This window comes from Zosterops lateralis (genome assembly GCF_965231275.1).
Source record: "Zosterops lateralis genome assembly, chromosome: 5".
NCBI classification, from domain to species: Eukaryota; Metazoa; Chordata; class Aves; order Passeriformes; family Zosteropidae; genus Zosterops; species Zosterops lateralis.
This window is the reverse complement of record NC_139766.1, coordinates 72,323,267-72,392,974: the sequence shown is the minus strand read 5'-3', so window position 1 is coordinate 72,392,974 and position 69,708 is coordinate 72,323,267. Positions and strand designations below refer to the sequence as shown.

The following is a 69,708-nucleotide window of genomic DNA, read 5'->3' as shown; positions in this document are numbered from 1 at the left end:
GGGGATCGAAGTGCACCAGAGTGCCTCCAAAAGACAAAACCATGTATGGCATATGTATGATCCAGCTCCCTCTTACCTGCTCTCTGATGACTTTTTTGTAGTGAGTCACAATGTTGTCATGCTGTTCCAATGTCTTCTTGACCTCCTCTTCCTTTTTATCTTCCTCACTGGACTTGTAAATTGCTTTACTTATGACACCTGTCAAAAACAGTTTCTGTCAGCTAGAGCCCAGTTCACATCTTTGTCCTCAAAACAGTCTCACACTTTGAGTTCATCTCATTACAAACTCAACCTGCACATTAAAAAGGGGATTGTCACAAAGGTTTAATAGAAATGGTGACCTTATTGCAGTTTACACATTTACTGCTTTTCTCTGTTTCAGACAAGTAAATAGGTGTTTTGATACTGCCTATCAAAAAAGTTGTGTTCTACTTGCACTATGGTTCTACTACAGCTGCAGCCCAAATCATCCTGCAAATAAGCAAAAGACTTAGGACTGCAAGAGCAACATGCAGACAAAACTGCTTGGGCAAATCCATCTTTACCCTTCCTGCTTTAAGGTTTTTTTCTTTCTCTAGACTGATTTAAGTTTAGAGCGATATTAATAAAGAGGACACCAGTCAGATGTTAGATTGATGACAATCCATGAAGCACAGACTAAAGCAAGTGTCCATTTCCTAATAAGTCAAGAATTTCAGCATTCGCCTTTTTTATCAATTAGAAATGGCAAATATCTGGATTGTGTACTTCAACAAATGAAGTTTTTATGACCATTGTACATGCTCAGTACTTGAGTTTCCATGTGAGCACAGATAAACACCTCTTGGCCAGTGTGATAACTCACAGAATCTGTTGATAATCATTTCACCTAAGAATATCAGGTAATCCAGTCAGAGTATTTTTACTTAACACTTAAGCTGCAACTTGGGTATATGATTACTTACAGTTGTTACCATAATCCTTAGTGTCATCACACTACTTTCAAGAGTAAAACAGCATGTTTGGTAGTTCATCCATCAGTTTATGACAAAAACTAGAGAAATGAGTGTAGCATCTCACCTTCCAATTCCTTTACCAGCTTTGTAAATTCATGGTCAAACATCATGTGGTCTGGGCTAGAGAAACTGGGCTGTGGTTTCTGAGCAGCTCTGGAATAAAGTTCATGTTTGCTAATGAAGCCAAGCTTCTCAATGAAGTTCTCCCTGCCAATCCTCTTCTCAATCAGCTGCTTCAGTTTCTCTCTACAAGGAAGAGACAAACAATGACAGTGCAACAACTGGGCAAGAAGCGAACCCAACATTCCCTCCAGGTGGGTTCTGCAGATACAACTCTTATTACCTGTCTCAAGTCTTAAACCCACTGCTGTCCCACTTAAAAGCTTCTTGAATGACCATGTGCCTTTCACAGACCCTTTCCCTACAGTCCTGGTATTTCTCCATCATACTTACTTCCTGTAATTCTCAAGGGAATTGTCGTTGTAGTAGATGGAAATGCCAAGCAAAAGTGCACACAGGCCTTGGACAAGCTGCTCCTCTTCTCCAAGGTTTTCAGCTATCTGCCCTGTAAGCTGGAACTCTTGATAAGGATATTGGAGATACTTTGTAATCACAACACATTTAACACTTCTCCTTGTATACATTCCCTTTTATTTATACACAAACCCAAGCTTTGTTAGGAAGTAAGGCAAAAGAGCTGACAAACCCCTTGCAAAGGTAACTCCTACTTTGAAGGACTTGGGTGATCAGTGGTTTCCTATAAATTTCTCAGTACCTGTCTAAGCTGAGAGATTTACTTGCTCCAAAGCACAGCTGCAGTGTAGATAAAGATCCCAGTTTAGCTTTATGTGCTCAAGTACTTGACTAGCTTTTTTTCCTGAAAAGTAAGCACAGAAATTAAGGGAAGTACAAAGCCTTCCTCTTGCTCCTTCAGTTTAATTCACACTAAAAATACCAACAGGCTTGTTGCACTAAAAACTCACTTGGCTGGCAGACTGAGACAGTTTTCCACACTACTTTGGTGTGTGCATCTTACACACAAGTCAGTGTACACAGAGCACTGGCAACAAAAAGGCTGATTTTGTCTCTTGGCCCAGTGCATTTTCTGTTTTGCAGAACCCCCATAAACAGATCTGGACAAACATATAACTTGAACATGAATAACCCAGGTCATGTCTAAGCAATATGTTCCACTCCACAAGCAGGTCAAGGATACAAAAGGCACATTGGCTGGATTGTGAAGGAAGTGGGTGACAGCAATGGAGCAGTTGCTCAGCCAAGTGCAAAGCAACATCAGTAGTCCAACCCTGGTCTGTACTTTGCTGCCCTGTAAAGAATAAACACTCCCATCGTTACCTTTCCACGAAGAGGACTAAAATACAAACCCAAGCTGTACCAGAGCAGAACTCACCTACTTCCACTTTATTGTTTTATAAACTACAAGTCATGTCTTTCCAAACACCCATTAGTTAGTTATACTGAACAGCTTTAATGCTTGGATACAACAAGGATCACACCATTCATGTTGAACTGTTTTCAGAGCAAACCAGCAAGCAACACAGATGTGAAATATTACTCAATGCAAATCAACACCAATATAAAATCGTAACGTGTTAGTTGTGCATTTTTAATACAAGGGTGACATAAAGGAACGTACACAAAACCCCTTTAAAAGAAGGAACAAGGTGTACATTTAGTCACATAAGGATTCCCTGGAAAAGATGCATCACCAAGACCTACCATTAAAACTGCCAGGTGTTCCTAGTATTATTTTCTGAGTAAAAGAACAATAATCCTGTAGTGGCCTTTGGTTTGGACAATATGCATATTATGCCAGCAAGGTAAATGCTAACTGCAGCATTTTTTCTTAGGCAGACAAAATCAGTGTCCATCTCCAAATTGACTCTTATCAATTGTGCCTCTGCTGCAGTTATCTGGGCCCAGCTGAGCTAAGACAAGCATCCATATCTCTTCCAACAGGCAACAATTCAGATGGCAACCAAGGAAAGTGTTCCCTCCCCCATTTACAAACACTGGCTCTAATTGTCCCAGCAGGATTTGCCAGCCCATGCACACTGGGAATAACTCCTGTAACTGACAGTGGCCCTACAGCACATGGCCATACCTCAACCTTCTCCAACCTTGCTACCAGTGGTGCTTCCCTCCTGAGAAACTTCTGCTTGAGCAGCCCAACACTTCAGCACACCCATATGCAGCTGGAAGCAGCTGCAAACCACATTTATTCTCAAGCACTGCTTGCTGTTCAGAGGTCAAATTGATGCGTTCTTCTTAAGGATTTTCACACAGCCCAAAACATCCTCTCTAAAAACCAACTATTTTCTAGACATAACATGATAATAACACCTACTCTGACAGATGACAACTCCCCATGGCTGCTGTTCCACAGTTCAGAGCTGGTAACAACCCTGAGCTGTGATCAACAGGGTAAAACAACACAATTCCACAGCAGAAATGTTTGTTTGTGTGCCACCAATAACCAACTCAGCTGTGTTCTAAGTAACAGCTGGAAATCAACCAACACTTCAGGAGTCACCTGCTCACAACAGATCCCTGCTATTCACAATTAGGCAGGCAGGCTGAACCATTTTACCTCCAGCAGTCAGGACATTAGCCGCATATCTCCACTTCTGATGGTAGCAGCTGTTTGCTACAGGCCATTCAGAAAACATTATTTCTAACAGTTTTAGTTTTCCTTACAAGAAATCCCACCTATTATGTGAACAGATGTTCCATTAGTCTGCCCACCAAGAAAGAAAGCACCCGTGCTGCACAAGATATGTATCCCATAGTTTTGGGGAGCACCCCCAGAGATTCCCCTGGAGGCACCAAGAGTTTGTTATGCCAGGGAAAACCCAAACCACTGCAATACAAAGCTGTAAGTGGAAACACATCAAAAAGCAGTTAAAGAAATCCTCCCCAGCAGAACCCAGACAAGAGGGAAAGGCCTGCTTTTGGCAGGAAAATGCACAAGCTGGGCCAAAAAATACATACCCGTCTGTCGATCTTATCACCCTGCAAGTTACACACATATTACTTGAGAATCTTCAAGTGGAACATTTTGGAAACATCCCCCCATATCTGAGTCCCTTATATCATGTGGTGCTGAAGAAGCACAAGCATTTTTACTGACTAAAATTTACCTTACACAGAAATCCCAGGAATAGGATAAAAATAAATACTGGCTATTTTTAGCTAAAGCAGGAGAAAAGTCATATGAACAAATTCAAAACTCCAGCTGTTATTTTCACTTGCAGCAAAGTCTAATCGCCACCCCAAAGTCAATCAACTCCCTACTGTTACATAGGCTTTTTTCCCTGAATGGTTCTAAAACAGGTTAATGTCACAAGGAGGCAAGGAGGCGTGGGCCAGGAGGTGAACTTCATTCACCTGACATTTGCCAGGCCAAGTATAAACATGCTAATCAAGTTTCAAAAAAGTTTTACCTTTGCATAGCAAAGCCAACCATCAGTACATGACACCCACCTTCACTGGGTGAATTAAGTAATTAAGTAATTAAACATTGCTAAGCAACGACAGCCTAGTTTCTTTCACACTATTTTCAGTTAGCAGGTTCAGCTTAAATACCCAAACAGGCGCTGCTTCAGTGAAAAAACCCAAGATGGGTGGGGATTCTGCCAGTTGGCCTTGTCCTTTAAGCCAAGTTTAAGGCCTGGATGCTTCGGGGCCGACTGAGAACAAGAAGCACCAAGCAGCAATCTGATGGAAAAGCAAGATTTGCTGCTATTCTCCTCCCCTCGAAGGAGCTTTAACCAAAGCAGCCTGCAAAAGAGAATCCTCCTGCTCATCACACCAACACTCCCGTCCCCAGAGTGGCCCTGCCCAGGAGGGACAGACACCGCCCCTGGACACACAGAGGAACTGTGGCAGGGCGGGTGGTGCCGTACCTGGGAGAGGATGTTGGTGCACTGCTGCAGCAGCGACACAGGCGGGTTGCCGATGCTGGTGGCCAGCTGGACCCGCAGCAGCTGCTCCTTGAGCGTGGCGTTCTCCTGCAGGGCGTGGGCCAGGGCCACGGCAGCACACCAGTTGGACAGGGAGTCCGTGGAGAAGAGGCCTCCGCAGAGCAGCTGGCCCGCCGAGACAGAGTTACCTGTAGCTACCAGAGTGGCCAAGAGGGACGAGGGAGATTAAAATGAGCCACGTAACTGGCAAAATATTTAAGACAACACAGCTAAAACATAGAAAAAACAAACTAATGAGATTTTGGACAAATCTAAGCCAAATCAGCCTGCCCGGTGCAGTCACTAAACGGCAGGTACATGTTTTTTCACGGGACACCAGGTGGTGTCACACTGAACAGGTGCTAATTCAGATCTCGCTGCAGAGATGGTGCCCTGGCCTACCGTCAATAGTGGATGGCAGGAGTGTTGAGACAATTTCTCCTTGTCCTTTTTGATTTTTGTACAGAAAGCACTGGAAACAGTAGAGGACAGCACAGCGTAGCACAAATGGCTGCCTCTCATTTACCATGGACATGAGCAGCACAACGATTGCAGGCCTGTTGGGAAAGCAAGGAAAAGCTGAGAACTAAACTATGAATGAAAACAGCTACAGGTACATAATATGGATGGTATTCCATGGGCAAGGAAAGACACTGTGGCCTACCACAGCATCTATTACTATTTCAAAAACAAAGATATTAAAAACCAAGGTGTTAAAAGTTTTTTGGTTATTTATACACAGAAAAAGAGATTGATTATCCATATCCCTTGCCTCTAAATCCTCTTTGGACTGTCCTCTGGCTGACAGCAACAGCAGCTCGGCGCAACTAAGGAATTTCTCAGTCATTGCTCATTTGTTTTTCAGGTGCCACATAATACCAGTTCTAAGCTTCATCTCTCTGCAAACACAGTTAACACCCTAATGCTGTATCCAATACACCCTACGTGAGCTTGAAGCTGTTATTATGGATCATAATTCCAAGTGCAAATCACCTAACAGAATTAAAATACTTTTATTCCTCTACCTTGGTGGATTAGAAGGTGCATTTACAGAGGCAAAGTAGTCTTGATTTGTCTGGCATCCTCGGATGACCTCCGATACAGTATTAATGGTCTAGGGAAAGGGCAGAGAATAAAGTTAAATCCATGTTTAAATATAAGCCATCCTCTACCACCTACATCTTTCAAAATTATTCCAGTTTACCCTAACAGTTCAGTACTGAAAAGCACATACAAAGTCTCAGCTCAGAGACTTAAGTAAAACCAGTGTGCATGAAATCAAGGCATTTAACAGCTGTGAAAGATGCTGAGCAAAGGTTAAGGACACAAAGCTCAGTCACCTCCAGCTTCATTTTGTATGCCAGATCAGTTTTTCTATGACAGCAAAATAACACCTAAACTGGACATTTCTAAAAAGTGAAAAGTTGAAGCCTTTTAAGAAATTAAGAACCTGAATAGAAGAGTCAACAATCAATCCAAGCACATGATTTTATCAAGGGAAAAATCCCTCATCCTACATTGCTGGCAAGGCATTCTAGAAGCTAAAATCCCTCACCACTGGAAGCTATAAAATTCAGAATATTTGTAGACCCTCCCAAAAAAGAAAAACAGAAATAAACCCACTCCCAAACCAGGAAAAGTCAATAATAAATCCAGCTGCTCTGGGATATGCTGAAATCAAAAGGAAAAAAAAATGGGCAAATCCAAATCCTTTCTGGTTGCAGAACACCAGAAATTTACCAATTTAAATGACTCTTCTGTTTATCTGCCCACACAGGAAGCTGACATCCCTGGCATCTGCAATAGTTGCTTGGCAAATATTCAGTTGGTCTCTGCAGCAGTTGGTTATCCCTGCAGACTGCTGTTATCACCCATCTGGTCACTCCCACCCCTCCATCCATTGCCCCTCTTACTTCTGTGAGGATATCAGCAGGAACGCCGGTTGCCATGAGGATAGTGCAGAGCTGCTGCAAGAGCCCACAGTGGAACATGGCCTTCTGACAGCTGCTGGTGGCACCAGGAGGGTTTGTGGGGGACACCAGGACCCGCACCAGCTACAGAGGAGGAAACACTGCCACTTGAACAGAGCCTGGGACCTTCTGAAGGCAAAACCAAACTCATTTGCAGTTTCACCGTAAAACAGAATTGCTCCTTAAAATGGAGACAACAAATAGAATGTTTGTCTCATGGCTGCTTGATTTTTGGTTTTATACTGAGGAATTCTTTACAAAGAACACCCCTAATTGTGTTTTTAGTTTAAATCTCTGTTACATCTCAGGTGACATCAAGTTATGCGATGTGCCAGTCATCACAGATTCACCTCTGACAGAGTTTGTGCTGAGAGCTTGTGAGCACTGTTAGCTAATTCGGAGCCAAAGAACTGGATTTCACAGTTGTTACATGACACTTTGCACTGCACCAGAGTCGACAGAGAGCTGGCATCAATAATTAGGAGCTGTAATAGCACCTTACCTGCAGCATCAGGTGAAGATTAGTTACTTTCTGTGCAGACCACCCACAGTTGTCATCTCCAACTTCAAACCAAGGCTTCATACGCTGAATGTATGAACCTTCCTTGAAGAAATTCTGATTGGAATTATTGTTCTTCAACAAGTTTTGCAACAGGAGGAGACAGTCTTCTACCACTATGCCTGATGAGACAAAGTATCACAGGGTGAATCAAAACGTGCCATATGGAAACAAACTAGCTTGTCCATACACTGAGGATGTCCTAGATGAAACAGAGCACACATTTCTGAGCTCTTCATTCTTAACACACACTAGGCTTGGATCAATAACTCAGAACCTTGTGAAACCATAGCTGTTTTTCTTCCATAAGCCCAAAGCAAATTTCCAAAGTGTGTGCAGCTCATAGCAGTTAAGTGGGAAAAGTAAATGGGAAAAACTGCCAACAAAACCTCACCATCACTTTGTGTCCCAAAATTCACTTGTTCCAGAATCAGACTACACTGTCCCTATCAAATGCACTCAAATTAAGTTCCTCCTGAACTCATGACTCTGAGGCAGCAGCTCTTCCTGGCTCACGTGTTCATTCTCTACAATTACTGGCTGCCATCTTCAACTTACTTCAAAGCTATTTTTTAGTTTTCCAATTACACTCAGATAAAAGCTCCTCCTATCAGAGGAACAGAAAAGTAGCAGGGGGCAAAGCAGAGAAGTCTTGGCATATAGGAATTTACATAACAAGTCTCCTAAAATATTAACTGCCTAAAAATAGCAGCTTTAAATCAAAGGTTTGCTGAATATTTGCAAGCCAACATACCTGGAAATAATATAGCTGGGAGAAGCAATAACTGCTCCTGCAGCCCACAGAAAGGTCATGGAACAGCACCCTGTCATGCTACTGAAGTAGACTGTAGTAAATGTATCACAAATTGCTAGCAAAAAAACTAGCCCTCAAGTGCTGCATTGTTTTTTGCTCCTTTAAAAAAATTATTTTCCCCTCCCAACAGGTGACTGACTAGTCGAAAAGTTGACCAGAAAACTGAACCTGTTGGTGCAGCTGAAGGAACTCAGCAAGCTGTTACTTCCAGTCGCTCCAAGCATCCAAGGATCTTGTGGGAAGAATGCATATGCTTAACTTGGTAAATGACAAATGCAGCACACACATCTGACACTGCCATTCCAAGCATAGGTCTAGGTCAAGCAAGAACACACTACTCATGCACACGTGCTCAGAGGAGTGACCTGATGTTTTAACTACATATGTCAATTCTTCAAAAGACACTAAAACACAGCTACAGCCACCTGGTCAGTCTGGTTTTGCTCATTTTCTTACAACCAGTCTATAAGTTGTGATCATTTTACCCACTGACCAAGCTCCAACCACCCACTAAGGTAAGCCTGGAAACATCAGCTCATAGCTGCAGAAGCACCAGGCTAAGTCTGAGACTCTACTGTACCTCCATCGCTGTTTCCTTCCTCTGTTATGATATCCAGAAGTCTCTCAAATGCATTTTCAAAGGCAACAATCTTCTGTATGGCTGCATTACTTTTGGTCAACTGCTGTAACAAAAGGACTCCCTTGACAGGTGGAGGACAAAAAAAAAAAAAAAAAAAAGAAACTTGGGTTTTAACAGAACTCCATTGTTTTTCACAAGTCACAGCTCTCGGGAGGATGCTGAATCAGCAGCATAATCCTCAGCCAAGACTACAGGCACACCCTCACGCCCTGCAACTCAGCACATCTACAACACCCCTCCATGGACAGCAGGTTCCTTGGGCCTCAACACACTGATAGATGGGATGCCAAGGGGCCAGCAGGACCTCAGTACTCACATCATTGCGGATAACCTCCCTGGAGTCTGCTAGCAAATCCATGAGGCGGGAAACACCTGCAAAAAACAGTTTAAAAAAAACCCCAAAACATTAAAAGGTGTGGCTTTTTCATGCTGGAGGTCTTTAAAACATCTTGCTCAAGATGCCTCTAGGCCTCTGCCATGTCTGCTGAGTATCAAGCTCCAAGTTTATCAGCAATAGATTGAAGCACTTACCCATGGGGCTGACCAGAATGATCTGCTGCACTTGAGGCCCTTGCTGCTTTAAGAGAGACGTCAGCAGCTTCACTCCAGGCCAACGAACATGGAAATCAAATTCCTGAAAGGATGGAAAGGAGCATGTTAAGTAACAAATTCCTCAGTATTTGACTCAGAATGGCTGACAGTTCCTTAATACTGCTCAAAGCATGACACAGGTTCCATATGGGAGAAGTACAATATCATGTTTTTTACTGAAGTTGGACTACAAAGGAAAGGAAAGAAAAAAAAAAAAAGAAGACAGTGTTGTATTGTTCTCTCTCGCAAGCACAGTCATTTTTAGTTTGGGAACAAAAATTTTAACAGCTCAAAGTAAAAAGGCAGACCATGAGGACAAAACCATGGAAAATGAGTTAAATATCATGCTGCTGGAAAACAGTCATCCTTTCCATTTGAACTACATCTCAGACATAACTGTCTCCTGATCATCTGAAAAATAAACCTTGCACAAGAGACAGCCACTGCTGTTTTGGGGAGCAATAATTTTTATTGTTTCTAATTAAGTAACTAAACCCCTTTCTCAAGCAACAGGATGAGAGAAAATGACCACAAGGTGCACCAGGGGAAGTTTAGATTAGCTATTCAGGGAAATTTCTTCAGTGAAAAGGTGACTGGACATTCAAAAGACTGCCCAGGGCAGCAGTGGAGTCATCCCTGGAAGTTTTCAGGAAACGAGGATGTGGCACTTTGGTACATAGTTTAGCAGTGAACATGGTGGTGCTGGGCTAACAGTTGGACTCTATGATCCCAGAGGCATTTTCCAACCTAAATGATTCTGGGATTCTTTTCCATGTTCCCCTGCTTTAAAAGCTGCCCCAATAGTGCTCATCCAGGTCAGTCCTGAGGCACCTCCAGCCCCACCTTCACTGGATCCTGGCACACCTCACCCCTGGCACCAGCTTCTCTAGGACAAAACCATGGCTCTCTCCATTAGGTAAATCACCACTCATCCCTCAGTAGCCTAAACATTACACAGTTACTCACCTCCACCAGAGTCAACAGCAGAGTGACATTTTCTGGCTGTTTAATGAAAATCTCTGTGAATTGACTGCCCAAATCATCAACTTGTTTTGCTGAGTTTTCTTCTGTAACATAAAAAAAAAATAAATAAAAAAATAAATAAAAAAAAAAAAAAAAAAAAAAAAAATTAAAAAAAAAATTAAAAAAAAAAAAAAATCATAATGCCATGGGTGACAGTAAGATTTTGAGTCACTGTTATAAATGTTAATTGTTTTCAAAACAAACACCAAAACAAGCTTTGCACAAAACAAAAACCCTACATTATTCTAAATGTAACTTTTGAATCTCAGCAGTTACATCCACATATAGCTCCACTAATCCAAGAGAACAGCCCCTCACGAGTACCCTACACTGATGGGCAAAAGCAAAGTCCATTTCACATTAAGAGCCTTGATGTGCAAGGAATATAAAACATCTAAAGCTAATTGACCCAAATATCTTAATTATTGTATTTGGTTTAGCAATAGAAAAAAACCTAAACATCAGCAAGGGAAAAGAAGAGTCACCCAGATGAGCAGCAGAACCTCTCAGTCTTGGAATCTGAATTGATCTCAGATGTGCCAGAATTGAGTGCTATTCCATTCTTCACTCTACAGTTACACAGAATTGGGCTAACACATTAATTGTCTTACAGAATTATTTCATGCACCACTGTTGCATGAACAAAAAACAGATGCAAAAGTATCCCACAAAATGACCAAAACCCATTCAAACAACATCTCTGCACTACTGCTATTTTTCTAGGCTGAGTGACAATTTACATGACTGTTCCACAAAAAGTGGCATGTAGGTACTACTGGTTGACAAAATTAAGGAATGTAAACTAAAAAACTGAGCAAGAGCAATTCTAGCTCAAAGGGAAAGTGCTTGTTTTAATAGAAATAAACAGAAAATAAACAGTAAAGAAGTGAACTTCTGACCAAATCCAAAAGTCTTTGGATTTTCTCCTCCAAAAAACACTCTGCTCTGAATTTCTACCTGCAGAAATTGTGATATATTACAAAAAATATATGTGCAAAAATAGCTCTAGCCCAGGCACGTAAGCACCTAGCAGGACATAAAGGCCTATTGTGACCTCTCTGAAGTCGAAGGTCTTATCAAGTCTAGGCCATTCCTGAACTGACATACATTCATTTACAGAAATGAAGATTAAAAACTCCACACAAGTTTAGCTTCTGCACTTGCTGCTATAGAATAAGAGGCAACTCAGCTGGGAATCAATCACATATGGATTGCACATCCTGTAGGTGGCCGCAGGTCAAGGAGAGAGGCCAGAAAACTTAAGCATTTTACTTCCAAAATTAAGTCAAAATACTTCACTGTGACTTCTCCATGAGCTGTGACTGAACATCTTATCCTTGTCCCACCCTCAACTGCAAATAGCAAGTGTTTGAACTCCTGATGCCAACTGTTGCCTTTGCAAAAGCTCCAGGTGCTGAGACAAGACCTCAGCAGTGTACACAACTAGGCACAGCCTCTCTCAGGCTGTAGTTGGGTTTTCTTATTCTAGCTCAGCACTCATCTATGAAAGGGCCAAATCACATTTTTTCTTCTCAAGTATTTCTTCTACTATGTTTAATAAAAAACCAAACAGGCAACGGGAAACTGCGTTTTCCATTTACACCAGAGATCTTGCAGCCAGCCTTCTACCCATAATTGTTCCTTAAATCTACACATTCCCACTCAAATTCCTATCTCAAATCAAGCTAATAGTTTCCACCTAGTAAGATCAGCTCTTATCAATTCACTACCAAGGAGCACTGCAGATTAGAATTTAGTTTTAAAAAATAAAATCAGTTTCAAAAAGAAAGCATGCAAAGCATTAGTGGTAACCTAGGGTAGAAGTGAATATTGTATCTTAACATGCATTGCTTAAAAGAGACACTGTGAAGGATGCTCACATGCACCTCATGCACTGGTGGCCAGCTTCAGGGCTTCTTGCAAACAGAAACTGTTCACAAACTTTGGTCCCTTAAAATCCTACCAGTTTGGGGCTGCACACCTTTGACATCCTTATCAAGAATTTACCATTACTGGAGTCTCTGGGGATCTGCTGGCATTCAACATGCCAAGTCACAGGAGAAGTCAAATTGGAAACACACTTGGGCTCCAAAGAGGAAGGACAGAGCAGAAGGCAAAATGCCCTCCCTGAGCTCCAGTGCAAGTTTTTACAGTGTCCTTTTTAAACGGCAGTGGCAGCAAGTGTTACCAGCAGGAGTAGTGACTAAAGTGCTAAAATAAAGTGCCATATTTACATAAGTAAAGGTTCTTTTACCTTCAGAGTCATCTGTCAGTGTAGATAAAATAAAAAGAAAGAGACAGGTTTACCAGTTGAACAGCTTTCCACACAGCACAACCAATTACAGCACAAGCTCAGGTTTCCAAAGCAGCCATCCCAGCTTCCTACAGCAGTTGAGGACTCCTGTGGGAAGTGCTTATGGAAGGAGTCAAACTGTAGCACCTCCCTTACAACCCTGGTCATCTCTCACACACTCTAGCTGGACAACTCTTTGCTTTTGGAAGAATTTGCCAACACTTTTGTCTAGTCCCTAATCAAGGCCTTTACCACAAACATGAATTCACCAGCACTATGAAACTCTGATCTTGTTCTAAACCTTTTTAATCCAGATGGGGAACTGGAGGAAAATGCAAAAGAAAGCCAAGTAAGCCAAGCACAATTTGAAACATGGTTTAGAGAAACATTCATTGGCCTTGGAGACCAGTTTAATGGCCTTCAAAAATGAAACAGGTAGGAGTGGCATGCATTTTTACAGCCCGGCTGTTCAAAGACAAGTAGAGTCTTTCTAAATCTCCACTGCCACAGCAGGGTGAAAAAGGTTTTCACACTTATATGTGGCATCTTATCACAGGTACCTGAGATTTTACATCTCAATATCCTTGTTAAATCATGAGATGGTAATGTCTCATTTGACAGTAACAGCCAGAACTATTCTTTCCCAACAGCAAAGGACTTGATTCTTGACTTACAAACTAGAAAAAAAGTTAACACCATTCAAACCTGGCTCCTGTTCAGAGAACAAAGTCTTTTAAATTAATAAGCAAGAGATCCAGTGTTACTTTAATGCAAGCTGCATACAAGATCTTTAGCATCATCCTAAGAGCTATACACAATAACAAAACAGGTCTAGGTAAGCATTAGTAAATCACAGTATTACAGCTGAGAACTTGAACAAAGCACCAAGGAAAGCAATGCCACAGTTAATACAACTATTACTACCAAGTGCTTACCTTGTTCCTCCTCTTCTAGGTCATTCGATATAACATTGTAGAGTGTGTCCAAAGCATAGCCAATTATTTCAGAATCTGAACTGCAAATGAAAGAACCACTTTTCTTTAATGACTTATTTCCAACTACTCTTACAACATTGCTCTTCTGCCCAGGCAGTTCCCTTTGCAGCACCAGGCCAAGTAAGAAGCACAGATTTGTTGCAGCGCCACATAACCATGAGCTATCTGCTCTTTGAACAGAGTCAAGCTCGTTTCCCCAGTGACATTCCCTCAGGTGAGCCTCAGGAAGTCTGGTGAAACCAGATGACAACAGGACTCTTCACTGTAGGTATGTCTTTAATTTTCTGAGTCACTCCCTCCGACCTGCTCCTAAACCAGCAGAAATCACAAGGATTGCTTCAGACTTGCCAGAAGATGACCCAATGAAGCTGCAGACAAGCTTCAGCATTTCCAGGTGGGACCCTCCCTGCTACACTGTCAGACAGAACCACAGCCAAACCTCGGTGCTCCAGAGGAACGCAGCAGCAGCTGTGGATTCTCACAAACAGGTGATCTCTGTGTCACCAAACCCACTAAACCTAATTATTACAGGGTTTTGAACTCCAGCATAGCCAGGAAGCTGCAGGGAACCCCAAAGCATTAGTTCACCTGTTCACACCCAGATTCTTCTCTGGACAGACCTGTTTCTTCTGCCTTACCAAGGCTGAACTATCTGTAAACCCTATGCTACAACCAAGACACAGCACAGGAGTTTATGGGGCAGAATACAACCATTTCTGCTACTTGCTTTGTTGCTCTTAAACCAAAAGAGAATGAAAGCAGTTGGTAAAGAAAAAAAAAAAAAGAAAAAGGAAAAATAAAACCTAAAACCACAAAGTAAGGTGTATCCAAGTGCAGAATAACACACCTCACAGCACTTTCATGACTATCAAGCATCTGAAAAGAAGTCTGTCAAAACCAAAAGTCTCTTATTCCAGCTTTTAAGTATTTACTCTCACTGATCTCCAAGGCATTCCAAGTAAGGCCTCTACACCAAAGATAAATTTGCATTTCATGAGGCTGCTAAGCTGGTTCAGGGCAGAGGCCTGAACAACCACCTAACCTTTTAGTCCATCGAAACAGTTTCATCTAGCAGGTATCACCATACCTCCAGCCTGCTTTTATGTTTTCCCTTTATTGTCATTTCAATTCTTCAACACACTACCACAGAGTCTATGCTTTCCTTTTCATAGAAATGAAACAGATTCACATCTAAAAACACACAGAAATTCTTTCTTGGAAACTTGAATAGCAAGGCTGCAGTTTGGTGAGTTTTTTAACATCTCTCGTTAGGGAAATTACAGCAGCTCCAAAACAATAAGCACATTTAATGTACACATGACTAAAAGCAGGTGTTGTTTCTCTGGTTGAAAGATAAGAGTTTACAAAATGAGGACAGCAGCATCCCACCTCTGCTGTCCACTGCCTTGCCACCATCTGCTTTTCAGCACATCCCACCATCTCACTGATTATTCTGTTAGTGCTGAAGCTGTCCAGCTTTCACTCTATAGTAAAAACCAGTCAAGAAACAAGACTTCTCAGGCATCCATGAGAGGCAGCCTTTGTGCAAGGCAACAATCCAGCACAAGCCACCTTGGCCAACCTGCCTCTGCTAGTGGTGATTTTCCACAGCATTCAAACAAGATGTCAGGGCCCTCCAAGTTCACAAACAGCAGCAGAGCAGAACCACGTGGGAGTGAAGGCAACTGTGCACTGACTGTTCTGCACATGGATACCTGAGGTTTGTGCCTTAGGGAAAAAAAAAGCGCCATCTCTTAGGACCACATAATTAAGCTCCAAATTCTTGCAACTCTTTCAATTTTCACAGTGAAATTCAAAAACCTTTTAATGTATGTAGAAACAAAGCAGTTAAGGATCAAGTTGACTTCTCACTCCAGTGCCTTCTCTCACACCAACAGCTGAGTGGTATTGCCCTGTTCAACAGTCAAATGCCAATTGTTTTTCAAAATAATCTCTGGTGGGATGTAGCAACATCTCAACAACAAGTAAGTAGAAGTCCTCTACCAGATCATTACTTCGTATTACAAAAAAAGGACATGGCATAAGAATTCTAATGTATCTAAGTCTGGAACATGTAAAAGTGGACTCAGGCCCTGGGATGCCCAGTTGATAGAACTGGAAAACTTGAAGAAATTGGTTTTCTATAGAACAAGTTTTAAGCACTTGAGCAGGAGACAGAGCTTCAGGCAACCTACAAGTAAACTGTTTAACAAGTGGAACGATGCCTTCCACTTCAGAAGTGGTATGTTGCTGTTTCAGGGTAAAGGCTGTAACTAACTCAAAGAAAGATCCAAGGAACTGAGAAGGGGACACAGGCAGCACTTACATTTTTCTAATCAAATTAAACCTGCTGTCATCTTAAACTTCAGAGCAACACAGCCAATGGGCCACAAGCCAGCACACATGCATGATTTACATGAATACAAGTGACATGTGAGAAGACAACTTCAGTCAGTCATTGACCTCTCTTCTTAAGCAGCTGCAGTGCAAAAAAATTTAATTAAAAAAAAAAAAAAAAAAAAAAAAAAAAAAACCAACAACAACAACAAACAGGTGGAAAAGAGCATTTTCCACTTGTGCAGAAAGCTTCAAGGCACTTCAGGTGGACACTAGAAAGGTCCAAAGATCAGACCTGTGTACACACCACAAGAGCAGCCTCTGTCACACCAGCAGCCTCCTAGTTCAGTATATCCATCCCACTAGGCTTTGGGGACAGCTGAGCCTGTGATTCCTTTATCAACCACTTAATCACTTCAGCTGGTTTTGATTTGCATTGGAAGAGTCCAGGAAACCTCACCTGTATCATTACTGACACCAAACAGTAACACAAACTCCAACACATAACACCTGCACTGATCACACAGACTACAACTCTCTCTCCAAGTAGCCACAGCACCCAACACTTGGTCCAGCTGATGTGCTGGCTCACCAAACATGCAACAGCAAATGGCCCAAGCAACACCTTGTCAAAGCCAGCATTCCTTCAGCTGAAATCCCCAAAAAACCCCGTGTATTTATTTATTTTTCAACTGCAGCCTGAGTCACACAAGATATGTGTGCAGAATCCCAGCACAGACAAATTCCAAAGGATCAAGGAGCCCAAAAAGCACTGAAAAGCCTCAAGTCCCTGCCCTACAGGATTCAGGTTGTCTTCTCAGCTGGATCAGTAGAGCCCCGCCTCCCTTCTCAAAATTCAAATCTGCCCTCAGAGCGGATAAGTGGATGAAAGTAGGCTCCTTAACCCATTTTTTTAAGGGCTTCCCCTTCACATCTGTGACAGTTACTCCTATAACCTTCCCTTTCACTGTTTGCACCAGCTCAGACATTCAATTTTAACTACCCAGCCCAGAGACAAGGAATAACGTGAGCTGGCCTCGACAGCAGCTTCACACCTTCTTCCCAGCTGGTGTAACTGGGCAGGCAAGAAAGGCCTCAATCTGCAGCCTTGGGCTGAGCACTGAAGAGTTTCATGTCTTATATCCAGAACTAGAGCAGGAGGCCTCCTTCCAGACACTGAACTGCAGCTTTCCTAATTTTACTCAGTACTGGAATCAAACGACATGCTCCTCCTCCCAGTGTATGCACATCTAGGCTTTCCACAGCCTCACGACTGTCTCACATAAATTTACCAGCTTGACTATCCCCATATGCCTGCCTACCTAGTTACCAAGTACCTGCAGTATTGGAAGCTTAAGTGCAAGAACTGCAAACAGGTTCCACAGTACAACATGTAGGCAACTATCAGGTACAGCAGTGATCCCAAGGATGGATAACAAAGATATTCCAAACACTGGATTGCATAAGTATTACGTTCTAGTCCACATAGAGCACTCACACTTGTGCCATCTGTCTTAGCAGCTTTGCTAACCTTCCTACTCTCCTGTTTACACAAACCCAACTTGTTTTTTAACACACATGAGCAAAAAAAAACACACCTGCTGACTTCATTATTTTCCTCTGTGTAATTCCATCTAGCTCACCTTTTGCCCAATAACAGCTTGATGTGGGTTACTCCAAACAGTGTATTTAGTTAACACGATCTGTTTTGACTCAACTTTTATACAACAGTGGAAACATAACCCTGAGAAGCATTAAGACATACTTTGGTAGTACCTTCACTCTAGAGCTTGTCTTTCTGTCCCTCATCCTGGTTCCTGGAATTCTGTTCTTTTTACTTCTGAACAGGCTCTGAGGACGTTTACCAGCATAAAAAGCTCAGGTGGCAGAAGAGTTCCCAGAAACCCAGCTGCCTTTCCAGCTCTGTCAGTACAGGGCAGCAGGTCTGCATCTATTGTGTCAGCGGCAGAGAAGGGTCAGGCCAGCAGCCCAAAGCAGCCGCAGGATGCTTACCGGTCTGTCTGGAGAACGTGGATGAGGTGTTCCATGGCTTGTATGCCGACCTCCAACCGGTATTTCTGTTTGGAGAAGAGACAAATGGTTAATGGTCGAGCCCAAACACCAAACAAAGCCTTTTCAACAGTACCTGACAAAGGTAGTTGAAATTCACGCCGCTACCGCAGGAAGTTAGCTACTTACCTTGGACAATGACTTGAGCGCACGTACAGCATCCCTCCGGTCATCCAGTAACGTGGACGAAGCCACTCGGTCACACAGCTTCTGGATCTGGAAGAGTATGTACAACACACGGGATAAGCCGGCACGGCGGGGCTGCAGGGGAGACTCCCGACACACAGCCTAAGGTCAGGAACCGCACGGCAGAGCCGCCCCTCCCCCGTTCCAGCCAGCAGCTCCCGGCCCCGAGCAGGATCGGGCACCACCCGGGCCTGTCAGCGGCAGCGGCGCAGCCGGCGGCGACGGGGCGGCCCCGGCCGGAGCTGTCCCAGCCCGCCGGCCCTGCCTCGGCCCGGCCGCGTCCCCCGCTCACCGTGTCGGCTCCCGAGGGCTGCGGGCCGGCGCTGGGGCCGCCCATGACGCCCCGCAAGAAGTTCATGGCGGCTCGGCTCGGCCCGGCGTTCCCGCTCCCCCCGCAGAAGCGCCCGACGCGCCTGCGCCGCCACGTGGCACCGCCGCGGCCGCGGGCGGGGCCGGGGCTCCGGGGGCCGCCGGCCCGGGAACGCCGGCGTGACCTCCAGGACTGGGGCCAGCTTCCCAACAGTGCTGGGGTCCCAGAGCGCGGGCCTCCTTTCTCCTGAGGAAAAGCGCACCCAGACGGGTCTGCGTGGCGGTGGGGCAGCTCGCAGGGCGTTTTGCTGCGCGTTTGCTCACAGTGAACAGCAGACACGCAGGGCTGCAGGCATTAACCTGTCTGAGAAGGTAAAAAGCACGCCCCTCTAACACAGTTCCCCCTGCGTCTCGGGGTCTGTGCATCTGCAACAATGCCCAGGCAAATGCTCAGGCTTGGAATTCAGAAATTGCCTTCGCTTCTAATGAAGTGAAAAAACAGCAAGGTGATAGCTATTCTTAACTACAAGTAGAAAATATCCAAACATTCTTGAAACTAAGAAACCTCAGTGAGAACCAGAAGCTTACCTAGATAAGAGTGGTAGTTCAAATCCGAGAGAAAAGCACTACAAAGTATTTAAATTACTTTCAGATGCCGTCACCATTGGATCCTACTGCAACATATCCTGGATTCCTGCTGAGGGGCAACAGCCAAAATCCAGAACTTCAAACCCTTCAGGCACTGCACCAACACACCAGCTCCCAGCCTGATGCTGCCTTCCTGGTGGTTGCTGATCGGGTTTGGCAGTGTTTGGCTTACTCTACATATCCAATTACAGCAATTTTAATTGCAACCACGGCAAATGGGCAAAGAAAGTGCCAAGATCATCAGTTCTAAAATCTAGCTGATTTCATTCCAGGGAAAAAACCCCTCTCACATCACAATTTAATAAAATCAAAAGCTTTGGGGATTTCATTTTCCTTATCAATTGAAGAATGAAATTCACCACGCAGCATGTGGCCCAGAGGTTTTTACCTTGTCGGGCAACAAATACCCCTCCTCTGAGGTTCGGTCACCAAATAACAAAGTGGTTATAGCAACCATAGCCATGTCAGCAGTTTCCTGATGCACAAGAGGACAACTCCAGCATGCAGCCACTACACCCGCCCCAGCTTTGCTGGGCATAGTCATGCCTACCAGGGCTGTGCATCCCTGACTCTGCTTCTCCCCTCAGCCTACCCTGCAGCATGCTGATACTACATGACTCAGCTGGAGCTCACTCACAACGGCCCTAGTTTGTAAATGCCCAGATTCTCTTACAACTCATTGCCCACTAGTAGCAAAACAAGACTGAGAAAAGTAAAAAACCTTTTCCTAAACCAAAGGTGTTTAGGTATTCAAAAGTTAGGAGAGGATCCCCCACCCCTTCCCAACAGTGATGATTCAAGGCCCATTCTGGGCCGGTGCAAATACACACCACACTCACCTGATATGTTCAAGATGGCATAAAGAGACTCTAGTTCTCAGCAAGAAAACAGGAAACTACCAACACCAAGTTCTTCCACAAACCAAAATTTATTTCAGTATTTCCATCCTTACATACACAACCCCAAGAAAGAAAGTGAACTGCTTCCAACACACCCCAGCTGCCCTCTTAGAGACACAATATACTCCACGGGGCAAATTCTGCCACCTTGTAAAGGAGTTACATGGTATTTGACCTGCAATCATGCCTTTATTTTTTTTTTTTTTTTTTTTTTTATTTCAGCATAACTCAAAAACGTTTCTGTTGCAGTGAGAAGCTCTAAACGTCTAACTGAGCAAAGGATGGGGGCACAGCTCTGCGCAGGGCCCTGCTGTATCCGAGCACTGACCGCACCGTGGCTCCACAGGCTGGAGACCTCCGTCCAAGTGACACCGCTCCGGTGGGCAGTGCCAAAGGGGCCAGGAACCAAACTCGCCCGGCCACCCTGGACACCAGTGCCTTGATACACGGTAAGGGCCGGACGCTGGGGAACACCGAGAGAAGAATGGGAAGAGTTAAGGCAGGAGCAACGAGCGGAGCCCGCTCCACCTCGGCACCGCGCCCGCCGCCCGCACCGGCCCCCCCGTGACCGCCCCCCCGCCCCGCCGGGGGTTAATATGCCCTCGTGCCTGATGTCACCGCGCCAGCCCGGTGCTGATTGGCGGAGAGCGCTCGGGGGCGCCCCGCCCTTTCTCTGGTTGCCCCGCCTATCCTCCCTTCTGCGCAGGCGCGCGCGCGCACGCAGGCACGCACGGGAGCCGCGGTCGCCCGCCTGCCCTCCCCCGCCCGCCCGGCTGTGACACCGCCGTCGCCGCGCCCCGCTCGCCCTGTGCTGCCCGCGCCGCGGGACGCGCCGCTCCAGGCACACGCTCGCCGCGCCCGGCTCCGCGCAGCTCCCGGTGGCGTGGGCGAAAACGCGCCCCGGCCTCGCGCTCCGAGACTTTTGTCCCCTAGGTGAGAGGCGCGGGGGGCAGGGTAGGCCCTGGTGCGGGCTCTGTTTGTGTGCGGGAGGGGTGGGGGGTGGGCGGCTGCTCAACGGTCGCTGCAGCAACAGCGGCGGGAACGGCGCGCGCGGGGCTGAGGGCAGCGGCGGGAACGGCGCCGAGCGGAGCAGCGCCCCGGGTCCCGGCTTTGCCCTTCGCTGCCCGCTCCGGCCCTGGCTCCCGGCTCGGCTCGGCTCGGCTCGGAGTGGGCAGAGGGGGGTGGGGGGGCGGCTTTTGTTCTCCGTCACCTTGGCGGCTCTTCCGCCTCGCCCCGGGCGGCGCGGGGAGGCCGGAGAAATGCGCCCCCAAGCCCCACAGTACTCGGTGCTGGCTGTGGTGTTGGGCCCTGCGGTCGCCGCTTCCCGTCTCGCTTCATGGATCGATTCCTGGGCACGGGCCCCAGAGGTACGTGGGCTTCGGCATGGGCAGGGTGCTGCTGAAGTTCCTTTAGCTCCCCATCTTCGGCTCAGCAGGCCCCTCTGCTCTGCTGTGAGTTAGTACAGCCGTGGCAACCTGGCTGTAAGGGCTGCCCCAACTCTGCAGATCTCACCTTTCTGCGCTTCCCCTATCCTCAGTCGTAACCTGGGCTGCTCTGTTTGCACACGGAGTGATATCGTAGAAGTTGCTGTGAGCACTTTTTATTCTGCAGAGCTGGGTGCCTTGAGTCCATCTTTTCCGAGCTGCTCTCTTTTGTCGCCTGAGTCGAGCTCATTGGGTTCTCAGGCTTCTGCCTCCCTTCCCCTCGGAGGTTACTGCAGTTCCAGTGTGGATGCCCAGGAGCATCTACACAACAAATGTTTTAAATGCCTTGGGTGGCTGGGTGAGCCTGGATCTTGAACTTGGTGCCAGGTACCGCTGCATAAAAGGGCCATCACAGGAGAGAACGAGATGATAGGAGACAATTGTGTAATTTCGACCAGAAAGTCTTACCTAGACATGTAGATACTGTTATTCTGGCCTTCCGAGCTGGTTTGGCAGCTCCCAGGCCCTCTGTATGTTCTTCGGTTCAGTGTGCAAATGATCTACTTTCATGCAGAAAGAAGTGTAAAGATGCCCAAGGTACTTTTGAACGGTCGAGAAGTAGAGTTATATCAGTCCATACCCAAGTTTCTGAATGTAATGTGGTGGCTCTGTTACTGTAACACTGCAAGTGAGTATAGGGTTTGTTAGCTTGGATTCTGAGCTGAGAAGTTTGCTAACAAACTGGTGTTGCTTTACTTCTGGCATTGATTTATCATTCAGGAGGCATTTTTATGTCCATTGTGATTTTGGGTGTGAGTATAGGGGCCATACCACCCCTAGGAAAGCCTCTCATTCTTAAGGATTCCTTCTTCTTGTGAATCTCGTTTGCTTGGATGTCAGAAACATAATCTTGGTCTGCTTGGCAGACGTGGGCTTGCTGTGTGAAGTTATGATCTGTATCAGATCATAAGGATATTTTCATTAGGAGTATACAATCTTTTCTGTGAAAACTAGCTTACGCTGAAGAGAAAACCAAATTATCATCCTCCACGTAGCTGCTGATGTCCATATGAATGTTTTCCTTTATGGAACTGAGGATTCAAAATAAGCATCTATTCTCACACTTAGGATTATTTCACAGCGATGAAAATACAGTGAGGCACCACTGTACCTTTAGGCACAGTGTTGAATTTGAGTCTTCTGCTGTAGTACTTATGGTGCTGGATGTCACTGCTTTTGAGAGCATTTAACAAATAAATAACTGGGTTGCAACTCAAATAACATGAAAAGATGAATGTGTCAGACTAATAGATGTGTCTGATGAGACACTAGGAGAAGGGCACTGAACCTGGTCTTGGATGATGACACAGAGGTGGAATGACTTCCCCAGCCATTCCAGCCTCCAATGGCTCTTGTTCCTGGTCTTTGGGTGGGTGTTGGCCCTTTTGGACTGCACAGCTTAATTGCCCAGAGGATGGTCAGTCCCCTATGGCAGCTGTATGCCTAAGATACAGGATGCTGTTAAACTCCTCCCCAAAAACCCCAACCACAAACCAAAACTAAACTAACCTCTGAAGAGAGCTTGATTTGAGAGAACTGCTTGCTCTGCCTTTGAGCTCTGCCAGTTCAGAATGTAGCACATGGGTAAAGGAGATCATAAAATAAAGGGATTCTGGTCGATTACACATGGTTGATGGTCCTTGCTGCAGAGGGAGGATGCTCTTGAGTGCTGACCTTGCAGAGCATGACAGAGAGATGGTACTGTCACTACTGGAATGTTGTCTGGGACTTTTGATTGTTCTTTCAGGTTTTTTTCCCTTGCAGTTTGTGCTACATTGACTTTCCATGAGGTACCCATCAGCCTCTGCAGGGTTGTATGTTGAATGCCCTGCCTTAGACCTGCTGGGCTATCAGTGTGGATTTTTAGTTTTATTCGAGGTGTGGCTGCCCACACCATGTGTGGCAGTGATGGCATCTCAGACTTGTGCTTATGGATTGCAGGAGTGAGCACGCCCTGTAAGGCATTATTTTTTGCTTGTCTACAGGAAGAAACAGTTTGAAAGTGATAATCTGGGTTCAGGAGAAATGTGTCCAAGATTGTGAAAGCTGATCTCCCCTTCCCTTCTGTTTTCCTTCATCTCCACTGGTGAAGTGTGAAGTGGCACTGTGTCCCTTGTGGCTTTGCTTAGAGTGCCCTCTCTGTGAGGAACATCTTCCTGATTTGCTGGAGCACTTCTCTCAAATTTATTTTCATTTTAAGTGGTGTATTCAAATCTGATTAACAACTTGGACAAGAGTTGCAAACTTGTGGATGTATAAACAAGCAGATGTACAAACTGTTGCAGATTTATATAAAATGATAGCTTGATGTCTGTGTGCCTGTACTTAGGGATAAATTGTTCTATGGATGACTTGTTCAGAGTATGAAATTTGCTTGTCAATAAAACAAAATTTTATTTGCTTGTAGTTTTTGATTAAAACAACTGGTGAGGCCCACAGCTCCCTCATAAAGCTTACAAGTTTTTCTTCATGGAGGTGATGTTCAAGTTCAGGTGACACTTTATTCAGCTAGTGTCAGAATTCAGTTCAGCTTTTTTCTGGTTTGTTTGTTTTTTGTTGTTTTACTCCCAAGTAGAATTGATGAAATGTCCAGAAAATTTCACTATTGTTGGTCTGTCTTGAAACAGGATAAAAGTGGCTTTGGAATACCTCTTTGGGCACAACCAAAGACTTTGTGACCAAGTTGATTCTCTGGATACCTAAACTGGAGCAGGTAGCCACCATTCTGTAGCTCAGTCATGGCCTCGGGTAACAGTGCTTTGCCACAGGTGACGAGTCATATTTCTGCTTTCTACAGGACAAGGGAAGTAATAATAATAATAATAGTAATAAGAATGCTTACATATATTATAGGAAAAAAAAAAAAAAAAGCTTTGCTAATGTCAGAGCTACTTATTGAGCAAAACACATGCCAGGGAACATTTCACTACTCAACACTTTACAGTCTTCAGTATTTGTTCAGAAACAAATTGCTGCTGCCCTCTCGTGCAAACTGATGGATGATGATTGGGGGTTTGGTTTCTCACTGCTTTTTTTTTTTTTTTTTTTTTTTTTCATTCAGCTAAAGAAGGAACAAACACAGCTTAATAAAGTTTTCTGTATAAAGATGATTACAGGTTGAATGATTTTGCATATTCTTACTTGAGTGTGCACATGAGAAATTATTGTAGTTGACTTTCCGTGTGTGCTGTCCCTTATCGCACTAGCCCTCAGCAATTTCACCTGGTTGCAAAGGCTGATTCCTTGCTTTATTTGTCCTCGAAGGTGTTAGGTGAATTTCAGTACTATGCAGTTATCATTTCTGCTTTTGTTTGTTTGCTTATTTTTGCCTGCAAATAACAAAGAATTCCTTTCTGTGCCAGTTCTCTCATTGTTTTTATTCTCTTGAAAGAAATCCTGCCTCTAGGCTGAAATTATTGCTACAATAACAATAATTGAGTCCCACTGGTTGGAGTTGCAAAGAGTATTTCACTGACACTTGTGCATGTTCTTTAGTTTTGGAATTGGGTTCCTCATCTCCGAGTCTTGTCTTGGAAAGAAAGAGATTCCATGTTGCATTGTGCCTTTCAGCTTACAAGTATACTGCAAAATATTCTGTGTGGCTCAGGATTCTCCTTGGCTGAAGAAAGCACTGGAAATCCAGTGTGCCTTCCTGGTAACAGAGAAATTGGAAGTAATGGATAAGGTGGAAATTAAATTTTGTTGATGAGTTGTTGTGTCAGCCAGATGTAGGTAGGAATGCCCCTGGATGAGCAGCAGCTGCATGGGTGTTCCTGTTACCCTGTCCATGTGGCTTATAGTTTTTGGCCATTGTGCATGCTGGAGGGATTTTTTTAACAGTACAGTTGCACCTTAAAGAAGCCAGCAGATAAAGTGTATTTCACTTCTGGTGATTGCCACCTCAGTGCTGGGATCTCAGGCTAACAGCAGTATTTTGTTGCTGGCTACTGTGTACACAAGTGCCTCGAGCCATAAGTTCCCATTTCTCAATGGCTGCTCAGGCTGATCTAAGAATGTGGCTCATTACATTCAGCTGAGAAGAGCACTCAGAGTCTTCTTTCTTAGTCATTCACTAACTCTTGAGTGTCTACTGATGGAAACTCGAGATAGAGCTTTTATAGAGTATTGATATTGATGAACTTCCCTTATCGCCTGGTAAAGCATGGAGATACTGTTTTTTTCAAATTGGGCCTGTTTAAGTTGTTGATGCTCATACCCTGACTTTTCGTGTGATTTCACTGGTGTCTTTACCTCCAAACCCCTTGGGCCTGCCAGGGCTCAGGTCCTTGACTTTAGGGAGGTGCTATACTAATTGGGACACAATCTTTGGAAAAACTAGTTTCATGGCACCCATGTTGCTAGCCAGGAGTACCTCTGATTTTGTTTCACTGCCTTTTTATGACCTGGGAGACCTGAAGAGTTCATTAAGGCTCTGCTATCCCTACTGAGGTCTTTGAAGAAATAATGAAAGGAAATAATACTGAGAGAGGTGAAGAATTGCACTGAGACATCCTCTCAAATTATGTGATGGCATCATGTAAATCAATGATGCTGTCACTTGAAATATGGAAGAGGTGCACGGTGAGGAAATAGGACAGCAAGAAAAGATGTAGTGTGATGCAGATCTCCTGTAGTGTAATGGTTTGTCACAGATTATTATATTTTGTACCCAGAAACATTTTCAGTGTTCATTGAGGCATGCCAGCAATTTGCTAACAAGTATACTTTGCTTATTGCTATATTAATAAGAACATGTGGTGGCTATCACCTGCTTTTTAACAGGTTCTTAAAAAAAATCCTGATGATACTCCATCTTTGTGTATTCTCCCAAGTGCTCATGGTGGAGATCCTGTCACCAATTTTGTGTTCGTCATCTGCTTGTGAGGCAGGGGAGCAACCAAAAAAGGATAGCCTCACCTGTAGAAACAGAGATGTCCTTCTTTTAAGGCTGGTTTCTAAGTAGAATTCCCTAGTGCATGCCATTGCTTTAGTATGAGTTGTGTTGGGAAGAGCCTCAAATTGATCATATTTTGTTTTCTTTACTTTGCTCCTGCTTTGAGCATGCACAGGGCTCAAATCTTTGATGTCCCTTAGTGTCTTGACATTTGGTTTTGTGTCTCATTAGCATAAATACTTGCTTTATGTGAGGCAAAACTAGTACTGTGTTCCAGAGTCTTTGTGAGTTATATTAAAGGGTTTATTTAAAAAGCCAATATTACAATAGGGTTTTGGATAACCCTATCATAAACTTGCTGATTTCTTATGTCCGGGTTCAAGACTTATGTTTCAGGCTTTGCCTTTTGCCTTACCTGCACTATTTTGAGACTGTTGTTTCAGGTGTGATTCCTGACTATGTGCATTAGGGAGCATTTTGTGGTATTGTCTTGTAGTTTGGATTGCTGGCTTGAGATAATTTTGGTTGTCTGTGAAGTGTAAACCATTTGATCCAAGTATGTGGGCTTTTTTCTTCAGAGTTTCATTACAATGCAGGATCTTATGTGTTTGTGGCATTATTCCTGTGTGTGTTCTGCCTTTATTAGAGGCCCTTCTTAAGCTGAGGTCAATCTCCCAGTTTCACTTCATATGCTTTATGTGCTGTCTGGCTGTAATTGCAAACAGTCTTGTTTGGCCCTTGGTTTAGGTTAATGGGTCACGGTTATTTTGGTAAAAGACCAAAAATCTTCCTCTAGGATTGTTTCCTAAGTTCAAAACCTGGATTTTTGACTTGGTCTTCTTTGCCTGTTGCCTTGCATAAATATTAATTTTTGGAGAAAAAAAGTAGACGAAGCATTTGTGTGAGAATTGGAGGAAATTTCATGATTGCAGACAGTGGTAGTCTTAAATGAGCTTGTAAAAACAACATGTTGGGTACTGGCAAGCCATCAAGAAGTGTTTTAGAGTACTGAGGATTATTTTTATGATGTGGATGATCTGCAAGACAGTATGGATTGGTAGGAGCATAACAGGTGACCCCCTGGAAGTCCTTTCCAACTCAGATGATTCTATGACAAAAGTGAAATGCAGTTAGGTTGGACAGCTAGTACCTAAGACTTTGGTCATCTCTGAGGCACTAATGTTTCCCTTCCCTGTCTTCATGGAATATGAATCCCACGCACATGGTTATTTCATATTGGTGCTCCTGTCTTCTTACAGATGTGGCAGTAACCTTGTGAAGCAGAGGTACCAGCTACCTTAAGAAAGTGTACTCCTGCTTGCTTTGCAGGGCTGTTGAACTGGGTTTTTTAAGTATTCATCAGCCAAAGGGATAAATAAATGGTGCAAGAGATTTTTAACAGGGTTTTTGTTTGTTTGTTTCAGGGTGGTTTTTTTATGCTTTTCAAAGCACCTGTTTTGTGAGGGACTTTGTATCCACTGTTCCCTTTTCATCAAAGTAATACATAAATCAATTGAAATTTTCTTATTCATTCAAAAGATGTGGGAGAGGGTGTCCTAAATTGGTTGAGTATTTTCTAGTGGATTAAGGACCTGTGTGCATAATTGTTTCAATTCTAACATCACAATGTTAATTCTTTTATGGGTAAGTTGTGATACATAGTGGTGCCTTCAAACTAACATGAATATTTTCAATTACAGCATTTGACACTGAGTACCAAAGAAATGGTGATGGAGAAGCCAAGTCCCCTGCTCGTAGGGCGGGAGTTTGTGAGACAGTACTACACTCTGCTAAACAAAGCTCCTGACTTCTTGCACAGGTAACACTTGCACTCACCAAGTGATAATGTTTTTGAACAAAAATGTGTCCTGTTTGTTGTAAATCAGGTGTTCGTTTCTGAGTGTGGGAGAAAATTGACCTGGCTAACTTCTGGGCTGTTGGAAAAGCTCTTTCATCTTATTGCAAACTCCATAAGCTCTAGAACCAAGTCAGATCATGTGGATGCGTGGCATGTTATCAAGCTATTTCTTCTGTGGAAAAGTGTGATGCTTCTAAGGCAGTAAAACGGTAATGTGGACAGATTCCAGAAATACCTGCTGAGGCTGGATAGATACTCATGAGTAAGCTCCTCTGGTGCTTGCTCTGTGCTGAGAAACATTCTCTGTACACTTGAAAGGTGGCACAAGTATCACTAACAACAGCACCTGTGGAATTTCTCTTAACTACCTCTGCAGAGAAGAGTCCACGAGGTTTTGATCTGGTTTGGTTTAATCTTTCCCAGTTCTGGAGCTGCTTGTATGAAATGTTTTCTAGCCACTTGCAGTCTCTGCCACCACTGCCCCTTTCTTCTGGTCAGGCTCAGATATGGAGGACATTTGCCTCTGTGTTCTTTGGCTGCACTTTTCTTCTAAGTGATGTTCTCCAGGGAGGTGTCTTATCCTCCCTCTTTATCTTGCTGTTAGTCTGAACAGCAGCTTGCTCTCTGCCACAGAAAGATTTGGGTTTCCCTGCTTTCCTGGTGCTTGCTGTGCTCTTTGCAGCAGTGAGGGAGTTAGGACAACAAGCTTTGAAGTTACTGTTTCATCCTACTAGAAGCTTGAGAAGAGCACAGAGGATCCTGTCACTGGTCATTATCCAAAGCTTGCCCAGGCCGTAAGAGCAGCAGAGATCAGTTTGCCCTCTAAATGGGTGTTACTCAGTGTGGTTGAATGCCTGTTGCATTTCAGTTGAATTTGTAAGGCTTTTCTAGCCCCTTAACCAAAAGTCTTTAATTCCATTTAATTGGTGACTTTACCACGCAGAGATTTTAAGCAGTTCCTTAAAAGCAAGTTAAAACTCTTAGGTCCCCTGTGAAAGCCCTTAGTAAGCACTGCTGACTTTCAGAGAGATTGCTTTGGAATTTGGAGAAAAGTGTTTTAGAGAAAAGATGTTTTCCTGTCTGCTTGCCCACTGCTTCAGCTAAGTTTCTGTATTTCCTTGCTGTTAGGAAGTGCTGGACCTTGCTCAAAATTATGATTATGCGGTTGGTACCAAAGAAGACAATCTAATATCTCCCAGACTTTTTTCTGTACCTGATCAAGGGAGTAAAAGTGTTGAGCTTGTATTTTCACAAAAGTAGAACAAAAAGAGTTTCTAAGTTCAGTAGAATAAACCAAGAAATGGTAAATGTGGAAGTTCCGGGGTTTAATTCCGTACACTTACATTCTGCACTGGCTTGTTCAAGTAGAGAGAAATGTTCAGTATTCTTGCCACTCTGTGTGACACCAAGTTCACAGAAGTACTTCATTACAATTTTATTTCATATATACCATACAAGGGTGGATAATAAAGGTACATATTAACATCTGGACCTCATGGCAATCACCCCCAAGGCAAAGCATGATCCTAAATAAAAACACGGGGGGCTACAATTTTTTTTTCTGTTAATGTAAATGTATTGGAAATACAAAGCATTTGTCACATGCTGTATAAGCTGACAGTAACAGTCCAAATCAAATCAGACTATTCTAGGCTCAAAGTGTGGAAATGGAATGAAAGTGCCAAAGGATCTCTGAAGTGTCAGAAAAATACTGGAAGTGAGTGTAAGTATTTAAATACCAAAACCACAATCTCAGTGCTGGCCCAGGCTATGAAGAGAACAGGGTTCAGAGGAGTGGCAAGAGGGTTGTACCTGGCTGGGCTGATGCCTCTGTAAAAGGCAGGGGATTCTGAGGGTGAGGAACCTCCCAGCCATAATGCCACCTTCCTTAAAGGAAGCAAGTGAAAGATTGAGGTTGATTTAGGAGTTTGCTATGCCGCTTTGGGCAAACTGCACTTCTGAATATTAAGTTTGTTTGTTCCTGTATTCTGGGAGCCTCTTGAATCTGGTGAAATTTGTGAAGCATTGAGCTCTACAACTGTTGGCCAAGATACCTTTTTGATTTGGTTCTGTTTTTTCACTTCTGTGACTTCTACATCTCTTTGCTTGCAGGTTTTATGGCAGGAATTCTTCGTATGTTCATGGAGGACTGGATGCCAGTGGGAAACCACAAGAAGCAGTGTATGGTCAAGCTGTGAGTATAAAAATTTGTCCTGTAATCCTCATTAATGTTCAGAATAAAACAAGGTTTTTTCTTTACCAGTGACTTTGACTTTCTTACCTGCTGAGTAATGGATTGTCATGCTGCTTCCTGTTCAGAGACAGCTAGGAATTTGTTGGCTTGGGGTGTTTTGTTTGCTTATTTCTGCTTTCATTGGCAGTTGTTTGATTCTTCAGCTTTGCATCTGTGCTGCAGAAAATACCTTTAGGATGGGAAACCTGATAGATTTGGGCTGTAGATGTATCTTGTTTCAGTTAGAAGTAATTCCTCAGGAAAGGACTGATCTTTGTGGGTTTCCTGAAATTCTTTTGTGAGTGGAGTTTTGTTGGAGTGGAACATAACTATCTGAAGAAATGAATGAAGTGAATTGAGGATTGCTTTGGTTGTACTGCATTATCAGAATTGTCTGTCACCTTGGACATCTCTTCATGTGGCAGCCATATCTTTGAGCAGTGTGGCTTTTTGTCCAGGCCAGGCTTGGTTTCTTCTCCCTTCACCAGCAGAATCTCATTTGCCGCACAAAAATCATGGCAGTACAGATGTTCCCCGCCCCTGTGATGTTTGGTACTTCAGTGATGTATAAAGCGTTGGTATGGGGTTTGTTTTGTTTTGGGGCTGGTGTTTTTTGTTGTTGGGTATTTTTGGAGGTTTTCTTTATAACACAAGCTAAATCTTGTCCCTTTCACAGGCCATTAAAAACATTAAAGCCTTAAAATAGGTCTTAGATTTTGAAACAGTTGGAAAACTTAGCAAATTGTATGCTGTTTGACTACTCTAAGAGATATGAAGACTGTTCTCAGTGAAAGACGCTTCCTGATTCCCATATTTATCTTTTGAGCCTCAAGGGAGTGCTCTTTTGGGGTTAGTCGAGGCTCAGGTGGGTAGAAGGTGTAAAGCTCTGTACAGAAGTCACTGCAGCTAAAATGTGTCTGTCTGTTTCTAGGAGATCCACAAGAAGGTGATGTCGCTGCAGTTCAGCGAGTGCCACACCAAGATCCGTCACGTGGACGCTCACGCCACCCTGAGTGATGGTGTGGTCGTGCAAGTCATGGGAGAGCTGTCAAACAACGGGCAACCCATGAGGAAGTTCATGCAGACGTTTGTGCTTGCTCCAGAAGTGAGTATATGTAAGATTGTGTCAAACTTCAGATAACGATGGGAAAAAAAACTGACCTCACTTGTAGCTACGATTTGTCATATTGGGACAAAAAATAGGATCTGGCTTTAAAACTTTGTCTGGAGGGTATCATTAAGTTTGCCACAGTGTGTGAGTGTAGAGAAACTTGTGTATTGGACCCATCCTGAGCTGTTTTATTTCCTTGGACTTGAAGTGTTGGAGCAGTAATACAAAGACTATTGAAGCTTGTGTTTGGGAGCTGCCATTGGCACAAATAATTTTTTTTAAAAATAAAGTTCAGCTCTGTAGATCAAATCTCTGTTGCAGTTGTGTAGTTTCAAGTCTAATGGCAAACGTGAGTATGGGTTGCACAAGTCAATGCTCAAATTTAGCTCTTGGTGAGAGCAAAGCTGTGTACGACTAAAAGGTATATTGTGTTCTTTCTACTTTTTTTCCCCCGCTGCATCCCAAACTATTGTGTGGCTGGAGATTAATGTTTTACATTCATTATAATTTTTTCATTGTTTCCCTGCACAGTGCTGTATGCTTACAGCCACCCCCTGAAAGTTCAGGGTTTTCATTGTAAAGTTTTTGTAATAGGAAAAGTTGAAATTCCTCAATGAAACTGAGGGGCTGTATGCTTAGTTAAAGCTATGATTGCTAGGACTTAGCAAAATCAGCAGATTTTATTCTACTTGAAACTTCCTTTTTCAGCTGGGCAGGAGCTACTGTCCAATTGTTTGCTTAGAGAAGAAGCAGCTAACTTGGAAAATAACTTTAGTGACATAGTCCTATTGCAAAATGTCAGTGTATACACTGGAACTTAAGTCTGTAGTCCATCCTTTTGTTGCCTGCTGATACTCCATATATGCTAAACACTGCATGTTCCTCTTTCACAGGGATCTGTTCCAAACAAGTTCTATGTCCATAATGATATCTTCAGATATGAAGATGAAGTGTTTGGGGATTCAGAAGGAGAACTTGATGAAGGTGAGAAGGACAGCATGCATAGGGTTTGTGTCATTCTTGTTCCTCTCTGCTGTGTGCAGAGCTGCCAGAAGCGTCTCGTGGAAATGTTGGGATGCAAACTGGTTTGCCTTCTCATGGGGCACAGAGCTCTTGTTACGGAAGCTCTGCTGCTTCAAAACGTTCTGGAAAATGAAGGTCCTGTAGTAGTGCCATGTTCCCTGAAGGGCTGAACTGGCTCACAGGGTGAGGCTTGACAGAGAATGGAAGCAGTGAGCAGCAGGACTCCTGCTGCTGTAGCTGCTGCAGGCACACTTTTGTGCTGTCATCAGTCAAATTTGTTTGCAATTTGAAGAAAAAGTATAACTGGTTTTCAAGTATGACACATAGTTCACTTTCACATCATCATCACGCTCAGTAATTCGTTGCTGTGTGAGGGCTGAATTGGACCTGAGTTGGGTTTTTCCCCTGTTCAGTGAGGCAGAGCAAATCAGAGTGTAGCCAGTGTACGTGTGTTTACTGGGTGGTTTCTGGAATTTTGGAATCTTGGTTCTGTGGAACAGAGCATTTTAGGCAATCATCCTTGTATTTGAGGTTCATCTTCTTAGTCTGAGGCACTGAGATTTATGAGGTAATAGTGCGATCTTTCTCTTTCACTGCTGCCATATAAAAAGCGTCTGCTGCTTTAAAAGATCCTCGAAACCTCCTCCCACAACTTCCTAGCAGTGATATGTCTCTGGCTTCCTCTTTTGTGAAAATCATAAACAGCCAGGCCTCTTGACCAAGAGACAGGCTTGGGCATCTTTTTTTGCAGCTCATTTTACTGTCTTTTGTTGGTGAAACTTTATTTTGATTGCTACTAAGTTAACATGCCTTTATTTTAACTGCACTTCTTGTACTCTTGTGGAGATCTATTAGAGATGACAAGTTTATTTTTTGTGTCAGAGTCTGAGGAAGAGGTGGAAGAAGAGCAGGAGGAAAGACAACCATCACCTGAACCTGTGCAAGAGAATGCAAGCAGTACTTATTATGAAAACCATCCTGTAACGTAAGAAGTCCTTTTTATTATATGAAGTTTTTTTTAAAGTAAAAACAACAGACAGAATTGCTTTGGCTTTAGGTTATGGATGTGATTTAACAGGTAGCTTAGGAGAATACCCTTACCTTGATAGGAACCTGGTGAAGTTAATATTACATTATTTTGAGGCATTGCTTCTTTATTGAAGCAAGGAAATGGGGTATTTTTTATGTTTGTTAGTTATTTTCACTGCTGGTCTCAAAAGTGAGATGAAAAGGGAGCAATCCACATGTATGTACGCACTTAAAGGAATCTTTGTAATTGAGACTTTGAACAGTATGTTTGATACGATGTGACTTAATATCACAGGTGCATTAAGAAAAGTATGTTTTATCACAGAATAGTTTGAGTTGGAAGGGACCTTTTAAAGGTCATCTAGTCCAACCCCCTGCATGGAGCAGGGACATCTTGATGTGTTACTAAAATCTGGGTATCACTTGGAACTGAGAGAAAGATGTACTTTTTGAGATGCTGCAGTACAGCTGTATTGGAAGAATAGGTCTCTGACCTGAGTGTCTGCAAATCTAAACAGGAATAAATAAAAAATATACTTACGATTTTGTAAGAAAAATACAAAAAACAACCAAATGACCCCCACAAATGCAAAGAAACAAGCAACACTAAACCCTGTGCATTTTTTAAAACATAGGAGTGGCATAATGAGGGCCAAAACTGACCTTCTGGTTCCCCTGTTAAAAAAACATATGACATCACTGGACAATACCTGCTGAGTGCATCAGTGATAATACTAAACACAAGTCACTTAATGCTTCTCATGAGAAATCAGATGGAAGAGTGGAATCTGCTGGAATTCTGGCAGTTGCTTGCTCAGGATAATGCAGAAAGTTTTGGGGTTACTGCGTCATTTGGAAAGAGGCCTTGTTCATCATAATCACTTGGGCATGTGGTGACTTGTGGCAAGAGCTGTATAGACAGAGGTGGCTGAAGGTAAGATACAATTTTGGGGTGGCTGAAGAGAGAAGATATTCAGATCCCCTACCTTTCAACTACACAGAGCAGAGAAAAAGTTGCATGGGTTTTTTTGTGAATGGGACTCACAGCTGCTTTGGTAAGAAAGCTGTGTAGCATTTTGGTAAAGAAACAGTAGATTTCATTCCAGAATTGATTTTATGTGTGTAGCTTAATCATCCATTGGTCTTGACTGTGCTCATATTCTTTTAGAAGCAGCAGTTTTTGAGTTGGGCACCTCTTCTCCAGGGTTAAAAGGCTGTGTGACTCTCTGCAGAGAGCTGTAGAACATATCTTCTGCTTTGCTTCAGCAGAAGTAAAGTCTGGTTTTGTACCCAGTTTGGGAGTACAGCTTCTTTTTTCACCATATTGTGTATGTGAAACCACGTTGTAGCAAATGGAGACACAACCATCTTTTTCATAGCAGAGCTGTTGCCATAGCACAGCTTACAAGATGTGATTAAATGCAAAGCAATTGATAAGCTCATAAAATGCATTTGACTATTCTAGCAATGGGATAGAGGAGACACTGGAAGAATCTTCTCATGAACCTGAGCCAGAACTGGAATCTGAAACAAAAGCTGAGGAGCTGAAAGCTGATGTAGAAGAAAAGACCCTTGAGGAGCTAGAAGAGAAATCTCCATCTCCACCTCCTGTAGAACCTGTTTCACTACCACAAGAACCACCAAAGGTTGGTTACAAATTGTATCTGTGCTGTTAAGTGCAGATGGAAACTGGATTGGCCTTTAAACTGCCTTTTTGGATGGCTAAACTGGTACCTCTCTTTAGTGTCATGCTGCTGTATGAACAGCTAGGCTTGACCTTTGAACTTGTGAAAATGTGAAGCTTCACTAAAAAAGGAACAAATGTTTTTTTTAAGTGCTGCTCATCACCTATTGTAGATTTTAAGTTCTTCTTGTAAAGCATTTGTGTGGGTATAGGCACGTGTAGACATTTTTAAATGTGCAATTAACATTGTTAAGAAAACAGCTGAAGCTGCCACCACCAAAAATCTTATACAATGGAAACTGCTGCTCTTTCCTTGAAAAGAAATGAAGCACACTGACACCTGCAAAATTGCTGCAGCATAGGTTCAAAATCAATCTAGGGGCATTGACTGTCTCCTTAGAGGCAGGATGCCTAATCTTAAAAACCAGAGTGCACATGGTGCATCCTCTGGTGTGGTTATACCTGCGGGCTTGCCAAAGTGCTGGGAGCAGCCAGGGAGAGCTGGAGCAAGGTCATTTCTAGCTCCAGTGTGTCTCCCATTTTTTTTTTTCCAATCATTTTTCTCTTCTCCATTTTTGATTGTAATTTCAGGCACCTGCTTCCTTTCTTTGTGAAAAGATACTTAACACTACAGGGTTCTCAGTCCTAGGTTTGGTTAGATCATGGAAAGCAGCGATGTGGGAATGCTGAGGGCACTGGGCTCACTTGAGGAGAGGTAGTGGGCACGGTACACACTTGTTCCATGCCACTGGAATCCACAGACAGCTGAAACGGCAAAGCCTTCTGTGCCTCCATTGTAATATTGCACAGCCATTATTTAATACTCAGTTATGAACCCAAAGTATATTTTTAGCAGACAAGTTTCCCTGTAAGAATGTCAGTGGTTTGCCATGATTAGTAGCCTAGGTTTGTTGCATTTCCTGCAGGCTTTCTCTTGGGCTTCAGTGACCAGTAAAAACCTGCCTCCTAGTGGTACTGTTTCTTCCTCTGGAATTCCACCCCATGTTAAAGCACCAGTCTCACAGGTAACCCATCTGTGAACACCTTGGATTGTCTCATTACTTCTGCAAACTGCTTCAGTTTTTTAAATTAACAGATCAACTTGTTTGACTTAAATTTCACAAATTAATTGTGTCTTAAATGTTAATGCACTCACCTCCTTGTTGCAAGTAAAGGCACAAATGTGTAGCAGATGTAACTTTGGGTAATGGTAATGTTAAAATCTGTTCTTGTGGAAACAGGCAACCACCCCTGGGGTTTTTTTTACCTAACTTAATGGCATATGATTTGGTTTAAAGGGGAAACACCAATTTCCCACAAAATGTTACTTTTCTGAAGTGTATTTAAAAAGGGCATTGGTGGAAGTTGCCCAGCAGTAAAAAGAGAGTGCACCATTTCTGGGGTGCAAGATTGCCTTGTAAGGCTAACATCCACAGGACTATTTTCAATTTCATTATCCGTGGATAATTAGCTTGTCACAGAACCCTGTACCAACTTATGACTGTGTGGGGAATGGAAGGATTCACATTTCCTTGCCAGGACAATGCTATCTTCCCATTCCTAGGTTGACTCTGGGTGAGGAGGGAAAAGAGGAAAGCAAGTTTGACCTGGTGACAGCTCATGTCGTCCTCATGCCAAGGTGGTGTGAGACGTTCTGAGACTCTCAATTCAGCTTCCTCCATCTGTGTAAAAGTGCTCAAACAGGAAAACGTGTCCTTTGCCCCATGCACTGATAGGCTGTGCTGGAGCACTGTATCTTGAGTTGCTCCTGTCCAGCCTTTTCGAAAGGCTGCAATTTTCAATAGAGTAGCTGACTTGTTGCAGCTTTTGTTCTTGCACTGGTTTCTTCTCAATTTTGTGGTAACAGAGAGAGATCCCTGTCTAGGACTAGCCTTCAGCCAAATGCATGTTAAAAAAACAAAACAAAACAAACAAACAAACAAAAAAACAAACAAACAAACAAAAAAAAAACAGGGAAGAAAAAGAGAAATATAAGAAAACTAACCAAAGAAACCCCAACCCATTGCATGGTGTTGCTTCTGGTCTGCTGGGATTATCATGGACATGAAATAAAGGCTATGTAATGATTTTGGAAGTCTGTCTGTCTTCATCAGCTTTAACAGGGCTTTGAACACTTAGGTGGTATTTAACCTGTAAAAGCTGTGCGTTTTCTAGTGCAGGATAGATCTTCCTTATGCAAAACCAAAATTGTTTTTAATTTATTTGCCTCAGAGAGGGTGGATGGTTGTAATGTGGCTGAAAAAATATTTTCAAATGATCTGCCCAAGAGAGCAGGAGATAGCTTATAAATGTCCTCTTAAATTCTTTGGTGTTGCCTCTGCTGCTTGTTGTGCTTTGTGCCTTTTGATTTCTTTTGCTTTGACTTTATGTTTTAAGTAATGATGTGTAGAAGTTTCTGAGCAATACTGACATGGCAGGAATTTCAACTCTCAGCTCTTCTGTAGCCAGAATTAGTCAGTTCTGAGCTCCTTTTCTTGAACATATTTCAGACACGGTGTGTAGAAATCTGGTAGGAAAGGCACCTGAACAAAGAGCTGCAAATCAGTAGTAGCTTTTTCCTGTTCTCATGGATCCATTAGTGCCAGACACTGCATGTAAATGAGGACAGATGCCCTGGTGGGTGGGTAGGTCGCTCCTTTGAGATGCTGTTCTCTCTGGTGTCAGTGATGTTACAAAGAAATAACTGCCCTGTTCATTCCTTTCTCTGCATCACTCCAGTTTTTCCCCCCCGCCTTCTATCAAGTTAAAAATACAGCCACTGTAGTGTTAACTCCTCTAAGGGCTGTTGGAGGAGTTAACCGTTCTGGATATAAACCAGTTCAGGGCTGTTTCCTTTCAGCTGTGGAGTGAAACAGGTCAGGATTTCTTGCTCTTTTTCTAATTGTAGATGATTAGAAATCAACCTGCCTACACTGATAAACTGGGACTTCTCCTTACAGCATTTTCAGTTATTTTTATCTCCCTTTTTTAATTACTGCATTATTTGTCATAGGGCAGCAGAGGGGCAGGGGTAGGCAGTGCCTGATTCCTGTCTTTTGGGGTGAGTGCCTTTCCCTTCCCATGTGAGCTCCTGAAGAGACAATGCCACTTTTTCCTTAATGGTTGTCAAAGCTCTGCAGGGCTGAAGTTTGTGGCATACTTGGCTCCTGTGGTAATTTGGTCTCTTCAACTCCTTACTCAGTGTCCTTCCATCCACTCTGTGCTTGCTGGGACATGCTGGAAGATGTGAGTTGCAGTGAGCTGCTGCTTGGGCTGTAAACAGCCACCCTGATCTGGAGTCATGTGGTGCTGCCAATTGTGGCAGTGTTTTGGGGAGCACAGCTCTGTACAAGGGCTTTCCTCTTGAGACAATTTTCTATTAAAAAAGATGGCACTCCTTAGAAAACAACCAGAGAGATCAGGTGTTTGTGTGCTGAGTGAGAAGTTCAGCAAAACACAAAGCAAACAGGTACAAGGTCACTGTAACTTGGGATTTAACAGCAGGACATCAGTAACTTAGCAGGTCTTGCCTGGGGCTGACAGAAGGAGGGAGTTTAAGCCTGATAGTCATGAGTATCTAAGAAAATGGGTGTCTGAAGGTATCAAGTTTTTTTATCAAGGTATAATTTATGATACTCTCAAGATGTGTGAGTGAAAGATGGCAGAGGAGCTCCAGTGATTCACAAAATCCAACGGAACAAGATTTAACAGGAAGGTTGATTTGCCAAGCTTGTTCTTGGAACTGGAAAAGTGATCCTAGAAGTGTTGCAGGGACAGACTAATGCCTAGCTGCATAGAGCACAAGTGATAGGAGGGCTAAGACATTTGGTTAGTGTGTAACACTTGCATGTTGCACGTAAAATCCAGTCTTTTTCCCCTGGGAAGTACTCTGTCTGGAACTGCCAGTTGAGTCCTTAAAGGAAAATAAGGGAGATGTTTAATATAAACTACTTCTTGCCAGCAGTCTGGGCCTATAGCCGTTCACCTTGTGTTTAATCTTACTTGCAGGCTACTTGTGTATTTTTTGTGCTCCTAAGGATAATTTTGTTTTTCTAAGATAAGAGCCCAGCACACCAGTAGCTGCTTAACTGTTGTACAGAAAATGGAATTTAAAAACCATTGGGAATTGCTTCAGTGACCAGCAGTCTGCACAGAAAAATTTTTGGTTCTGTTTCTCATAAAGCAAATGTTTTGCTTGCAAAAAATTGTAATGGGTATTCTAGTACCTGAATACAAAGAGTGTACTTTGAGCATCATGGTCTTGACATCAGGAAAGTTGGAGTGTATGCTAAGAGGTAGTCTGTAGAAACTCATTTTAGGAAGTACTTACTACGCTTCCGAGGGCTTCTGTTCTCCTTTTTGTTAGTTTTCGTATTGGTTCTGCACTAGAGGAAAATAATTCCTCAGACTTGGACAGAACATGCGATTTGCCCATCTCTTTGTGTTCATCTTGGACTGCCTCCTAATCCATGAAGTTTGAGCTTGGCTTGAGGAAGCTTTATGCCCTCTACAATTTAAGTCAGGCTGAGGGATTTGTGAATAATGGAACGTTGGGGTCTCAATGCTGGTTAAACATGGAAAATTCACCTTAGCCATGTTTTGGGGAGATGCTCTGATTGAGAGATGTTTGCTTTGCACCTTTTAACAGTGATAAATGAACACTGCAGTCCTGGATTGGTACAGAGGAATTTAGACAGGTGGAAAAACCACTCCCAAACACATTGACATTGATGTCTATCTTCTGGAGTTTGTTTTGTGCATGCCACTTACCCATGTCTTGTGTTGTGGGAGATTTTGTTTTGGTGAGTTTGGGGATTTAGGTTGTTGTTTTATTTTTTACCAGGCCAATGTTAAATAATACATGTTCTCCTCTTTTAGCCAAGAGTGGAAACTAAACCTGAAGCTCAGTCTCAACCTCCTCGTGTTCGTGAGCAGCGTCCCAGGGAAAGACCAGGTTTTCCACCACGAGGACCTCGGCCAGGTAATGTGGATGAGCTCATGTGTCTGCTTGGGATGGGTTAATGAGAGTTGTGTGCTGAGGCCTTGTCTGTACCTGTGTCATGTTTGGCTGATCATGAGCTGCCTGTGCCTGCTCTCTTCAGCTAGAAATGAGGGAATGTGATTTGGAGTCCAAGCCGGCTGGAGTGGATGTGCTTGTTGGTGCCCCTAGATGTGTTCATCTAGATTTACACACATGTTTTAACCTCAGTGCTTCTACCTTCCTCTTTGTGTTGACAGTAGGAAGGGGAGACATGGAGCAGAATGAGTCGGATAATCGTCGGATAATCCGCTATCCAGACAGCCACCAGCTCTTTGTTGGGAACTTGCCACATGATATTGATGAGAGTGAACTGAAAGAGTTCTTCATGAGTAAGTAATGATTCTAGCTGCAGGGACTTAGATGGAAAACTGTGTTAAAAAGTCACGTAACATTGATTTGGACTATGTGGGTAAGCTTTTACATAGTGCCACACTACAGATATCTGGAATAAGCAGAGGGTAGAGCTGGCACTGCGGGTTTCGATAAAGTGTCTCTTCCCTTGTGTTTCTCCAGGCTTTGGAAATGTGGTAGAACTTCGCATAAATACTAAGGGAGTGGGAGGAAAACTGCCTAATTTTGGTTTCGTGGTATTTGATGATTCTGAACCGGTCCAGCGAATTTTAGTTGCAAAAGTAAGTATTGGCATTGGGTACTGAGAATCCCCTTCCATGGATGGACCAAAAGCCCTAAAGCACAAGTATTGTGAGCCATCCTAGTTTGCATTGCCATTGGCTCTGGCATTCAAAAAACAGCTGAAAGAAAAACAGTTTTGGCATACCCATTCTGTCAGGAGTGCTGTGTAGCTTCAAAAGCTTTGCCAGCATTCCTCAAATTGCATCATGTGGAATTTGGGGTTTTTACCTCTATACAAATACTCCACACAGAGCTCAAAACTTACTTTTAGAGATCCTTTAGCTGAAAGTGGAACAGGTAACCTTTTGAAGATCCATAACATGGATCTCTGAATTCTGCACCCTGGGATCAAGAGGAGGGAGTAGAGCTATTTGCAGTTTTGCTTTGAGGAACTGGGGGGGAGAAAGCAGCAGTTTCCATTTCCACAATGTGTGAGTGAGACCTAGTAGAGCAATTCTTCAGGAACTTCAACCCTGAAGTGAAAAGACTAAAGCTGGCATTGAAGAAGCTAAAGACAACATTGCTTATGCTTGAGACAAACACTTTAATTCCTTGCATGGCCAAGTGAATGTAAAAATGGTGTTCTGCAGGGAACCCTTAATGGGTCATGTTTGTCTTGGGCACGTACGTGGAGCAAGGCCGGGGCCCACAGGCAGTACAGGATTTTCATGTGCCTTGTATGGAATGGACTTTGTGCTGCCGTTACTAATGTGTGCCTTGACTGCTTTTCCCCATAAGCCCATAATGTTCCGCGGGGAGGTGCGCCTGAATGTGGAGGAGAAGAAAACCAGAGCTGCTCGTGAGCGGGAGACGCGTGGCGGCGGCGACGAGCGCAGGGATATCCGCCGCAATGAGAGAGGCCCCGGCGGGCCCCGCGGGATAGTGGGCGGTGGCATGATGCGGGACCGTGATGGAAGAGGACCTCCTCCGCGAGGCGGCATGGCACAGAAACTCGGCTCTGGGCGAGGATCTGGGCAGATGGAAGGCCGTTTCACTGGACAGCGTCGCTGAAATTTCCACTGTGGGCAGACAGTCTTGGCAGTGGTACATTATCCATCGTGTTTGCATTCTTGTTAATTTTTTTTTTTAGCTTTGGAATGTGACACAGCCCTTCTGATCCTTTCTTTGATGTGAAAACATCCTTTTTGTTTCCAGTTTAAATTGAGGTGGACATTTTTTCCCCAGTTTCACAACAGGAGTCACACTCTTAATTTATAAATGTATACTTGGAGAATTGAGGACTAAAAAATAAAGAAAAAAGAAACAACACAAAAGACCAGTTAACTATCTGCAACAGAAGTTGAACTAAAGGATGTGCCCAGTAGAATTCAGGTCCTTTCAGTCAAAAATCCTCTGCTGCACATTTTGTGTAAGTGTTACCGTTTCTGCCTACTACTGTTGGAAACACAAATAGTGCAATTTGTGCAATTGGAGAAGCTTGCCTTTTTTTTTTTTTCCTTCTTAGAACACTCAGCTCCAAACAAACTCGTGTTTACGCGCTCATCAAATGCACTAATGGGTCCTCTGAACTCATTTTTACTGACAGCTGCAGGAGGCATCGGAGGGAAAACCTCATCCTCTTACTCAAACAGAATAGCTTGGGGAACGATGTGGGCATCTGCTCTGCTTGCTGTGACCAACCTCTGTACACACACAAACCTTAATTAAGACTACACCTTTGTTCCAGAAGGAATCCAGTTAGCTGCAACCAGAACCCAGAGTTTCCAAGTCATAGCCCTGAGTACGCAACAAGTTTGATAGCTCATGTCAGATTTTTCTATCTGCCCCTCTTCAGTGCAGGGATGGCTGCTCAACACACTCCTCCTTCCCCTTCCCCCTTCAAGAAGCATTGTACAGTGAAACTTGTCTTGACTGTATTTGAGTTCTCTGGTAATGTAATAAGCATGATGGTGCCTTCTATGAATACATCATTCCAGTCTTGGTGGTGATTTTGTACAGTATAGTGTATGAAGTACTGTGCTGCAAAGCCAAGTGGCTGCCAAGCATTTAAAGGAAATAATTGGAAAATTGTATTTAAAAAATTGCAGTATCTTTCAATGAGTAAATGTTGCTAAAATGATCATCCACCTTGCTCTTCAATTAACAAGTTCACCTGGTTTTTTTTGCAGTGGGGGGGAAGGGAGGATGAAGGCATCCAAGTAGTCTCCGGGTTGTCTCTCGTCTTTAATCAGTGTCAGAGTTAAAGAAAGTGGAGTTCTAATCTCTCTTGGACCTGAATTTCAGGAGTCAGTCCAGAATAGTGGACACTTCTGGCCAGCTTATAATGGGTATACCTAAGCATCCCTTGTGAAGGTGAGCTTATCAATGGGGATACTGCAATTTTCAGAGAACTAAACAGCAGCTCTTAAGTTCTTGCATTTTCCAGTTGCACTTTTTTAAAAACTTGTACTCATTTTGCACATAACTCTCAGCTGAAGTTGACACTGTTGTGGCTCTAGCCCGATGGATAGAAAGGAGGCATCCTCTTCTGCATTTTGACTGGTGCATTCTCCGTGGAGAGGTGTGTTTCTGGATGATGTCCCGGAGCACATTCCCATAAACCGCCACTGCAGTGGGCAGTACAAGCGGGCCCAGTGCCGGGCTTTGCAACCAGTGCTGGCTCCAGGCTCAGGAGCCAAGGGGGTGTTTGTGTGTGCATCCGTGCAAAAGCGTGACCGCCTACAGCTGCTTCTGAACGTGGAAGACTTCAAATTAAAGAAGGGCAATTTCAAGCAAAAGCAGGGAGGGCATACTGGCAGTCTGTCTCTGGATTATGCAATCATTTGTTGGTTTTGAGTAACATGGAGGATTTTGCACATCTTTTCTGATATGCTAGGCAAGGGGAAGTCGCATCTGTCTGTTCTCTCCCAGACTTGAGGTCTTCTGTGTTCCATGGTAAGTCTTGCACTATTTTCATACTTTTTTTTTTTTCCCTGGGATACATTTCTGCCAATTGGCATTTTCATATTTCGGTTTTTTGTCGAAGGTCTTGCAATTTCAGCTGTTACCTGGAAATCTGTAGTACTTGAAATGCTCGCCACACAACTCCACTCCTTAGGTTTGAAGCCCTCAGGCAAATTGCTGTCATCAGTTAGCAGTTTGCCACCAGTGTGGTTTGTGTAGCCTGGAGGTTTTTTTTCCTTCTGTAGTGCTGTGGTGTTTTGCTGCCACGCAATTGGTTTGTATGGCAAATGTCACTGGAAATGATTGACAACAAAAACCGAGTAGTAAAAAGCGCTCCTGAGCCATTCTGCTTTTTGGCTTGCTTCTTGTTTAAGTGACACGAACCCTTGGAACATCATCCAGAGACGTTTACATGGTGATAGCTCACCTGTTGTACTGTGGACTCTTACGTGTTCTTGACCCTCTTAATAGTAAATGTACCTCTTAGAGCAAAGGAAGGGATTCGCTGACCATTACTGTTAGTCGCTGATTTGTGAATGGTGGGAGTATTTTGTCATTATGGTTCTATTTCAACAAACTTTGCTGACATCTTGACTTTAGTAGGTATTCGAGACAGTGGTTTACCATCTTTATTGCTATAACTTGTCAAGCATTATATGCTAGTAGATTCTAGTTTAATTGTTGCAGGTGGAAAGTATTTTTACTTTTAAGTTTCCATTCTGAATGTGTTTTGACTAAACATACCAATAAACTACTGATGTCTGCAACATTTATCCATGTCCCTAATTCTCTTGCATGCAGGTGGCTGTAGAGCCCTGGCACCCCTCGCTCACAGAAAAGATTGTAAGAACATCGTTGCTGACCTGGCCGGTGACAGTGGCAAGCTGCAGCAGCATAGCATCATGTGCTTTGAAGTGTTTGACTTTGGTGGCTTCTCTCACTTTGGAGTGTGTGTGGCCCAGGGAGGATGTGAGCTCCTCTCAGATGTGTCCCAGCTGGGATTCCTTCACACCCTGCCAGGCTGCAGCATCTGGCTGCAGGATACAGCTTAGATGATTAAAGCAGTGGTGCTGGGAGGAATGTGAGCTGAGCTGTCTTAAAAAAAAAACACACTGGTGTTGGTTGCCCTCCACTTCAATGTCATTGAGTCTTGGTGCAGAAGTTATTGCCACCAGTTTCCTGGTTTTTTACTACTTGTGTTTGTTGGCAGTTAACCAAAAGTTTGGTAAAAGGGTTATTCTTGCTCTGCTCATAGATAAGGTGTGGGTGAATCATGGAATCTCCGAATTTCCTGTTAGCTGCTGTTGGCTGTATTGTGTGGAGGGCATGTCTTGGCTGTAATATTTCCTGATAAAAGGCAGTTAGGAAGTGACTGAAAAGTAATACAGTTATGTGAGTTGGAATACTGGAATGAAAAAACTGGATCCTCTAGAAGTCCCAAAGCCAAAAACTCCTCAGAGGAGCACCCTCCACAGCTACAAGATCTGCCAATCACCAAAGATCTCCAGAGAAACATCCCCTCTGCTGCCGATGGGGGCCTGCAACGTTTAGACCTTGGTGCCTTGAGTTGTGAGGTAAATTGTGCTGGTTCACCTTATCTGCGGCTGAGGGGAAGGGCAGGAGATAATGATATCTGAAACTCCACAGGGTCAGCCAGGACCTGGTTTTACTTGTGCCATGCAGTCTTGCATATTTCAAACTGTTCAAGAGCACCCTCTGTCAGCATCGAAGCTGACAGGACAGCTTGTAGTGGAGGTAAGAGAGGAAATGCCAGGACAGCTGCAGGATGTCACAAAGAGCGACCTGCTTCATGCTGCAGAGGCCTCACCCTGGCAGTGCCCATGCTCTGGTGCCTTTACAAAGTCCAGTGGTCTTACAGAAGCCTTTGCAGTACAGTGACTGCTGGGGTGTTGCAGATCATGTGGAGAAATACAACTTGGAATTGTGATATATTGGATGTGGTAGAAGAAGATAGTAGGCTGTCTGACAATCCTTGGGAAAGCCATTGGTGTCTGGTTAGAGCTTGGCTTTTTGAAAGAGGAAGAAAAACAGCTTAGGAAGTCATTGTCCCTTTGGCTTGTGCTCTGCCTTGTGTTCCCTGGGCCTGAGCTGAAAGGAAACATCTTGGTAATGGTGCAGCAGCACTTGCTGTTCCCTCCGAAGGGTGGGAACAGTGGAAAGTGCAGTGTCTGTGTAGGAATTAAAGCTGAGAGCAGCTGTTGCAGATGCTGACACGACATTCGTATTGGCTGCCTTGTAGTGCAGGCTTCATTCATGCCTATTTTGGAGTCCCTGAGGGGTGATGTTCAGTAGTTAAACCACAAGTGTACAATGGGGCAGCAAGGACCCAAGGAAGTTCCCTGCCCACAGAACCCCATTGGGCCCTGGAGCCTTCACAGCCAGCAAGTCCCAAAGTGCAGCTACACAAGTGCTGCTCTGGGAAATGCGTGGTCACCACATCTGTCTAAAGGGACCAAGGACTAAAATTTGGCTGTTGTGTGACCTCCTGGCCACTGCCCTGCCAGAAGCCAGTAAGGAGTGGGTGTGCTCTGCCTGGAGCACACATGAGGGCTTGTCTGGGATAGAGTGGGTCATTGTTTGCATGATCAGGTCCCCTCCTCGGCAAAGAGAAGAAACACAAGTCTGTCAGGACACATCACAGCAGCTCTGCCAAAGCTTCTCCTGGAGCATTGCAGGGACAGCAAAGCTGCTGCTGTTTCCTTGAGAAGGAGCACTTGGATTTTCCCTGGCATGTCGACCTCTGCTGCTCTGCTCCTGCAGCCTGCACACAGGCATTGCTGTGCTGGGGGCAGAGGAGGGGTGGTCTGTGCAAAGCTGGCTCAGTTCCCTCCATGCTGCAAGCAGGCCTCTGCCTCCATCAAGCTGCCTACAGGAAAGAATAAAGAAAAATACTCTGGGTGTAAAAGAGTGTCGACCAAGGTTCGTGTTCTTCTGTAATAAAACATGCTGCAGAAATGAGCCTCTTCATCCCAGGGGGCTGCAGTCTGTGAGACCATGTGTTGCTGCTGGGCTGCAGGTGCACGGAGGGCAGTTCTGGGCAGGAAGTGGTCCCATGTAAAATGCCACTCGGCTGCCCCGTCTCCAAGCCGAGCCTTTCTGCCAGCAGCGGCCGTTCGGGGAAGAGGTGGGATTGCTTCTCCCCGAGAATGATCAGGGACCAAACCTGGGTGCCACCGTGGGCTGACACAAGGACATTCTGGGAGCTGGCGGGGCCCTACGGCGACACAGGGCTGGGGATGGGAGGGGCTGTTCCACTCTGCCGCCGTGTTCGGCTTCGTCACAGGCAGAGGTGCCACGGTCAGCGAGCAAGAAGGAGCCGTGGGTGTGGCAGCTCAGCCGTGGCAGCGGCCCCAGGTCCGCAGCGGGGGGCAGGCCCGGCTGTGCCCGGCGTTTGAACTGCAGCGAGTGCCAGGCGGACTCCAGCCCCGCTTTAACTCAGAAGGCGGCTCTGCGGGGCCCGCAGCAGCGGCTGTAGCTCGGCAGAGCGCACTGCGGGGCTGCTATGGGGGCGCTTCCCACAGTCCCGGCTTGGCTTTGGCAGGATGCGCTGTAGGGGCGCTCTGAGGGCGCTGTTGGGGCGGCACCGAGGTCAGCCGAATCTACCTGAAAACAAAGCTTATGGGTCAGTGATGGTTTGTTGAAGTTAAGGAATACAATAAAGAGAGGGACATGAGGGAAGCAGGGAAAAGCGGATTTACTGCAGGGTAAAGAGAAGCCGAAGCAGTTTTGGTGTATGAAGTTCATTGGGCTGAAACAGCACAGGGAAGGCAAGAGGAAAACAGAGGCAGGAAGATAAACAGGGAAAATGCTTTGATCTAAAAGCCCATCACACGCGCTCATTAATGGTCACGAGAGCTGAGCTCGGTTCCGTACGGGCAGCGCGGGCCGGGCCGGGGCGCAGCGCGGGAAGGCGAGGCTGCGCTGCCTCACGTTAAGCACCCAAAGCTCTCGGTGTTTTCCCGCTGCCGCGTCCCGCGGGCGGCCCGGCCATCGCACGGACACCAACGGGGGCGCGGGGTCGGGCGGGAGCTCATTAGGCAGTGACTGCATTCAGGCTAATTAATGGTCAAGAGAGCGGGATGCTGGGTTCGGCCGAGCTTGTAAGGTTCGGCTAAACTCGGTACCACTTGCTGGGTTCGGCTGAGCTCGGTTCGGTTTGGCCGGCTCGTAAGGTTCGGCTGAGCAGGGCTCCATTCGGCTCAGCTTCGGACCGGGAACTGGTCTCATGTGAAATGCGACTTGGCCGCCCACTCGCCGCCGGACCCTCCTCGGGGAAGCTGACAGTTCACGGCCCCGGCCATCCCTTCGCCCGGCAGCCAGGGAGCCCAAAGGGAAGGGCGGGGGCTTACACAGCCGTAAGGGGAGCCCGGGGTTTAATGTGAGGGGCCGCTGCTTTCGCCGCTTTTCCCCAGAGCCTGAGCCCGGCGTGCGCTGCCCTCAGGGAGCCGAACTCGGCCGGACGCAGCGAGCGGCTCCGAGTTCGGCCGAACTCCCTCCTCTCCCGAGGCAGTACCGGACTCGAATTCTCGTACGCAGCGCCGGACGGTGGAGGCGGGACGCCCGCACAGGTGTTCGGGGGCTCCGAGACGGGACCGACAGCGAGGCGGGCCGGGGTCTGCGCGGGGCCGCTAAAGCAGCCGCGGCAGAAGAAGCCCGTTGTTTTTCAGTTCTGCGCTCTTCGAAAAGGGAGCGGCGGCGGTAAGCCGGAGCAGGTGAGGGCTGGCGGGACTGGGAGCCTCGCTGAGGCCGGGAGCTGGGTGCCGGGGTTGGCTGGGGGAGTCCACGGCCCGAGCATCCCCCGGCCGGTGAAATGAAACACGTCCCGGCAAATCACACGGTGTTATTGGCAGAAGACCAGGAAATGTCTCTCCAGAGAGTTTCCTGCAGTGAAGGGCATGATTTAGGTGCTGAGCTTTTCAGGAAAAAATTTAAAATACTTTTTAAAAAACGAGTTAAGACATGAAAAGTGTCTTAAAGCAGGGCTGTTTGCAACTTTTTGCTAATGAAGAAATGCTTGATTTATGGCTGGTGTAAAAATAATCTTTTTTTAGAAGAACTCCTTGCTGATCATCTTTAGATCAAACAGTACCGTTGAAACTTCTCTTAATATGTAATTACAATGGCTGAAGTAAAAGCCTAAAATCAACATGCAATTGAATCAGGGTATTAAAGTCTAGCTAAATGTCTTATCACCTTTCATATTCTTTCATAAAAACTTTCCCAGAGCAATAAACAACCCAACCCCCCCCCCCCCAAAAAAAAAAATCTGAAATATAGACTCTCTGCCAATATATTCTACTTAGAACAGCTATTTGGTGTAGGCAGCACTGCAGAGCTTTGCCTTATGGTAGTCACCAGCAGACAAGGACAGGTGCAGTTTTATAAAGCCTTTATTTTTTTTTTTTTTTTTTTTATGTGACAGAATTGAAAAGCACATAGTGTGACAGAACACAGAAGATTCATGACATATTCATTCAGTACCAAAGGAAAAAGGGTGAGGGGTGGGAGAAGTTACACAGGAAGTTTGTTCTTCATGTTTTTCCCACTGGCAACCTAGATTGGAGAGACAAAAGGGAGTATTTTGTAAAATGTCACCATATTGGTAAGTACTTCAATTTTTTGAGCCCTGTGCAGTGGCAGATGTTAAAACAATTAGGGAAAGCACAGGTCATGGTTAAAGGGAAGCTGGATGCTTTTTGGGGATAAGGAAGTTAAGTGGATGGAAGGGTGGACAGGAAGGGGCCGACAGATTGACAGACAAAGGTATTTGTGCATTGCTGCTGTTACCTACCTTAGGTTAAGCACCAATTCCTAATGTGGCTCTGCTCTGGACTATTAGGGCAGCACCCTAGGAAAAAGAACACAAACAGTTGTGAGACAGGAACCAAGGAGAAGTAGATTGTGCTTAAGAAGGAGCTGTTAGAAACTGAAATTTGTTGCCTGAATTATGGTTCAAAGGATAATTCTGATGGTACTTCCTGACACTAGAACTCATGTGCCCCTGGATGTTGTGTGTCTTCCAATTTTGCCAAAGTAGAAAAGAAACTTTTGGAACTGATTAGAGACAAAATAATTCTTTCCTAAGTCTTCCCAATATATCTAACTATGTAATACTTGGGACGTAAATAAAAAAGGATTCAATCAATAAGCAGTTTAAGATATTAATAATGGTTCTATGCCCTACATTATAATGAAGGGCATTATAGCAGGTTTGCTACTGCAAACCTGGCAATGCAATAGATAAACTTTTTCTGAGACACGACCAGCCGAACTCCCAGTATATCTGTATTTGTTTGGCAGTTCTGAGAATTGATCCCAATGCACTTTTTACTGGTAATCCCAGAGTTTTGTAAGGACCTGTAGCACAAAAGGAAATTCATGTATGCTAAAGTTAAATTTTACACATGAATATTTTTCAACTGTGGCTTGTAGATATTTAGCTATTCTGACAAGGCCCGAGAGAACTTCATCTGACCTGGGATTTAGATGTGCTTTGAGCAGGTGGTTTGACCTTTCCATATGAAATTGTTCAGTGACTATAATCTGTGCAGCCAAGACACACATTAAGCTCTGGCCAGTTATTATAAGGGCACATGGACAAGTGACCACAGCAGTTTGCAGAACATCTTCCTATCACAGTTTCCAGATTCCTGTATATGTGGTTTGGATGATATTTGTTGTTTTGAGTTTGTGGGGGGGGGTTTTTTGTTTGTGGTGGTTTTTTTGTTTTGTTTTGGTTTTTTTTTTGGGTTTTTTTTTTTTTTTTTTTTTTTTTTTTTTGTTTGTTTGTTTGTTTTGTTTTGTTTTTTTTGTTTTGTTTTGGTTTGGTTTGGTTTTTTGTTTGTTTGGGGGAGAGGGTTTGTGTGTGCATATATGTGTGTGGGTTTTTTTGTTTTTTGGTTTTCTTTAAAAAAAGGGAGATAGAAAGTACCTCTTCCCCAAGGCACGAGTTAACATCTGACTGCTTGCAGCACTTATCCATCATGGCAGTGAAACCCCCAGCAACTGTCGTTAGTTGTTCCTCTGTCATCTGGGGCTTGCGTTTGATGAGGTTGATGAGCAATCTGAAAACGAAGCCACGAGACACAATTAATTTTGCCTGCTGTAGCTGGATTCCCCATTTTACAAGACACCCATTCCCCCCAGGCACAGCTCATTTATGAGGGTTTTTTTGTCATGCCTGGATGAGCCTGTGCCTGTTTGTGACTCCAAACACCGAGTCTAACAGAACCATCTCTTTGTTTTGCATTAACTCAGGTACAGGAGGGGAAAAGCTTAGGGAAGTGATCTGTATATTGTCTTGATCAAGTACATCTCAAGATTTGCACTTGAGTAGTGCAAATGGGAGTGGGAGTACATGAAACTGGTCAGTTAAGAGAGTGATTTTAAGTGAAGAAAAAATTCTATTTTGCCTCTTCCAAACTACATGATGTTATACACTGACCAGGTCAGTGCAAACACACAGTTCCATCTGGTTTTCCCTGTCACTAGTGAAGCCCTGGTTAGATGACAGAAGAGGATGTAGCTTCTTTCTGCACTCCCCAAAGTGCTACACTTCAAAAGCTTCCCTACAAGGTATTTCTGGGAGCTTACTTCATCTGCCCTGCTTCGCGCTCAGCCGGAGGAGCAGTGCACATCTGCTCATCGAAATTGAACATCATGGGGTCAAATGCAGGAGGCACGTATTTGGTATCTACGCCCAGGGCAGTGAAACATGGTCTCCTGTAAGAGTAAAGCTCATTGCAGCACCGTGAAACCTGCTCATTTATAGGGTTGTTCTCCTGTCTCTTGCACATATCTTCAATGACGATGCTCAGCTGAAAAGAAAAGGGCAAAGGTGAGTTACGTTTTCCCAAAAACACAGCAAGTAGGTGATGTTTGTATCACTATAGCAGAGCTGGAAGTGGAAGCTATTGAATGTAACACCAGCTGGGAAATGGCATATGTTTAAAAATTAAAATATATAGGTTTTCCTGGAGTAAGGCATTTCTTCATCTGCAAACAGTTTGGGCATTGGGGGACAATCAGTAGGTTTGAGGGTTTTAGGATACTGTTTAACTTTTCCAAATGCAACCTGCCAACAGTCTCAATCATAGAGCTCCGTGCAACCTTGTCCAGAGGAAGGTGTCCCTGTTCGTGGCAGGGTGTTGGAACTCGATGATATTTAAGGTTCCTTCCAACCCAGCCCTTTCTATGGTTCTATAGAACTGATTCCCAATTCTATGATTCTATGAACTTACTTTTGCTTTCTGAGGGAAAGCAAAGTTTAACTAAAATTCTCACAAGCTACCACCAGATAGCAATTTGGGCTCTCACATCCATTAAAAAATGAACAGATTTGGAATTCTGTTAGGTAGATGCTTAGCATGATGTTTATGAAAAATCACTGTGTTTGCTATCTCACCAGGATTTGTGAACAGGAGAAATCTCCAAGAGAAGAAGGGAAAAGAATAAATCCATGTACTCACATAGTGCTCAGAACAAGACATGCGTTTCTGCTCAGGAAGGCTGCAGCACTTGCTCCCAACAGCTGTCATTTTCTTCCCGATTTCAAACAGGGTGTCAGTCAATACCTGAGGCATTTTCTTAGTGTAGCGGACCAGAAGTCTGACAAAGTCAAATCAAAATGACTGTTAGTAGAGCATTCTTCAAACATGAGCACATCTGGCCCACTGAAGAGAAAATAAAAGTGAAGACCAAATCAATCTGCCAAAGCAGCCAGTGTAATTTATTACACTCCAGAGTAGTTATCAGGAATTGCTCACCCTTTAAGGAAGTCTGCCTCGCCATGGGTATTGAACAGCTCACAGTTTGTCTTCACAACATCCTCAGTTTCCTTCACATGCTTGTTCAGTTCCACTTGCTGCAAACAAGTACAAATTTATTAGTGATGTTAGAGCAGGACTTGATGGTAACAGTCAATATAAATGTAACTTATAACCTCTTCTAAACCTTAACTATAAAATACTCATTCTACAAGGTGCTCATGCTACACTTCCATATAGCCAGGATGGTGTAGGAAGGATTTGATTCCCTAGTGGATATTAAGTTCTAACAGAAATTCCCTTGAAAAAGGCAGCCACATTTTTAAAATTTAATTTAATTACCTCTTGGACTTATTTTCTAAACAGTGAGGGTTTATGTTTATTTGTTTAAATCAAGTAAATATTTCAAATTATTAGCAACCACGAGGGAAACATCTCTTGGCCAAAGCTTTCAGGAACTCAGCTTATGCTGTGTCTTGTGTGTGACTGAGTTTCAGATCAGACCTAAGCTGAGGTGTCTATGTGCTGGTCATGCACATTCCCATCACAATCCAGGAGCAGCCATACGTGGTGTAGGCAGGGGAGCTCAGAGAATAATTGAGCTATTAATTGTCAGCCTCAGGACAAGCAGAATCACATTTGAGATAGAGAGGCATCAGACAGTTAGTTGAGTGAGACTAGTCTGGAATATTGTAATGTGAGAAATTAAATTACTGTGATCTGAGATAACCCTGTATCCTTGCCATGGGCCATGGACTGCTTCATCTCCCACCAGGGCATTAACTTCCCCTGGAATTAGTCTCTCCAAAAGCTTTCTGTCTGCTCTTCGGTAGGAGTTTCTCAACACAATTCTCTATGACAGAGACCAACCAAGAATCCCAGTCATCTGCAAACAAAGCTTTGCACCTACAGCATCTCCGTAGCACGCAGCAGGGTTGTCTGTCTTGCAGCACTTTTCCAGGAGTGTTTCGTATCCCTTAGTAATCCTCATGATCAGCTCTGTGGAGTACTCGGGGTGTCTTCGTGAATATTCATAAACAAACCTGAAAGGCACAGGAGCAGACAGAGCTCCTGAATAATGTGCTGCTTTCATCAAGCACAGTGCAGTAATGACAAGGATGTTTCCTCAGGCGGAAAATGAGCTTGGAATGCTGTTGACGCTACTTACTCTGACAGAAATGCGTCATGGTTTGACTCATAGCTTTTACACACTTCCTTATCTTCAATGTATTTTTCAACTAGTGAAGGAAGATTGTCAGGTTTGTCATCAAAATCTGCCTCCATGATGCACTTGGTCCGTTCCACAGCTGGCAGCTCACAGCAGGGCTTGATTTTACTTGAGAAAACATCTTGTTTAGAGCACAGAGAGGTCACGAGCTCCGACTGCAAAATTGATACATAGTGTCAGACAAGCTATGAAATAGTAATTTAAAGACAGATTAATTTATCTGCTTTCTCTGCTTCAGACTCTTCACTCAGGTCACCTATTTACTTAGCACTTTCCTAAAAAAATGCTGTCTTCACACAAAGAGAAGTAACTGCACAAAGAGAAGTAATGAGCATGCCCTGTGTTTGTTGAACACAATGTGCAGGGTAAGTGGCTCCCTCCCTGATGCTAGACACTCTGAGAACACCAACTCTGGGAAGCCAGGGCACATCATTGAGTGCTCTGTCACAAGGATGCCTGATGAGTCTTGTCAGTCCTAACAAGAAGCCCAGCTCTGATAGAGGACAAAACATGATATGAGCACTGGAATAAGATGGTTCAACACGTGTGTGCAAATTTCAGTCAACCAGGCAATATACAAATCGTCTCACTATTGCAGAGGTTTGTTAATCTGTTCTCTAACATTCATTGATAGTACAGGAAAGTTGGATTAATGGCAGTACACTTGACAGGACAGGAGAAAAAAACATGCAGCCTTTTTGCCTGTGCTTTCTTTTCCTTTATTTATGATTGAGTTGAAGTGAATAAATACCATCAAACCACCTCCCTGATAAATGTTCTGACTTTGGCCAAACACACTGGATAGACTGCAAGCAATGGCTTCTTGTCCTCATGATCAGACAGGGCTAGATCTAGAGCTGGGCTGAAACCTACTTCCATTAAGAGTCAACTGTGCTGATCCTGAGCTTTTCAGTGCTTGGGAAACCTCCCAGCAGTGCTGAGTACAAGTTTAACTTCCCTGAACTGTGAGCACGTAGCTGCACAAATTACTGTCTTTCTAAACATTTTTCAAATATGTAAACATTGTTTTAAAATAGTGAGCTCACCCAGTCATCCACACATTCTACCATGTCCCCTTCACAGCACTCTTTGTAGACATCCTTCACATCATGGACCATCTTAACAAGTTCTGGAAATGGAGCCTTGGGGTATTTCTGGCTCATACGAGCAAGTTTACTGGGTAGAAAGGGGGAAAAGGACACTTGTTTTAAAGCACTCTTGGGAACAGAAAGTCACCTTGCAAGTCACTAACACATGATGAGGTAGGTCAAGATTGTTTCAAGTAAATACTTATTCTTCTAATCTAATTTCTGGTGGCTAAAAAAAAGGGTATCAATATCTGCTCCAGTAAAGCCAGAAAAGAACAAGTCTGTGGTTCTTCTGTTCTGCCTGAACTGTAAGAATCACACCCTTGTATTCCCCATCACTCTTGAGCAACTGGAAAGCTGTCCAGATTACTTGGCACAGATAGATATAGTTCTGATTATACCTTTAAATGAAAGCTGACTATGTCTATAAGATAATCCTAGTCAATGTTAGTGTATCAGACTGGCCATAGAATGAAAGCACCTCTCTGTGGCCAGAAGGGCGATCCACTTATTAATTGTAAAAGTTTTTCTTTATCTTACAAACAAATGTTTTAACAACTGTGATTCTGCGAAATTTGACTTTTTGGTTGGCTTAAGGTTCAAACTAGCACCTTACTTTGCTGATTAGTGATGTGTCCATCACTGAAAGCTGTAGGTACTGGAATGGGGTACAGCTTAGGCAAAAGTGTGGATTAACCAGACTGTAATCTCCAGTTCTGAGTGACACTCCAGCAGTAAATTCTCCATCATCTGGACTGGTTCCAGAGATGGTTTAATTGCTCTGCAACTCTCACAGCTGAGCTTTTCCTAGGTCTCACTCACAGGCTGACAAGGCTACATTTTATCCAAAAAAGTGATTGGAACTTACCTTGCTTGGAAAACCCTCTCGCCATACTTCTCGAGGATTCGACATCCGTGCTTCTGCTTCACACCTATGTGCTTGGCTTTTTCCTTGATGGCAGCTGCCTGTGGTAACAGGACAAACATTTCCACATTAAACTGGCTACATCCACGGATATGATTAATCCTGGCCTGTCTCTCCAAGTTCTTCATTCAAAGATTTGCATGAACAGGAAAATTCTGCCTGTTTCTCACTTAGTTGCTTAGTGTTTATCCACAGCCACAAATTTGGTGTACCTTTTCATCCAAGCAAGCACCAACATCACTCTGTGGGCAACAGCTTTTAAGTGCATTTTCATACTCAGCAGCCAGGCCCAGGATCGCTGGGGCGTGCAGGAACGGGTTTCTTCTTGCAACACTGTAGACAAAACTAGAAGGAAAAGGGAAAAAGTTAAGTTCCATGTTCCAGTTACAACAGCAAATGGCCTTAAACTTCTTGCAGCTTCTTTAATCTTTTTCCTAATTTACAAATCTAGTTTAGTAATCTACTTTGGAGACATAATACCTGCTGATGGGAAATGCTCTGCTAAATCTCACTCTTCCCAAGTCAGGACTCAGTAACTGTGAGTGAAGGGTGAACTGATCTTGTCAGCCATCTGGTTTGACATACCCCTGCTTTTTTAAAATGTGTTGTCAAATATTTGAAAATTCTGATTTACAGTGTGAGAAATTCATCTACGGTCCTTTCACCAAGATTTTATTGCCTATTTTTTATTATTTTCCCTGTTATCTTTCTTCATTCTTGCAATTACACCAGGAGTAGTGGGAAGCCAGAGCAAGTAAGTTATTAAAACAGTCATTGGAAACGCTGTGATTTTTCAGCAGGTTTGGGGAAGAAAGGTCATCCAGAATTTATCAAATGTGATCCTTAATCTCTGTTTCGAATGCAAAAACCTGCTCTCACATGAAATGAGAAAACGATCAGGATAAGGAAGCAGAAGTTTCCCTTACTTTCCCAGGAGCTGCACCCGGTGGTCCTTGTACTCGTTGCAGATGACATCAGCAGCTGGTCTCTGGTAGGGTGCGATGAAGTCGGGGTGGTGAACTCTGAAGGACAGGAAACACTGGTTCCTCTCGGGATCAGCCTTGCCACAGCAGTCGGCCATTTCACCATAGGAGTCACGGAGCTTGTCCACTTGGCAGATTTCATCCAGGAAAACAGAGGGCTGTGAAGGGAGATGTGGAGGGTCAGAACCAGTGTTTTTATATAGACAGTGGATTGTATTGTCTGTTTATCTGCAAAAGAAAAGCCAGGCTGAATAGTAAATACATTTTTACTGAATAAGCTTTAGACCATAAATCAAAATAATGTACTGTCTTTCACATAATTTTATAAAGGTTTTTTTTTATGTAGTCTGATATTAAAACAGTTCCAATGCTTGACTGAAAAAAAGTTAATTGTAATTTAAAATACTTTGTGCAAGACAGTGATCTCATTTTACTTACAGTCTGACTAAACTGAATTTTCAAATTAATTGAAGCAAGATTTGATGGAAACCTTTAGGGAGAACTACTGTCTAGCTGAAACTGCTAGATGTCCAGAGATCCTAAAGACCTGCAAACTTCTTTTGTTACCTGATTTTAGAGGAATTTTTCTAAACCCTCATAAACTAAGTGCCTTAAATTAGCACACCCACACTTTTTCAAGTCACCCCAGTGTGAAAATTGGGTCACTTTAACACCTAGAATTAGGCCTGTACTTCACAACTGGGGTTTTGTACTAAGTGCTAACATTTGTTTTCAGGCAATGCTAAGCTGAATGTGCCAAAGCATGATATTTGTTCTCCAACATATGGCTCCATGGATCATTTAGGCACTTAAAGGTGGAGTTTTAGAACCTGGCAAAACCAAGTTCTTTGTTTAAGCACTAAAATCTGAGCATTGGCCTATGACAACAGCGACACCTGAAAGGTTTGGATGTAAGTCCTCAAGGAGGGTGATCCTGGCAGCTGCATAGAGTGAGGAAAAATACAGTATTGAAGGATTCACTGCCTACCAGTGGTTTTGTGCAGTCAGGAGCATCCTCGTTGGCCACGCACGTATGTGCCAAATCAACAACATCCTTCACCAGCTTGGACAGTCCATCGTAGGAACATCTCTGCAGGTACTGGGCAAATGTGATCATGGTACTGAAACAAAAAGCACAGTTTGGAATATAAAAATGAGAAACATGAGTCAATATTTTCAAAGGTGCCTCTGAATTAAACTTGTTTGTTCAAATGAGATGCACAAAGGTTAACCAGAATACCACGCAGAGCGTAATCCCAGATCTCTCATTTGTCTTGTTCTCTGAAAATGTTTTTAACCTTCCCAATAACCTTTTTACCTTCCCAATAAAAGAAGTCAAGAATAATAAACTAGAAACAAACCAGAAAAGACTGTGATTGGAGTTTTCTGTCACTTTTACCAGCCAAATCATAAATGCCAGGATCTAAGCTGGATTTGGCCACTGTTACAAATTATGATCTTCAGGCTGCCTTCTGTCAGTACTTACTTGTCTGTCAGGGCCCTCTGTCCTTCCCAAAACCAGTTCCAAATGAAAAATCACTGAATTATCTCAGAAAACCTGACACAGGTTTGTTTTTTGAGGTTGGTGGTTTGTTCGTGGTTTTTTCTGGCAATGTCTCAATGTGGCATAATTTCTCTTCATTCTAAGGATATCAAACCTGTATTCCTCATGCCTATTTTATTTTCAGAGAAGGAACAGAGGCTTTTTCACAAGGTTTGCAAGGATTTCTTTTCCCAGAGAGCAAGAAAGTCATTGTGACATTTGCAGGTCTTAAAATATTTCTATGTTTTGCAGTAAGAGTAAGGGGCTAATTCAGTGTTTCCGTGGGACATACACACTCCTTGTGAGCTCATACAGTGTGTCTTACTTTCCCTTTTTGGTACAATATCAAGAGAGACAAAAAAAAAAAAAAAAAAAAAAAAAAAAAAAAAAAAAAAAAAAAAAAAGTCAGAAGATGGAAGCTGAATGTTTTCACTTACACTGCCTTAAATGTCTCTTCCTTCAGGTCATTGAAGCGATGGGCAATCGGACTCTTGTGGTCTAGGAACAAAAACAAAGGGAGAGCAGTGATGCTCACTGTCACACTGGCTGCTGGACCCTGAAAAATACATTCTGGGCACCAAGGGCCAGATTTTCACAAGTGTTAAGCATTTATGAGACTTTTATACTTAAGAGCATAAGAACTTGGACTCCATCATTTGTCTGCAGATACCTAACTCTTAGGTTTGCTTGTCTTTCTGAGGGAACCCAAGCATGTGATTTTTATGATTCTAATAGAATATTTACCTCTGTAAGCAGCTACTTAATTCAGATACTCAAAATGACTCTTGGGACTTACTATTTAGGGTTAGCATACATGTCCTTTGTGAAACCACCACCACCAAACACTGCAATTAAAGCAATGCAGCTGAAGTTTGATTAGAGCAAACATTCTTCTTCTGAACACTAAGTTATTAACTTGTCAAAAGGCAGAACTTCCAAAAGCACAGTGCACCTGCTTTCTCCATGCTGGAAAGGAACAGATCCTGAGTCACTGACATCTGTTCATGCATCACACAGATGTTGCAGAGGGATGGCACCACACTTACTTGCCCAGTTAAGTTGTCCTGAGTGTCCTACCCATTCTCCCCACTGTCTCTTCATTCAGTTTCTTTTCAAGTCAACTATTTTTCTGTTCAATATAGATCAGGCTCCCAAAAATGGTTTTTGAAACTGTATTAAAGGCATTAAATTGATAGAACAAAGACTTCTAAAAGAACTAATTTGTCCTTTCTTACCTGCATCTCGTGCAATTCTTAGCAGATTCCTGGATCTGGCAGAACTCAGGAGAAAAACAAATGAAATTAATGTTAACCACTTCATGGTTTCAGATTATATATGAGCAAAAATTGCTCAAAAATGCTAGGAAGATTGAAGGAAGAGCATTTGCTTATATACCCTTCACTACCCGTGCTTGTAAAATATTAACCCTTGAGCTGATATTTGTAGATTTCCATTTGGCCTGAAGAAGATTACGAAACTTCAGCTGCCCTTGCCAAAAATTAATTTGGTATTAGTTATTTATTCTGCGTTGTTACACTGGGCCTTTTCGTCCTGAAGAGGTTTAACTTCCCAGCACCCAAAAAAGATAAAGTTTTGCGTAAATTTCCTTATCAAATGACAAACAAGGAGTTCAAGGCATCAGACAAAAAAGTCATCAGGGCCAATCCTATAGCCTTTTTTTTTTTTTTTTTTTTGCTAGTATTTGTTCAAAAGCAAAGCATGTTGGTATTGTATAGCAACAGCTCACCCAGAGAGGACTCGGTCCACGTGAAATTAGAGAATTTTAATTTTAAATCATTTTATTAAGATGAGACAGCTGATCTAGACATCAGTGGCTGATTTGAGCACTTGAATTTGGTAGATCCTGCTCTGGTTTTCTGTGGTTACTGCTGTTCACCAATATCCAGAAGACAGCCAAACACATGGGTAAAAGTGTGCAAGAGCTGTCATTTCGGAATTTTTGTAATTTCTCATTTGTACTGACATCCTCCCAAGGGTAATCTCTTAATTAAACATTGCTCTCCTCTCTGAAAAATTTCCCATTGATTAGTCAGTAACTTAGGAGATCAGACACGGGAAGAAACGTGCAGTTTGCACAGAGCCCCAGGACATGGAATAAAATCGAAATTACTTTTCTAGGACACTCAGTGAGATGCTTCAAAAAATCCGGAACAAGTACAAGGTTGGATCCTTTCTGAGTGCAAAGTGATGTAGCTTCCCAGTGGGAGATACTAGGATTTATTTCAATGAATTTATGTCTCCAGTGTGTGGATATAAGCCCACACAACTGGAGCTTGTGTGCTGCCTTGCAACTCCTTGCTTTGTGAGCACCCACATAGTAGAGCCAAGCACGTGGTCTCAAAACACTTCCTTTAAGGTTCCCTTTTCTGCTCTGTTTTTCTTCCTCAGGTGAGCAGTTTTATCATAACTCCATATTATTCCTAATGGGAATAGGAAGAACAATTCAATGATCAGTTTTCTGGAAATTTAACTAAGTACATGCATAATACTTCCTTTTGTTTCTGAGTGTAAGCTTTTAAAGACATTTGAGATAAAGCAAACAACATGTCTAAGCTCAAAATATTTGCAGGCAGTTTTCATTCAGGAAAATGCCAAGGCAATGCATATTGCATTCCAGAAAGGCCTTTCTGTTCTCCAGGAATAACCCCATAAAACTGAGATGAGTTCACAGAATAGTTTGATACAATGAAATTTCTACAGGCTGCTGCTGTTGCAAAAGTTTTTTGCATTTTCCAGAGTCTGCTCCTGATATTTTTGTAGGCAAAAGACAGTATTCTGTTAGTGATTTAAATGAACATGGCTCTATTTTGGGAATGAAAAGGTTATTTGGATAACTCTTACGTGAAGGATGGTGCAGGAAAGCCAGGCTGGCAGAAAAGTAGTGACATTAGAAACGTCATAATGCTAGACATTGGGATTGTTTTCAGGTGGTTGTAGCAAAATCCCACATTTCTGGAGGATGATGAGAATTGATGAATAATCTATACCTTTCAGACCTGTTCTGCTTTAGCCTAACAAAATCTGAGGAAAGAGCTTATTAATTCGGTCTGTGATTATTTTACTGACCATATCCCTCTGTCAGAGGAGACCCATCTCCTATCAAATATTAAGAGAGCATTCAGTGGGACAGAAACAACATTTAGGTATTTTTTGGATCACTGTAAGGTGGTAAAAAACTGTGGTATTGGTTACTGATGTCTTAGAACAGCTCATGAGATGTTCTCAGGCTGTACCAAAGAAGTCTCCAGAAAACTGTAGCTAAGGGCTGGGAGGGCAAAGCTGAAATTCAGCACAATGAGTGCAACGTTGCATCTTGAAAGCTCTCTGGAATTTTCCCTTGTAGCATTGTGCAGTGTTAGCAAGAACACTCCTGGTCCCCTGGAGTTAATATGTAAGTCTGCAATACAGGGTCCATGTTTATTTCTAGATATCTTCTGTTGTCTGTCCTGTACTTCATGCCAATGGTTCATATAACTGCTGAGAGCTGAACTCCAATGCTCATGTTTGCTTAACAATATTAAATATTGTACTGAGTTTCCTGTTTCTCAGTGCTTTCATGCTGTGTTGAGTTCACTCCAACAAAGTTGTCCTGATATTAGAAAAAGGAATTTATCAATGGCATTTTAGGATGATCCATTTTCACGCTCATTTTTGTCTAAAGTTACAGGTGATAACTGGCTTTATTCCAGATGTGGAGAACCAAAGGACACTAATTCCAAGATTAATTGACCTGGAAATAAAAAGGATGCATAAATTTAAAATATTTCATCATACCAGCCTGTGCAAAGTGGAAGAGTAGAAACAAAGTGGACCGAGATGTACTAATATGGCATGAGGCTCTTGAGAAACAAAGGTGACGTATCATAGGAACAACTGTCAGAGCTGATTTGGGAAGTAAGTACTTTTCAGAGTAATCTCTCAAAACCCAAAGAACATTAAGAAGCCCTTTACTTTTGTGGCCCTCAGTTTTATTTACTGATGTTTCTTCTTTTTTTCAAGACCTATAGTTCTATTTGTGGGACTGGACCATGAGACATACACCAAACCTAGAGACAGACATTCCTGTGCTAGTAGCTGCAGTGAGTAGCTATTTTTTAATAACCGTAATGATCAGTATATTTCTAAATAAGAGTCTATAGCTCTGGACAGAGGGACAGGTATCAGGTATTACTTTTTTTTCCTCCTCTGGTGCATGATGTTTGCCATTCTTATCACTGATGTTTGGCTCCTGTGCAGAACGAGTCAAACATCACAGATATGTGGCTTTTGTTTGAGCAGAGATGGACTCACCGATACAAAACAAGCAAACATAAAGACAGAAGGGGTTTGATCACTGCAATAGAACAGGCAGAGAGACCTGCTCAGGTGTAGCTAACAGCATTCCATGTCAGGTGTATCTCCTGGGCATATCATCAATGAATTCTGATACTCAACTGTTCATCTTTGGGCATCAGACACTCACCTGCAGTGTTAGTGAGTTGGTCATTCAAATAAGGATTTTTGAATTTACAAGAATGACTATTCTTTCAGATTCTGTACATTTGATCCCTAGGGCATTCTGCCATCCCTACCCCTTTGTCTCACAAGTCCACAATGTAGTGATATAGCTGTTTTCCTTATTAACTATCATTTGCCAACATCATTCTTTGGCAGCAGGTACAAGAACAGCTTCGCTTTGCCTATTAAGCATTCAATAGCTTGGATATATCCAGATATACAGCCTTCAGTGCTTTTTAAGGGTATCAATTCTGAGGCTTCTCAGAACTTGTCTCTATTTTCCATGTCCCTATGACTTTTTTCTCTTCCAGTTCAAGTAGGTAATCCACAAAATAGCTGAGTATTGGCTTCATCTATTATCCATTTCTACAGTCCCTCAAAAAAATCTGTGTTACATCTTGGTATGGGTGTATCTAAATTTTGTATCTAAATACAAAATAGATGCAGGAAAGAAATACCTTGCTCTATCAGGAAGTCCTTCTCGGGAAGATTTTTTCTCTTTAGTGTTTCTGCTAATGGCTTTGATAGTTGTCTCTGGAACTGAAATGGTTGCGGTGATGTGATTGATGTTTGGCTCATGATAGGACTGTTAGTGGAGATCTTTCTTCTTCCTCTTACATAAGGCCCAGAGGCCTTTGGAATCCAGTGCATTCACTTGTGCCCTAGAAACTTTTTGGCACTCAATTTCCAATTTCTGTGCTGCTCTGCTATGCTACCTGATGGCCTCTGGCAGGAGAGAGGAGCCATTTAATGTGGTACAGTCAAGAGCCAAAGCTGAAAACTTTTGTTCAGCAAGAGATTGTTAATATTTCTTCCCTAAGTTTGATGTACTTCAGCTTTAGCAATCAAAGAAATACTGAAAACTTTTGAGGAACAGCAGGAAATGTTTGGAGCATCTTTTTGTTTTGAATTTCTTTAGGTTGTCGATCTGTAACCTCAAAATTTTATTAAAAATAATGGCTATAAACATTTTTTGTAAGTGTAAGCAGGTGTATTTGCTAAAATCAGAAACACATGAAACTAATTAACAGAAACAAATGAACTAATGATTCTGGGAGCCACTGGATTTGCTCTCAACTTGAAACACTTTGAGTTGGAAAAAATCCTGTATGTCTAGAGGGGTTGTAGGACTTATAGAAAATTTCTGCCATTCTGTAGCAGCTCCCCCCTGAATATTTCTGCGTCACCTGGCACTGCTGACACTCACCTTATTTTTCATTCAGTTTCACTGTAAACTTATGGTTTTCCCATTCTGGCCTAAAGACTGCCAAGCTGATAAATATTTTCTCTTTCATGTCCATCTCTATAGAAACGGCATCTGTGCTACTGCTATAATGGTTCTCTTGTGCTATTTTTTTCTGTTAGGGCCTTGGGGTTTTTTTTGTTGGTTTCTTTCTTGGGAAGATCCTAGTTCATCTGTTTAAGACGACTTGTTAATGTTCAAGCGTTAAGGAGATAAAGGGATTGATTATTTTCCTCAGTCTTTCCTCTATTCCTGAGCAAACAATTTCTTAAGATAAAGCCCTCAGAACTTTGAAAAATGAAAATGTAGTCATATTAAATGAAGTCCTGGAGCAAGAATAACATTTCCCACCTCAAATATCCCGTACTGTCTTTGGAATTTCTTTAGCTGAGTCAGGGCCTCAGGTGACACCTCAGCAGGAAAAGAAAAGTTTGTAGAGCCATTTTTAGGCCCTTGTTACTGGATCAGGCAGGACAAGACATTTTAAAATTTGGCGCAGACATTTACTTGCTGAAGTGAAAAGATAATCCACTCCTATATATTATGCTGCAGTTACAAATTCTGAGGTTCCATGAATGAAATGTGAAGCATCCTGTCCCCACAAGTGAAATCCAAAGGCATAGTGAAATATTTCCACATTCCTGCCTTAGCCTGTGAAGCAAAGTTCAGTCAAATCCAAGTACCTGTACTTTTCTGTTGTAAAAATCAATTGGTTTTCAAGCAGCGTTCAACCAGACCACATTCATCAAGTGAGCTCTAGCTTGTAGTCCCAGGTTCAGTACTTCATTCAATGTGAATCAGATTCCCAATGATATTATCAGGATGTAATGATCTCTTAGAAGAAAACTGGGTTTGCAGCAGCAGCAGCAACAAAACCTTGTCTTTCTTCAGGCTGGTGTTTCCCTTCCCATGTTCTCCTTTACCTGGATTTGTTACACTATGACATGTAATACTGTCATAGTGTAATAAATACACTGTAATACTGGAAACCTGGGATATCCAGAGTTAAGGAAGTGACTAAAAATAATACAAAACTGAGGAAAAGTTGCTTGGTTTATTTGTTTGTTTTTCTTTAGAGTAGTACTTAAAAACTCTGATTTATGAAGGAGTGAATATTTGGGACTTGAAATTTAATCTCTCTGAATTTGAGGGCTTTCAGGAAGACCTAATTTTAAAAGAAAGGTTACTCAGCACATTCCCAGAATCAGAAAAATTTCATCAGAGACCAAAAACTGCGATTTAGCTTAGCAAAGATCTGTATGGTTCCTGTGGTTCTCTTAAATAAGTTACCAAAAGATTGGTCCATACATCAATGGAACAAAAGAAATCTGTCAGGCAGATCTGTGACTATGCAAAGCCTAAATAGCTGTGATGTTTGGTTTGGTTTTTTTTTAAAATTTGAACACTAAACTGTGAATCCTTCTTAAGTCATGCAAAGAAATATTAACAAACTCTTTGCCCATGAAGCTTTTGGTGTTGTCTTTTGGATCAATTAAGCAGAGGCTACACTCGCAAGGCCATTCCTCTGTGGTGCCCTCCAACCCCATGCTGACAGTCCTTGACATTTGCTTTCTGCCCAAAGGCCTCTTCTGCTCATACCAACAGCGCTTCAATATTGCCAGTCAGGCATATCCACAGCCTATCCACAGGCCTCAAAAATAACTCAGAAAATTAAATTATAACAATGAATGTAGTAGTGCCCTTATCTGGCACCTTCAGTTTAGTGTGAACTTGGGTTTCTGACTTTCCTCCTTGACTCTGAGTGCTGAGAACACAGAGTGGGTGTCTAGGCACTGGAGCTATTCCCAGTGCAAAGAGGTTTAAGGCTTCCCTTAAAATCAGTGCAGATCTAGGCAAATTCCTGGCTCCCTGAACTGAGAAATTGGAAGCTGGGCAAATTATGCGTAGAACCCAACTTCCCCCAGTTCCTACTGGCAGAGAGGATAGCCTAGTGCTAAGTCAAAACTGAGGACACTGTTCATGGTGAGCTCAGGAAGCCTGAAAATGCTGAGAGTCTTACATGAACACAAGTCTCATGGTTTCTGAGGTCCTGCTGCATTGTTTGCCACTGCAACTTCTTTGCTGTCAGCAAGTGGGAGTTTTGGGATGGATTCTTTGACATCCCAGAACACAAATGTTCTTGCATCACTTGACAGAAATCTCTCAAGTACAGAGCCTGCTCTCCCTGCAGGTTTGTCAGAGCCAATATGGAAATATAAGTGTGGATTTTATGAAAGTTTATCAGTACTCTGATGTTTCCAGTGAAACATTTTGGATTCAGCTAATTTACATGCTTTATTGGTGCACTTGCCAGTGCTGGGTTATTGGTTGGATTTGATGATCATAAAGGGGCTAGTTTGGTCAGGCACAATTGGCCCTTAGTGAAGCTGTGGTGGCTATTCTGGATCACTTCTCTGCGTTGTATGTGTCTCAACATTGCTTCCATTAAGATCTGCTTCAAGGTCTTCCCCGGCACAGAGGTAAGGCTCACTGGTGTATAGTTCCATGAGTCTTCCTTTCTGCCCATCTTAGACAGGTTCCCTTTTCCCAGTCACTGGGGACTTCACCCGACGGCTGTGATTGTTCCAAGATGATGGAGAGTGGCTTGGAGATCACATGAGGCAGTTCCCCCAGGACCTTGGGATGTGTGCCATCAGAGACTCATGGCTATAGGGTTCCATGCCATTCCCACAATCCCACTATCACAAAACAGAAACTCCACTGACATGGGCGTAGGTTATTTTACCTGTCCACCCACAAGAAGAAAACTTCACACTCACGCTGGTCATAAAATTCAATCCAGAACAACATAAAATTGGAATTAAAACTTATTGTGTGGAGAAGTTGAAATTGAGACTAGGAACTTCTGTGTATTAGTTAGTTAGTTTTCAAAGAAAAGCCAGATTATTTTATTTGATTTTTTGTTATGAGCTAGGCAACCTATCTGCTTCACTTCTGAAAGGAAAATCAAGTTTTCCCTTCCTGCTTTTAGTATATAACTGCACTTTAGGCTGAGAAAGGACTGATTTAAAGCCAGACAAAGCAGAGGCTCCTGTCTCTTGGGCACTGATATTGTTTAAGGAGCTTTTTGGCAACTCACTAAGGTTACCAGGTCGTCTAATCAGGATTTTGAAATATATTCAACATTGACCTAATTCTGGTCACATCAAAGTCCGTGTCAAAACTTGCCCCAGTTTGCTGGAAAGCAAGCTTGATAAAAGGGAGATTGTATCTCGGATCTTTCCATGCAGATTTTCAACCCTCCTACAATATTTTAAGGAAGTTATTTCACACCAAATCACAGAAATGTCTTTAGATTGGTTAGTGGAAGAGTAGGAAATATACCTGCAATAAAGCAGATTTAGCTCAGGTAATACCGAGATTACTTTAACTGATGTTCAAGCCTTATCCTTTCTTAAAAGAGAGCTTTGATGGGGAAAGCTATGGTGTGTCCTGAATAAACAGGTATAAGCATTCCATAGGAACTAGCCCGATGAAGCATTTCCCAAGCTCTTGGGTAGGAGAAATCTGCCACCTACTGTTAACAAAACGATTTGCACAAAGAGGCCGTGGACCTCAAAACTGAGAAAAATTTAATGTTCCTGTGGGCAAAGAAAGTGACAATCCTAGAGAATTGCCACAATGATGTGTCTAAAAAAGACATCAGCCCTCACTTGTTGATTAGTAATGATGTGTGATTTATTTGGTGCTCTTATTGCAAATTATTTGTGTAATGATCATGAAGGCACTTCCCTTGAAGATTGTTTGCATTGTCCTTATGCAAGTCTTTCTCAATTAAAATGTGAGAAGTTTCTTAAGATATGAGGTAATGCTGATAAAAGCACTCCAAAAATTCTGGACAGCTTTTCTGGCTTGTTACAGTCACTGTCTAACAAAGAGATGTGCAGGATTTGGAATTAGGGTACATAAATGTTACATGTAAAGTGCTTTGCTGAATCCAAGTTTAAAACTCACTGAAATTAAGCAGCATTTAAGAGCTCTCGTGAATTTGGAGAGACTGTAGTGATGTCTGAAGGTAAGCTTGGGAATTTGTTTTCAAACTGAGTTCTGGGACACAATGTTAAGCATTGGAAATTAATATATTGTCTATAATTGAAAATTGCACACTTGAGAAAACTGAGCTGAGGTTGTGCATCAAAATTCACGAATGAGAATAAAAGACCCAGATTTACCTTTCAAGACACTCATAGGTTCACTCACCGGACAGTTGTAAGTTTGACATTTGAGATATTTTCTCATATAAAAAATATAAATGAACTCAGAGTCACAAAGGTGAAAATAAGAGAATGACAAGTGACAAAAAGAAAATTCACCCCACCAGCACTTTTTCTCCTTATTGAGAAGGTCACCAATTCAGGAACACAAAGGTATTCAAGGCAGCTCCTAACTTTGTAACTGGCTACCAATAAAGTCAATGGCATTGTAAATGCTATGCCCAGACAGAAATGCTTGTTTAGCCTGCTGGAAATAAAATACACACAAAAAAATCACTTCGTATTTACTGTCGAATTAAAAAAAAAATTGAGGACATACATTTTAAGAATCAACTGCTTTGGTAAAAATTAATCTCCAAAGCATTGTAAAGAATTAAAATCAGACTAGTTTCAGCTGCAGGTGTGTTCCTGGCTTTTAGCTCCACCTACTGAGTCCAAGTGAAATAAAAGAAACATTGACCTCTTCCTCTGTTTTTAGAAAACCCTGCCCCACGGGCCCCTAAAACAGAGCAGGAGCCCACAGTATGTAGCCAATAAGTGAAACAGCACGTGGTGAACAAGTGAGGGCAAATTCTGTTTGAAAACAGAGGCTCCACGGGACCTTGGGGTTAGGGAATTTTAGACCACCAAAAACTTGTAGACAGTTTTTCTAATTCTAATTTGAGCAGTGTAAAAATGTTCTTCCACTTTAAGTGCCTTTCTAAAATATCAAAGGCATTTCTTACACTGCCCTCACTGAATCCAAGGTCTTACCGAGTTTTACATGGAGATTCGCACTCCCTTCCTTATCCAGAGATAAAACTACCCTGGGAGGATAAATATTTTCAAGGCACATTCTATATGAGGATGGAAAAAACAGCCTGAGCCTTGTTGTTCTGCATGCCAACAGAAGGCTGCTTGCACTGAGGTCGTCCAAGCTGCTCCAGCAGAAGCTGTTTCAAGGACTAATTTCA

At 43.1% G+C, this 69,708-nt stretch overlaps 3 protein-coding genes across 11 annotated transcripts in view; 1 reads left to right on the top strand and 2 right to left on the bottom strand.

The window, feature by feature from the left end:
- The window catches only part of USO1 (USO1 vesicle transport factor), a 25,741-nt gene extending 6,897 nt beyond the window's left edge, over positions 1-18,844 (bottom strand). For 3 of the 6 annotated variants that reach the window (XM_083861695.1, XM_083861698.1, XM_083861696.1), the window contains exons 1-18: positions 18,749-18,844; positions 18,400-18,486; positions 18,214-18,278; positions 13,804-13,883; positions 10,519-10,619; positions 9,493-9,595; positions 9,278-9,333; positions 8,902-9,022; positions 7,451-7,629; positions 6,892-7,032; positions 6,004-6,092; positions 5,381-5,535; positions 4,922-5,133; positions 4,008-4,028; positions 2,212-2,322; positions 1,449-1,567; positions 1,060-1,241; positions 77-198 (exon numbers count right to left, since the gene is read on the bottom strand). In XM_083861695.1, the coding sequence (XP_083717821.1) occupies positions 77-198; positions 1,060-1,241; positions 1,449-1,567; positions 2,212-2,322; positions 4,008-4,028; positions 4,922-5,133; positions 5,381-5,535; positions 6,004-6,092; positions 6,892-7,032; positions 7,451-7,629; positions 8,902-9,022; positions 9,278-9,333; positions 9,493-9,595; positions 10,519-10,619; positions 13,804-13,883; positions 18,214-18,278; positions 18,400-18,486; positions 18,749-18,814 (2,010 nt within the window). In that variant the 5' untranslated portion in view covers positions 18,815-18,844. The remainder of the gene's footprint in view (positions 1-76; positions 199-1,059; positions 1,242-1,448; positions 1,568-2,211; positions 2,323-4,007; positions 4,029-4,921; positions 5,134-5,380; positions 5,536-6,003; positions 6,093-6,891; positions 7,033-7,450; positions 7,630-8,901; positions 9,023-9,277; positions 9,334-9,492; positions 9,596-10,518; positions 10,620-13,803; positions 13,884-18,213; positions 18,279-18,399; positions 18,487-18,748) is intronic. The other 3 variants (XM_083861699.1, XM_083861700.1, XM_083861697.1) reach the window with 2 other exon arrangements.
- Positions 18,845-21,119: 2,275 nt separating this feature from the next.
- Positions 21,120-44,979, top strand: G3BP2 (G3BP stress granule assembly factor 2). Of its 4 annotated transcripts, none has more exons than XM_083861691.1 (12): positions 21,120-21,245; positions 28,391-28,509; positions 30,661-30,742; positions 31,713-31,886; positions 32,786-32,876; positions 33,798-33,900; positions 35,410-35,590; positions 36,555-36,653; positions 40,507-40,609; positions 40,867-40,998; positions 41,183-41,301; positions 42,041-44,979. In XM_083861691.1, the coding sequence occupies exons 2-12, from the start codon at positions 28,415-28,417 to the stop codon at positions 42,311-42,313; spliced, it is 1,452 nt and encodes a 483-aa protein (XP_083717817.1). In that variant the 5' UTR covers positions 21,120-21,245; positions 28,391-28,414; the 3' UTR covers positions 42,314-44,979. The 4 variants fall into 4 exon arrangements, with proteins under 4 accessions (XP_083717817.1, XP_083717819.1, XP_083717818.1 ...); XM_083861692.1 differs by having other exon boundaries at positions 21,121-21,245; positions 40,870-40,998; XM_083861693.1 differs by lacking the exon at positions 36,555-36,653.
- Positions 44,980-49,599: 4,620 nt separating this feature from the next.
- On the bottom strand, positions 49,600-60,139 carry ALB (albumin). The gene is made up of 15 exons (XM_083861580.1): positions 59,995-60,139; positions 59,197-59,257; positions 58,205-58,337; positions 57,160-57,374; positions 56,446-56,578; positions 56,177-56,274; positions 55,267-55,396; positions 54,161-54,375; positions 53,903-54,035; positions 52,993-53,090; positions 52,696-52,834; positions 51,821-52,044; positions 51,159-51,291; positions 50,019-50,075; positions 49,600-49,780 (listed from the first exon to the last, which is right to left on the bottom strand). The coding sequence occupies exons 1-14, from the start codon at positions 60,077-60,079 to the stop codon at positions 50,025-50,027; spliced, it is 1,848 nt and encodes a 615-aa protein (XP_083717706.1). The 5' UTR covers positions 60,080-60,139; the 3' UTR covers positions 49,600-49,780; positions 50,019-50,024.
- Between the last annotated feature and the right edge of the window lie 9,569 nt (positions 60,140-69,708).

What these genes read in the sequence shown, in the direction of transcription:
- G3BP2 (XM_083861691.1), top strand. Translation starts at nt 28,415, where the DNA reads ATGGTGATGGAGAAGCCAAGTCCCCTGCTCGTAGGGCGGGAGTTTGTG. An exon ending in GCTCCTGACTTCTTGCACAG is followed by an intron (nt 28,510 to 30,660) that starts GTAACACTTGCA and finishes CTTTGCTTGCAG; the next exon opens with GTTTTATGGCAGGAATTCTT. An exon ending in AGCGAATTTTAGTTGCAAAA is followed by an intron (nt 41,302 to 42,040) that starts GTAAGTATTGGC and finishes TTTCCCCATAAG; the next exon opens with CCCATAATGTTCCGCGGGGA.
- ALB (XM_083861580.1), bottom strand. Translation starts at nt 60,079, where the DNA reads ATGAAGTGGTTAACATTAATTTCATTTGTTTTTCTCCTGAGTTCTGCC. An exon ending in GAGGCAGACTTCCTTAAAGG is followed by an intron (nt 52,835 to 52,992) that starts GTGAGCAATTCC and finishes TGACTTTGTCAG; the next exon opens with ACTTCTGGTCCGCTACACTA. An exon ending in TGTCTTGTTCTGAGCACTAT is followed by an intron (nt 52,045 to 52,695) that starts GTGAGTACATGG and finishes TTTTCTTTTCAG; the next exon opens with CTGAGCATCGTCATTGAAGA.